The following is a 72,089-nucleotide window of genomic DNA, read 5'->3' on the forward strand; positions in this document are numbered from 1 at the left end:
AGGGTCATTTTTGGGGGTCAGATCAAGGAATGGTGCACAAGTCACTATTTACTGGGGAGTCAGTATGCGCCAGGGAGCCTGGAGTGCAGGGAGAGTGAGAGATGGGCAGGTCCATGAACTTACCCCTGACCTCATGCAGTGGCTGGATGTCAGTCTGCCCTTGTATGGAGTCTTGGTTCCCACCTGCACACCTTCCCAGACAGGGGGTGATGGCAAAAGCCCATGGCTGTGTCTCTGGCATTCCCTGTACATGGGCCGCTGTCCCATCTGAGCACTGAGGGCATCTGAGTTGGGCCCGTCCACTTGGGAATGGAGACTGCTGAGGACGAGGGAAAGAGGCAAGGTGGGGAAGACATCCTGAGTTCCAGGTGTGCTCCTGGAGATCACCCCCACCCCCAGCAGTTTCCTCAAATGCCCTCTCAAGGATGGTCCCCAGCTGCTACGCACATGGAGTCCCTCTGAAATGCTCAGGAAATCTGTGACACAGATTCTGATCCTCCCTGCCAGGGTTCTCGGTCTACAACTATCCCTCTGGAATCAGGGAGGGCAGAAGAGAGACCCCCTCTAAGCTGCCCGGGGCTGGAAGGAGCACGTCTTCTTTAAAGCCAGTTGAGGCATGCAATGTGCAAGGTGTCTGCTCTGCCTTTGCCTTCCCTCTGTTCCCTCCATCCAGGGCCTGGGATGGTCCTTTCTGGCTTCTTGGGGCTTAAATTCCCAGCAAGTGAGACCAACACAAAGGTTCAGAGATTGTCTTGCACATCTCCCTCACTTGTGGAAGTTGAGACGAGAGAAGTGGGAAGATCTGTCCAAGGTCAAGGAGGACGTCTGTGGTGCAGTCAGGACCCACACCAGTATTTTGGCATTACACCGAGGCGGAGTGAGGGCCACGGGGAGTCAGCTGTGGTGCCAAACAATCACCACTGTCCTTCCCCTCCTTCTTTGTCGTCTTATCCGTCAGCAACATTAGCATCGATAGCAGACCAGCCAGTCATTCAGTGAGAACTTACTGCGCATGAAATTCTTTTTTTTTCTTCCAAAAGATTTTATTTATTTATTTGACAGACAGAGATCACAAGTAGACAAAGAGAAAGGAGGAAGCAGGCTCCCTGCTTAGCAAAGAGCCCGACGCAGGGCTCGATGCGGGGCTCGATGCGGGGCTCGATCCCAGGACCCCGAGATCATGACCTGAGCTGAAGGCAGAGGCTTTAACCCACTGATCCACCCAGGTGCCCCAGCGCATGAAATTCTTACTATTGTTCATTTTAAGTCCCTTCATGATCCCACCAAATAGATTTCATTTTTTTCCCCATTTCAGAAATGGGTAAAATGGGACTCAGAAAGAGGAAGGGCCCTGTCCCATGATCACACACACAGCTGGCAAGCCCACATCAGTCTGGCCAGACTTAACCAGCCCATTCTGCCGTCAGGGACTCTGAGGGACAGAATCAGACATTCTGTTACCTACCCACCCCATCCATGGAGGGAAGCCCTTTAGTGATCTTGCCCCCAGCTTGCTTTTATTAACAGAAGGGTCTAGGGAGATCAAAGAGAAAAGGCTTTGTCCACTGGGAAGGACAGTGGGCTGGATGGTTTGATGAGAATGATACACGGCTGGCTTTTAGCCCAGCACCTGGTGTATATACGGAAGAGGGAATAATACAAACTTGAAGAATGAATGAATGATTATCAACGAGCACCCCCCCTTCTCTCCCCAGCAATCCTTCCCCACTGAAAACACGGGATTGTGATCGGTCGAGGTGGACGGGGCTTTGTCAAGCTGGGGGGACAGAGGACTCTCGTGTGCCTGAACCTTTGCCTGTCTCTGTCCTGCTACCTGCGGAAGGTTGAGGGTCTGGGAAGAGGTGTGGCTCTGTCCCGGCAGCCCGGGCCCCAGCATCCCCTGAAGGTTATCAGTGCTGGCTGAGAAAAAAGGCCTGAAACTGCGGGCGAGGGAGGCAGGCAGGCTGTCCCTTCAAAGCTTTTCCTTCTTCCTCTTTTATTTTTTAATTTCATTTTTTTTCTTTATCCAAAGGCTGCAGAGCTGAAATAATTTATTTTAGATTTGAATAGGATGCGATAAGCCGAAGAAGGGGCAGCCGGGGTGGACGTGGTGGAAGCATTAGGTTTTAAATTAGTCATTTGATGCTGGTTTGGGGACCAGAGGGAGGGCTCTGGCTGACAAAGAGGCGCCTGAGTCCCTTTGGCTGACTTCAGTGGTGGCTGGGCCCAAGGGGACCGGGTGGTGCCAGAGGGATCGCCACGGTGGTTTTGGGGTCAGGCATTCTGGAGCCGCCTTCCCAGTTTCACTCTGTGATTCTGCTGCAGGCCTCCTGGTCTACCCCTCTGCCTCCACTAACAGGCTGTGTGACCTTGGGCAGGTGGCCTCACCTCTCAGGGTCTTGGTTTCCTCATGGGTAAAATGGGATTGTAGCAGTTCCCTCGCACACAGGTACCAACAAGCTTTTTCTGGAAAGGATCTGAGAGCAAATATTTTAGGATTTGCAGGCAGGACAGTCTTGGTGGCAACCACTCAGCCCTGCTGGTGTAGTAGGAAAACAACCTGGATAGTACGTAAATAAGTGGAGGGTGACGCTGTTTTTTCAAATGTTATTTACAAAAAACAGGCAGTAGGGGGCAGGTGACCCCCTGGCCCGAGTTGGCAGACTCCTGTGCCAGCATGACTGGGAAAGCCCACAGGGCCTGAGCGTAGTGCCCGACTGTTACCTGACCTGTCACAGGCCCTCCAAAGTTCATTTTCTCTTAGTATCTACCTCCTCAAATCAATCTCCCTGGACGGAGCTTTCCAAATCCCAGCTATGGTCATGTGGCTTTATATGCTTAAAAACCTTCCGCTGTGCACAGGATGAAACCCAAACCGCTTTTTCGGACACTTGAGGCCCTTGGAAGCCGTTCTCCATTTCCACAGCCCTGATCATTTCATCCTCTGGATTTACCTGATCCCAGACCCACTCGGGGGATAAGGCAAAGGCTCTCTAGTTTCTGGCCTTTTGCATTTTCTGTTTCAGAGCTCCCTCTGTTCCTCTCTCCATCTGCTCTATGAACTTCCCTCATCCTTCACAACCCACTCAGACCGTCCCCTAGCCACCAAGCTTCCTCTGAGCCCCAGGCAGAATCAGTTCCCCACAACGGCCTGTGGACCTGGGTGAAGGTCATATCGTATTCGCCTCAGACTGAGGACCAGTGGGAACCACATGTCCTGGGACAGGGTACTGAGCAGCCTCCCCGGGGAGGAAGAGAAGAAAGAAAGAGAGAATAAAGACTTTAGTCATCTCTACCCTCCAGAGGCCACTGCCTGGGGTTTTTTTCTTTGCCTTTGCCTTGGGGGGGATTTGGTTTTTTGCTTTCAAGATCACTACCTTTATGTTTGCCTAGTCCACAGAGAGGGGAGTTAGGTGGGTATATGGTTGACTGGCAAGGTTTAAACTTTATTATTAGTTATTATTTATATAGTTGGGTGACCTGGTGCAAATGACCCCTACAAAGCCATTTCCTTAGCTCGAAAGAAGCCAAGATCAACAGAGGTAGAATCTATACTCTGCCAGTTTACTCAAGGAAATGCGACAGTATGGGTGCAGTGCTTAGCGCATAGTAGGTAATCAAGAACTATCTCTGGCACTTTTCAAAGATGTCTAGGGCCAGATTTGAGGGCTGGATTTGGGGCAGAGCTTGGCCTGTTGAGTTCCTCACTTCATTCCCGTCTTGTGAGGGGAGTGGGGAACATCTGAGTGTGCTGTGGTTGGAGCCAAGGTGGGGGCACGATGGGGAGGGGACGTCTTGCCTTGCTCAATCTCACCTGCACCCATTAACCAGATGGAATTTGGAAATGAGTCTCAGAGTGCAGTGGGGACAACTTGGGAAGGAAATAAACACCTGGCGAGAACGATCTCTATTTTCTCTTTAGAGCCCATTAAGTTTATGGAAACTCATGAACTTAGTGCAAACCTAATTAAGCTCAAATAGGGATTTGGGAGTGCAGGCAGTGAGTGCGGGGAGGGTCTTGGTGGTGGTGAGGAGGGCGAGCTCTGGAGCAAAGTGAGGCTTGATAGAAAGCGGGGTAGCTCTCTACCAAAGGTAGGATCAGAGGCAGACTTCTGGCTCTGGAACATCGGAGTCCAATCTTTATTTCCCTCTCTGTTCCTAATGGACACGAAAGGGAGGTGGTCAAAAATACACAGGTTTTGTGTCTGACAGACCAGAGGTAGAATCCTGGTTCTTCCACTCTGTAAGCCTTAATTTCTCATCTATAAGATGGGAATTTTTGCCTTGAAATGAGACAGTGGTGCTGAAGGTCAGGCACGTGTAGATGCCCAAGAAATGGTGGTGACTGGGGTGTGTCTGGGTCCAGATGGGAAGGGAAAGCTCCTTCTTCCCCTGTGATGAGGACTCACTGGACCTCCCCCCTTGCTCTCCTCTTTCCTCCATCTGTGCACACTGATGGCGTTAAAGGGCTCTGCTCTTCCCCTTTCCTTTTTGTGCACCATAACGTTGCAGGGTCCTCCCTTGGGGACTGGCCTCAGCCACGGGACTTGTCAGCGAATATGACACAGACAGAGTCTTGAAGATCACGTGCACACCGTGGTTTGCTCTTTCCTTGTGGTCCCTTGGAGACTGTCTGTGGACAATCCTGCTGCAGGATGAGAAGCTTGTGGAGAAAGTTACCCTGTTGTTCGAGTCCAGGCCATTCTAGACCATCTGACGTTCAGCCAATAGTGAGTTGTGTGAAAGCACCAGCCACGATCAGCGGAGCCACTTGGCCAGGCACGGACTCACGAGCAAAAGCACGTGCTTTTTGTGGCAAGCCCCAGAGTCTTGGGGTGGGTTGTTACAGAGCATGTATTGTGGCATTACTGATTGATATACTCTACCCATCAAGTTCCAGTCACCTTTCAGAGCTCACTTCAAATGCCTGTTTCTCCAGGAAGCAACCCCAAACACAACGCAAGGAAGCCATCTTCCTCCTCAGACTCTTGGGGCACGCAGTCTATAGCTATACACGGCAGCCTTAGCTAGGTGCATGGGCTCTGTGAGGACCGGGGCGGCCTCGAACTAACATCAGTGGCCTCAGGCCCTGGAGGGGGGCTTGAGCCAGGGTAGGAGTGAGAAAATGTTGGATGGATGAATAAGCATGTCCTACAGATGCGAGTGGGTGAGCACACTGATCCAAGCCGGTTTTCTTCGGCCACCTCCCCCTCAATGAGGTACCTGGAAAATGGTGTAGTCTGGGCCCTGGGTTTTCTCTTGCATTCCCTGGAGCAGCCACTTGGAGTCCTTCTGCCTGCTAGGCTCCGTGCTCTGTGCTATATTATACTATGGGATGTTTCCACTACTCCCGGAGCCAGTGACACCAGGTGAGTTCTTATGAAACTTTGACAGTACTCCAGCGCTGAGCGTTATCTCAGTGGATTGCCATAAACCCTCAAGAGGGAGGGACCATCATCACCTGCGTGTCACAGGTGAGGATCTGGAGACTCAGAGAAGCAGAGCAATTTGTCCAGGGTGAGTCAGTAGTGGGGTCTTGGTGTGAACAGAGGTTTGCCAGATGAGGGAGCCCATGGTGGTGCGTATCGTCAAGGAGTCCTTGACAGAGCAGAGAACTAGGAAGGGTGGATGGATTTGAATGGAAAACAGGCTTTGTCTCAGTAAAGAAAGCAATCAAACAGACTGACTGAAACAATCACAAGGGGCAGAACCACACTTCCCCTCATTGTGTTACCACTGGCCCATGGAACAAGAACACTTGGAAGTTTCAAAGAGAAAGCTTCCATTGGATTTTAGGCTGTTGTTGGCTCCGAGCCATGGGAGGAGGCATTTACCCCACCAGTGAGATGGTGAGAGTTTGCATTTATTGGTCCCTGAGAATATGGTGGAGCAAGGGGCCACCTGCCACTCTCTCTCTCTCAAAGCAGCACAGGACTGCCTTCCTGTGTCCTCTAAGCCCAAGTGGCATGTGAGGTAGCTAGGATCCCCTGAGGGGCTGGTTTGGGGGGAGGCTGCTCACAGATCCACTTCGCACTGTAAGCTGGCCCTGGACCAGAGGGGAGGCATAGAAAGCTCATTCTGGTCTCACGTCCAATTTTGCTGCTCTAGTCCTGCTTTATGAGCATTGAGGCTGATAGATTATCCCCAGCTGATTTACCTCGTTCACAACTGATTCAAAAGAAGAAGGGAGAGTCGTTTTTCACCTTCAAGACCCTAAAGAAAACAGCAAGAACTTTGGAGGAAATTGGTAATGAGCTTCCTGTCACCAGAGATATGCAAGTAGAGACGGAATCACTATATATTGGATTTTTGGGGAAGATGTATTAAATGGCATCGGATTCCCCTAAAATGCTAAAATTCTCAGTTTTTCTTTGAGACCACCAATAGGAAAATTTCATATTGTACACAGTATTACAACTGGCACAATTACAGTAGCAGTTTTGGATAAAGAATGATTTCCATGATTGTATATACCCTGCAGCCCACATATTATAATAAATAGCACATCCATATTTTTTTTCTTCTTCTGGTTCTGGCAGGACCATTATCAAGAGAAGAAAGGCTCTAATGACAATTCCCTGCATCTCTCTATAAAGGCCTTTCATGTCTGGCCTCAAAGAGTACCAGGAGGAGGCAGGTCTGGCTGTGGATCTTCCTGTGGCCAGCCTCCTGGGCGCTGCCTGCTGTCTCTGCTCTGTTTAGGCCAGGCTGGAAAAATGCCTTTGCTGCTGTGGGCATTGGCTGGGAGGGTGGCATGGGGGGTGGATTTCCTGGAGATAAAAGACAAACAAGAGAGAGATGCATGTGAAGTTACAATAACATGCCTCCCCTGAGGATTATTAGTGAGAGAGGAGCCCCAAGGCACGGAAGATACAGGACTACCTGCCCCCCCAAAAGCAAAGGGACGTCTGCTGAGCACCTACTGGGTGTTCTGCCCTTGGAGTACACATTTATATTTATGCTAACAGCAACCCTCCGAGGTAGGTAGATGACCCCACTTTACAAATGGACTAATTGAGACTCAGAAAGATGAAAAGGACATGCTGCAGGTCACACCGTAAAGAAATGTCTGAGCTCGAGTTTGAACACAAGCCTAGGAGGGGTTAAAACCCTTTTTTCGTGGAAATCAGGCCTGATGTGGGAAGACACCTCCCAAAAAAATATATATACACACACATATATACATATACATATAATATACATATACATACATTCATACATATACATATACATATATATATACACATATACATATACATATACATATATATATTCTTTCCCTACTGTGGGTGGCTGGATAATGGCCAGCCCAAAGATGTCCATGTCCTAATTGCCAGGACCTGGGAATCTTAACTTATACAGGGGAAGGGACTTTACAGACATAATCATGTTAAAGATTTTGAGTTGGGGACATTATCTAGGGTCCCTAGCTATGATCAAAAAGGTCCTTATAAGAGAAAGGCAAGTGGCTCAAAGGCTGGAGACAGCGATGTGATGTCGAGGCAGGTCTTAGGGTGGTGTGGCCATGGACTCTAGAAGCTGGAAGGAAGCAAAAATGAGTTCTTCCCTGGAGCTTCCAGAAGAAACCAGCTCTGTTCCGCCTTGTTTTTTGTCCCTGAGACTCATTTTGGACTTCTGATCTGTAGACCTGTAAGAAAATCAGTTAGTACTCTCTTAAGCCCCCAGGTTTGTGTTTGTCACAGCAGTTATAAGAAACTCATATACACATTATCTTTGACAGCAGACGGAACTGGACAGTCACATTCTTGCTGACTTCTCCCAGGTCCTAATTCTTGGCCTCTATGAGTCTGAGACATTCAGTCAACCCTGGCTAGGCAAAATGCCACAGTCTTGAGAAGAGGGGATATGAGACTAGGTAACTTTTAAGTGATCACATTGACTTTGATGATCAAGGACAGTGTTCGACAAACGGAGGTTCCCAGATTGGTGCTGGTCTGTGAACTGCTGGGAAGAAAACATCCACCCTGCTTTTTCCAACCCACTGGCTCCTTCTCTTGGGGGGAGGAGCAGTAAGTCCAGAGAATGGGTGGAAGTAAGTATTTAAAACCTTTTGCAACAGGGGCACCTGGGTGGCTCAGTGGGTTAAAGTCTCTGCCTTCAGCTCAGGTCATGATCCTGGGGTCCTGGGATCGAGCCCCGCATCGGGCTCTTTGCTTGGCGAGAAGCCTACTTCCTCCTCTCTCTCTCTCTGCCTGCCTCTCTGCCTACTTGCGATCTCTGTGTGTCAAATAAATAAAAAATCCTTTAACAAAACAAAAAAACCCTTTTGCAACAATTGAGCATTGCTGAGACATCCAAGCATGTGATCAAAGGGCTTTTTGAACTGTGTATAGACCAGCCTGTGTATAGTTGGAAGTAGATGGTGAGTGGCAGGGGGAGCAAATCCAGCCTTAGTCACACACAACAGTTCCCCCAACAGCCCACAATGGTTTGGGAGTCAACATCAACACCAACTGTTCCTTAGCTCCTGAAAGTTTGAGAAGCACTAGTCCAGGGCCCTGTAAATGATCTGGGCACAGACTTCATGAGCTCCAAATACCTCACCTTTTTCAAGCCTAGGTCTACCAACAGAATCATATGAATATTTGTATTCATATTTTGCTGACCTAAAACTTCCAGATTGAGTCTCTCTAACTTTTAAATGCTCATGAAAATTCTGTTCTTATTTGTCTGTTCGGGTTTCCCCCACAAAGGTCTCTGTTTCTGTTTTCCACGCTGTTTCTGTAGATTTCAGCTTCCTTGGACACACCAGCCTTTCTCTGCCAGCAACCTCACTCCAAGAGAACGGCAGACTTTGGTGGAGTTGGGGAAAGAGTTCTCTCCCTGATTCTGTAATATACAGTGATCAAGGTCCCAACACCACATGGGGACTGTGCCCTTAGCCATGTACAACCTTTCACCCGCACACCCCCTTTGGATTTTCTCCAAAGTCCAAACCAATCCTAGGCCCTAGTGGAAAAGGGGACAGTGGCCATCCATGTGGCCTCCTCCCTAGACGCCGACTTGGGCAGCCAAGATCTGACAGAAGCAAAAGTACTTCTAGGGGTTTGAGTTTAATCTTGAGGCAGAATCAATGGGATCTGTGATGGGATTAAATGCAAGGAGGCAAGGGAGTGGGAAGAGATTAGAATGATACCCAGATATCTTACCTGTGTTCCAATGTGGACAGAGGTTCCACTTACGAAAGTGGGGCGCACTGGACAAAGGTCAAATTTAAGGGGAAGACAGTGAGGTCAGCATTGAACACTCAGAGTCAGAACCAATGCGAGGTTAACTATGGAATTGATTTCCTTGTGTGGCCATGAAAGACAAGGAGCAGCCTCTGATACTCACGTCTAAGCCTCAGTGCTGTTAGGAGCTGGCCTGGTGCTCCGCCTGGGCCATGAGCTTCTCCCGCGGGACATGAGCACCCTCACAGAACCCTAGAGTCAGACAAGGTCACCTGGTGACTGCAGCAAATGGGACAAACAGCAAGACCACAGTGTGTGCCTGGACACAGACAATAAGTGCACGGTTCCAGTCACGGCGTGCCAAACAATCCTTTTTCCAGCTAATGTGAGTGATGGTTCTTTTCTTTCTATGTCACTTTCAGCCTTACCGGATTCTTCCTTCCCTTTTCAGAGGACTTACTAAGATACACAGTTACAGAATTATGCCACTTGCTGGTGGCATCCAATCGCATGAACCCACTTCCTTGAGCCCTCCTACATGGCCTAACAGAGGCTTAAATCTGATCGTGAGTCATTCCTGACACTTCCTCCCCGCACCTTCCTGGGACTCCTCGTGGTTCCCATGGGATGTGTTCTTTCCCACTGCGAAGAGCAAGGCATCAACTTTGACTGCAGGTATGTCCCTGGTGACCTTGGGGATGAGTGACGTTGACAACAGAAGCAATACAAGGGAGAGCTGGACACTGCACCTCCAGATAACCTGTATCTCTCTCCCGTTGAGCTCCTACTGGCCCGGCTTTGGGCCTTAGCAAAATGACTCTGCTCTCTAGTCCCTGACAGCACTTTGGAGATGTGAAGGCAGTGAACTTGTCTCCCATTACTCAGATCTTCCTTGCTTAAATTCTCCTGGCTCCGTCCCCATCAGTTCATTATGCAGCTTTATCCCTATCATTTCTCCCATGTCTGCTAGAATCCGAGATCACTCAGGGTAGTTTGTGTTTTCTCAAGGGCACTCAGGTGTTTCCCCTCACCCTGACTTTGTGAACAAGCTTTGCTGGACGCATCAGTGCAGTGGAATAAGAGAAGCACACTGAATTCCTGCGGAACCAGCAGGAAGAGACCTGTCTCCAAACCTTGCCTGGCAGCCCTGGCCACCGTGAGGCTGCAGCTCACATCCCCAGGACACGGATTGCCATTGATCCTGTGCTGAAGTCTGGCACTTCTGTTTGGCTGTTAAAAAAGAGCCTGCCATGTTGATGAATTATTTAAACAGAACAGAATACATTTAAGAACAGAAATTAATAAATTAGAAAAGAGAAGAGTAGTAGAATTGGTAAATCAGTTTCAGATTTAATTAGCAGAGAAGATGAATATAAAACAATCTTTGACAATCATACCAATTAAAAGGGACAAAACGTAAGCACTCAACACTGAATACAAGGAAGGGAATCAAAACTCTGATAAAGTGGAAATTGAGCTAAAATACTATGTAAAACTCTTTGAGTTAATGACTTTGAAAATCTGGATAAACTGAATGGTTTTCTAGAAAAGATACAATTCATCAAGTGAACACGATATGATATGACAACAGACATGAGAGTGCTAGAGGGGGAAAAACCTCAAAAAGAGTTTACCTCCCCAAATGGCAGAATCTTTAGTACTTAGACAAATTTTTCTAAACCTTCATAACACAAATGACTCCTGTTGTGTGTAAAGCTTTCAGAGGATAGGAAAATAGGGAATGCAAGCTAAATAGGGAAAGATGACACGGCAATTTTGATCGAGTTTTGGGAGAAAAAATTGTGATTCAAGATTTTATGCCAAGTCAGATGGAGTCAATGTGAAGACCTCAGCTGCATCAGGTGTGTGGAATACCACTCACAACAGAGGTGACGTGTCACATTAGTGGAACATGATGGGTCAGTCAATAAAGTCAAGATGATTGACTATTCATTAAACACATGGATTTAGATCACTGCCTTATACAGATCACTCAACTCCAAGTAGACTGAAGACAAGAAAATTAAAAAAAAAAAGAAAGAAAGTAAGTGTATTTGGGTTAGAAAATATTAAAAAAATATTTACCTGGTTGCAGAATGGGGAAAACATCTCTAAGTATTAAAAATATATTTAAAAAAACTCATACTAAAAAAAAATTTGTAGATGAAACTAAAAAAAAAAACCACAAAACTACTATGCTTTGAAAATTCATAAATAAGTCAAAAAGCTAAATATAAACCAAAGAAACAGTTATAATATACATGGCAGACAAATGGTTGAAGCTTAAGAATACAAGAAAAAAAACAAAGAAACTCTAATAAAATGGGCAAAGGACATGGGCACATAATTCAATAAAAAGTGGACTAGAAAGGTTGAGTGCTTGGTAAACAAGACACAATCATCTCCCTGGTGATCAAAGAAACAGAAATTAAAGCAACGCTGATATGCCATATTCACTCCTTGAATTGGCAGAGATGAAGGAGAATTACGGCGCCCAATGCTAAGTGAGCACGTGGAGGAAACGGTCGTTTTGGTGCATGACTGGTGGTGTCTAAAATATGTACAATATCCATGGAAGGCAATTTCGCCACATGTCACCAAAGCTTTAAATATATACTCTTGTTAGATCCCGCAGTTTTTGTTCTAGAAATGGATCCTGAAGTAATGACCATGTCTGTTTATGCACAGATTTATGGGTGGAAACATGCATTGGAAGAGTATTTAGAATAGTGGATTCCAAAAATCAGGGAATTGGTTAAATCCTATGCTACCATAGTATGGAACACTATGCAGCCATTAAAAACGAAATAGAAGAAGAAGTTTAGTGCCACCTGAAATGCTCATGGTACGTGGCTGAGTAGCAGTGGTGGAGAGTTAGTGGAGGGCAGAAGATCGGGTGTATGTGATTGTACACGCGAGTGTGTGTGCACCGGCGTGGAAGGAACGCTCCAGTGACATACACCATTATATCAACCACGGTTTTTCCTCCGTGTGCATTATTTCTCTGTATCTCTCTTCGTGTATAAAAAATGTAACGCTGACGTCAGCGCATCCCCTGATTCTCTGACTCCTTGCCACCACGGTGTTTGAAGTCTTCTCGCAATTTCTGCAAGTTTCTGTGCCCCCTGCTTCCTGGCTTGGCTCCACTTCATGATCCTGTCTGTACACAGTATTTTTATTTTTCTTCACATCTGTTTGAGCACAAAGTCCAGGCACTTCCCACAAAGCTGGCAAGCCCCCCTATCACTTGGGCATGAACTGGACTAATGTGGGGGCTCTTGGGAAGGTCCCAGGTAGTCTGCAACAGGTGGTCTCCTGCCTTTTTTCTCCCCTGCTCTGTCCTCTTTTCCTTTCCTGCCTAATTTCTCATCCATGACTGCTCTTCTCTGGAGTCACGGGGAAGGTCTCTCCTTTGTCTCACTCAGGTTCCTTTCTGCATTTAGCCTCCCCCTTCCCAAATAATTTTCCCAAGCACATGCCATTTCCTTATAAAAGAAAGTCTGCAGGGCAGGGCAGGGGAGGTAAAATTTCTCTGTCTTATTAAATTGGCACAGCATATAAAGCCTTATGCAAATGCAGTGTTAGTTACTGCCTTTCCCCCCCTTTACAAATTTATTTTATTTTATTTCACTGCCTTTTAACTTACATCATAACATTTTTTCACATTGTTATCCAGTTTCCCAAGTTATTATTTTTTTATTGGAAGAATAGGTGATCTACTTACTTAGACTACTTTTCTCTAAAAATACTTACATTTCCCTAATTCAGTTTGGTTGCTGTATTCTCCCCACATTGAATTAGACTGAATTGCTGCTGGTTTCTTTCGGAAGGAAGGTTAACGTTGATTGAGGACCTATTACATGCTAAGCAATGTGCTAAGTGCTGCGTCTGTATTATCTCATAGGTGCCACAAATCCTTTTCGGAACAAGGTGGGTGTGTAAATATATTCTGAGAGTACACGAGCTCATTCAACCCTCACAGCCACCAGGGAACCATCCCGGTCACAGGTAAGGAAGTGGTGGCCAACAGCAGAGGCAATCCTGGAGGTCCTGCAGCAGGGAATTTGCAGGTTTGGGATTCGTTCTCAGGCCAGCCAGCTAGCCCTTCCTGGGCGACACATTCCAGACACTAGGCATCCGTCCATGCCCCTCCTAACCCACGCTCTGTGCGTGCTCATAGCTCCAGCCTATCCATGTACACCTGCCTTGGGGCTATGTAGATGGAAGTAAACTTGGCACATTTACCTTCGAGTTTATCTTTTTCTATCTGCTGCCTTCCCCCAACTTTGCTTCTCTCTCTCCCATCTTTCTGGGACTAAATGGGCTCTCACCTGATAGGAGCTGAGTTGAGTCCCGGGGTTGCCATTCACCGAATTGACCTGGATACAATCGAGGTTCATATGAGTTGGTTAAAAAAAAAAGAAAGAAAGAAAAAAAAAAGAGAAAAAGAAAGAAAGAAAGAGAGAAAGAAAGAAAGAAAGGAAGGACGAAAGGACGAAAGAAAGAAAGAAAGAAAGAGAAAGAAAGAAAGAAACATCTGCCATTCTTAGGTCCTGGAAACCACTCAATTCCCTTTTCCTGCCAGTGAACAGAGGCAAGGATCAAAATCCATCTGCGTCTTACTAGAAAAGGTTTTATAAATGCCATAGGAGACTACTTCCCCTTTCCAACTTAAGAGCATGGTGTGAGTGACTCACCACTAGGCTACTTGCTAGGGGGTAGAACAGCTTAGATGCTGAGCTAAACTCATCTGGTGTCTCCCGGTCAGAGCCAAGGCCTCCCCTTGGAACACCAGCCCCAGGCTTTGGGCACCACAGTGCTGAGAAAGCAAGTCCTATCTTCCTCATTCTCTGTGGGTCATTGGCTCCATCTCCCTAGGGAACAAAATGTGTAGCCACATGGAGAAACATACACCTGTTTTCCTGAGGCAGTGTGGTGATATGGAAAGAACCCAATTTGGAATCAGGAGGTCCAGATTCTAGGGTCCTGGGATAAGCCCCACTCACTTGGCTGTTTAAAAACAATCTGCTGTGAGATGGTTCCACGTCGTGCAGGAGAAAGAGTCTATTTTAGCATTATTAAGTCCCGGAGAGATTCGAGGAAGGACTCAATTTTCATAGTGCAAATGGTCTGATTTCTTTTTAATGCACTCCTCCAAAGGATCTTGCCCCTTTTACTGGGAGGAAGAATGTTCCCTCAGCTTCATACATAACCTGGAACCTCTGAAGATGACCTTATTTATTTATTTATTTAAAGATTTTATTTATTTATTTGACAGACAGAGATCACAAGTAGGCAGAGAGGCAGGCAGAGAGAGAGGAGGAAGCAGGCTCCGGGCTGAGCAGAGAGCCCAATGCGGGGCTCGATCCCAGGACCCTGAGATCATGACCTGAGCCAAGGCAGAGGCTTAACCCACTGAGCCACCCAGGTGGCCTGAAGATGACCTTATTTAGAAATAAGGTCTTTGCAGACGTAATTGGTGAATTTCAGATGAGGTTCTACTGGATTAGGGTGGGCCCCAAATCTGGTGACTAGTGTTCTTATGAGAGAGGAGGCCACACATACACAAGAACTCAGAGGACAGAAGCCATGTAAGGACAGAGACAGAGACTGGAATAACACAGCTGTAGGCCAAGGAATGCATAGGAATGGCGGGAGTCACCAGAAATTAAGGGAGAGGAAGGAAGGATGCTTCCCTCGTAACTTCAGAGAGAGCGTGGCCCTCTGACACCTTGAGCTGAGACGTTTAGCCTTTGGGGCTATGAGAATACATTTCTGTGCCGGTAGCTCTGGGAAACCAACACAGACCTTCTCTTCTGCCTTTGTGATCTAAATACCACTTCCTGCAATGGAACCAGATGTGGTGAAGGTTACTGACAATTAATTCATGGACACAGGGTAAGTAGGAATTATTTGGCAGCGTGGCGGAGGTGTGGAGGAAGACAGTAAGGAAAGGATTTTAAAAGGTCTAAGGAAAAAGAGATGGTGCAAATGTCACATCTCAGCTGAGAGAGGAAGGTGACCGCGTGGGGCTCTCGGGGCATGGAGGACTGTGGCTGTGTGCCCCAGGACAGGGCTGGGGGCTCAGGATGAAGATGCCACAGAAGTATGTCCATTCCTACTGTCCTGCGGGCTCTTCATGAGCTGCTTAAACCTGAAGGACAGGACCCAATTCAGTAGTCCTCTGATGTCTCTTTCTCAGTGTCCAAGAAGCAACAAACCAGCAAGCCTGAGGACAGCACCATTCTCCTTCCACTACGAGGATGCGGTGCTATGATCTGTGAGACTGGTTTGTGACAAGAGGGTGTTCACACAAGGGTGATGCTTTCCCACTTCTTTGATAAGCTTTGCCATGAGCATAGGGTTGGCATGCACTGTTTTGGTGCCCTGCTCGTGGAACATTCTAGCGCTGTTGCTTGGTGACTCTAGGCCTGTATTTGTTGTAGGGGGTCCCCATCAACGTTGCTGTGGGTTATGTTTGGGGAGAAATTCACTGGGGCAGATTTTAAAGCTATGAAAGCCAAGGGCCTCTCTCCCTATTTCATTCCATCCTCTCTCCTAATTCAGGCTTTCTGTCTTGAGAGGTCCCCACTCTGCTGGGAGAGTATCTCTGTGAAGGTGAGGAGATTGTTCTTGCTTAGGCTGTGGGGACAGAAAGAAAGGAGGACAAGGTGCTTTCCTGGCCTTGCCTCCTCTGGTTGCTCAGATGCACAGGGGATAATAGATGCAGGGACTGATCCTGCCTCCACTCTCCTCTCTACCCAGCTCCTGCAATCTACTTTCTAGACTGGATCCAGATCATCCTTGGAAAACACACACTGACCATGACACCTGTCCCCCAGTTTCCCATGACGTCCCATTTCTCGAGGGGCTGAGTTCAGGCTCCTTGACTTGCCTCCCATCTCCTCTCTGTGCAATCACCCCCCTCACCACCTCCTTCTCATCATTTGAGAATCAGTTCCTTTTCAGCTTCCCTGCCCCTCTGTCCCACCAGCTCTCGCGTACACCTGCCTTACCAGGTCCTTGCTTTGTGGAGCCTGTCTTCCTCGTGGGCGCAAAGCCCCTGCAGGATGGGGAGAATGCTCTTGCCTTTCTTCAGCCTTACAGGCTGGCACGGCTCCTGATGCGTAAATACTTCTCAAATGCGTGCTGAATGAATGAATAAATCATGTAATCTCAGAATTAGAGAAGTAGAAAAGACCGGCTGAGTCAATCCTCTCATTATTTGCTAATAATGAAGAGTCTTAACTGGTTGGGATATAAACATGAAATGCTTAAATTCTTCCCCCTCACAACTGCCACCTGCTGTGCCTGCCGTACCCCGCTCTCACGCCCGGTGGAGGGCTCTCATCATGACAACTTGGGCTGATTCCAGGACTGTCGGTTACTTTTGGTATTAAAACAGTCTTATTTTGATGATTAGGATTCAAGTCTGTCTGGTTTTTTTTTTAAGATTTTATTTATTTACTTGACAGAGAGAGAGAGAGAGATCACAAGCAGCAGGCAGAGAGAGAGAGAGAGAAGCAGGCTCCCTGCTGAGCAGAGAACCCGATGCGGGGCTCGAGCCCAGGACCCTGAGATCATGACCTGAGCTGAAGGCACAGGCTTAACCCAGTGAGCCACTGAGGCGCCCCCATTTATGTCTGTTTTTGAAGCTCCCACCTCATAGGAGCATACAAGGTCCTCATGTGTTACATAAGGGAATCAAGTGAAAGTGTGAAGGAGGTGTGAAGTTCCCTTTGCTACCCATGAAGTCTTGAGTGGAGAGACCTCAGTGGCTGGAGTGGGGCTTGGGAGGAGAGGTCCACTGTCCCCTCTGTTTCCCCTGCATGGTCCCCTCAGACACTGAGCTGGGAGGAGAGGATGAAGCTTGTTTCCTCATGTGACTGTCCACGGACAGCGAGTTTCCCTCACTTTAACTGGCTATTAGTGATCCAATTTGTGGGTTGTGAGCTCAGCAAGGACATGGGGGACCCTGACAGTCCCCCTGTTGAGGTACTCTATCCCAAAGCTTTGGAAGTGACTTGCATGGGGTGGCTGAATCCCCCAGCAGAACCCCTCTGGGCAGCCTTGTGCCAGAACCTTCTGAGGGTTCTCAGAACATTTCTGAGTTCTAGGGCCCCAATGCTAACCTCCTGGCTAGCAAATTTTGGATGGGGTGACCCCATCTCAGATCTCTTGTATCCTGATCTTAAGTTCTTTTCTTTAAATCACAAGCTCTCTCAAGATAACGAGTCAAATTGAGAAGTGACCGCAATTAACAAACACATGGGAGATGCTCAAAGGAACGAGATGAAAATAACATAAATGAAATTCTATTTTTCACTGAAGACTAAAGTGGTTTCTAACAGCTAGTCCTGGAGAGAAAATGGAAACAGGCTCTCACAGATGCCACACGTGGGAGCTCAAACTGACATCACTTTTTGCAGGGCAATTTGGGAATATCTATCAAAATAAACAAGACAAATGTCATTTGCCTCTCTAATTCAATTTTGAGTAGTTTATCTTCCCAACACAGTTGCCCGGTGCTGGGTCGATCAGAATGCTCAGTCTATGTTGTTTGTAATCATGAAATACTGGAAATGATGCATGTGTCCATCAATGGGGAAATGGTTAATTAAATGATGGTATAAGATACTAAATAATATGGACCCTGTTAATTTTCTTTAAATAGCCCTTACCATATGTGCCTGTTATAGGTTCCCCCTTCCACCCTATTTCCCAGATTGTGAACTCACTGAAGACAGGATCCATAGGACATTACATGTTTGCTTAAGAATCTGAGATCTGGGAGCACCTGGGTGGGTCAGTGGGTTAAACCTCTGCCTTCGGCTCCGGTCATGATCCCAGCATCCTGGGATCAAGCCCCACATCTGATTCTGCTCAGCAGGGAGCCTGCTTCCTCCTCCTCTCTCTCTCTCTGCCTGCCTCTCTGCCCACTTGTGATCTCTATTTGTCAAATAAATAAATAAAATCTTTAAAAAAAAAAGAATCTCAGATCTGGGTTCATATCCCAAGCCCACCAGGAACTAACATGGTGACTTCGTGTGGATTTCTTAACTTCTTATACCTTATTTTCTATTAGGAAAGTGGAGATGTTAACATTACCATGTCATAGGTTGTCCTAAATAATAAGAGAAGGTCAACGTGAGGGCTTGGCATTGGTCAGCTGCTCGGATGTATGATGGAGGTGATGGTGATAGTGAAGACCGGTCCATCCGTTCACCAGCATACACTTGGGACTTCACATAGGGCTTGGCACAGCAGAGTTTCATGAATATTTGATGAATTAATGAATGAAGTATATGTACTGCTATGGAAGGATGTCTAAGATTTATTGTTAGAGGAAATAAATGAAGCTGTGGAACCGTTTGTCTAACCTAATCTCATTTGTACAAAATATATTAAAATTTCTGCTGGGGGTCAAGACATAAATTATATATAGTGGTTACCTCTGAGAAATGGGTTTGGAGCCAGATGAGAAACAGGTTGTATTCATTTTTTACTTGATTCCCTTCTGTAACACATGATATTATAAGAGTACATGACTTTTAAAATTAAAGTAAAAAAAAAATCTATTAGGCTCGAAGAGCCACAGGGTTAGTTCTTTTCCAGGGATAATTATTTTGATCATCCTAGGATTTTATCTTTGACTCCAGTCCTCAATGAGATAAAAGTATCTATGAGTATCAGAGAAGAGATGTGGCAAGTGGTTGGGGCAGGTGGTTAGGAGGACCTGGTCTTCTACATGATTACGAGGAAAGGTTAGCCCCAGTGTGTGATAGCTTTGGATGGTCGCTGAGAATGAATTAGTGCTTATTATTTCATGGCACAGGACATGTGTGAGGGACAATACAGTGGCCTTGTGTTGTAGGATTACTGTGCCATCACAGTAAGGGAGAGGTGTTTTGGAGTCAGAAAACTTGAACTCAAATGGATGCATTCTCCCATGACCTTAGCCCAGATCTCCTCATCTGGGAAATGGGAACATGTCACTATTCCATAAGGTTGTTGAGGGGATTCAATGTGATGATTCATAGTATTCACCATGTTGCTCCAGAGTCAGCACTCTGTAAAAGACACACTTTGCTAACAACAACAACAACAACAACAACAACAATAAAATGACTGCATAATCTTAGGAAAGCAAGTTAGTCAGGGCCCCTGAGCTTAATTTCCTCATCTACAAATAAAGATATTAATACTTATTTCACAGGTAGATATGTAAACATAAATGTTACATATGAAGGCACATATATACATTTAAAAATATTTAAACAATTTATATACAATGTCAAATATACATCGACACACTGTCATTCTCTTTGTCTGGAAGGAACTGAATGTTCTTGTTGTTATCACCTTCTCAGGAAGGGCAGCACCTGTCTCCAGCTGTTCCAGTTAACCACAAGAATGTGACAGGACCTGACTGCAGAGGCTGGAAGTTCAAGTCTTAGTTTAGAAATAACTGGCTGAGATGTCCTTCAGTGAGGTGAGAAGCTCCAAGGGAGTGAGAGCCGATGTGTTTCTGATCAGCTTCTTTATTGGCAATGCAATTTCATCTATTGGTGAAAGGAGTCATGGTGTAGGTCAGATCCAGGCAGGACAGAGAAATCATCCTCAGTGAAGTCCAGATGGTTCAGTTGAAAAGGGTTTCCTGGAGAGACCAATTACAAACGTATGAGCAGAGATAAGGGGGCAAACACGGGAGATTCAGGCACCTGGAGGTCAGGATCAGTGGGGAGCTGTTGGCATCTCTAGGGATGAAGGAGTAGGGGGAGGGCAGAGGGTTCTTGAAGGACCCTGGTGGGAGCTGGAAATGTAGAGGGGTGTCGCCATTGCTAGGAGGGTGGTGCTGAAGCAGGGAGGGCAGGGTACATGGGAAAAATGCACCTGCCACTCTCCTGGAAACTTCCTATTGGCTGATGGCAGGGAGGACAAAGGCTGGTGAGGAAGTCCTGAGGTATGAGCTTCCTAGGCCTCTGAGGAGGGCTGATGAGGATGGAAAATGGGCCTGGAGAAGGGCAGATGTGTGGCACCTGGAAAGTCTTCTGAAAATTCGACTTCCTGCCTCCATCTTCCTTCCTTTCCCTCCCCTTCCTTCACATTCTCCCGTTGGCCGCCTGTCTAGTCTTCTTTTCTCCCCTTCCTCTTCCTTGCCTTTTCTTGCCCCTGAGATCTCATGATCACTGGGATGCTGGCCTTATCAAAACTTTTTGTGCCTCAGTGAGCTCATCTGTAAAGTGGGCATATATTCTCCTCCCTTTCAGAGTTGAAGGACTCAGGGGGAGGTAATGAAAGAAAGTGTTTGTCAATCTATGATGCTGTACAAATTAACACATCATTAGTATTATTTTATCCTAGGAATGCTAATGTGACCAGGGCAGATAATTAGGACAATTTTGTATAAACTTCTTGCTTTGAAATTGTCACCTGAGATCCAGCAGGACAAAAGGGACAGCTCTCTGCTCCAATTAAAGTTCGTTCTTCAGCTGTTTCTTTTTATTTATTTATTTACTTGCTGTGGATGGGTGAAGAGAGATTTTTTTCTTCTTCTTGCTTGGAAGCTACAATAATATTTCACTGCTACTGCTTACCCTAAAAAAATAGATTTCCTTTTCATCCTCAGCTGGTGATTTGGTTTGCATTAATGCCTTTCATAACTCATACATTTGGCTATTAAAAATTAATGCTTGGCACTGACATAAACAAATGAAATTTGTATTATTAATGTTTTACATAGGTAAGGCTCTGTAATAACAGATTCATCACAGAAGACTGTTTTAATTAAAAGATTCACTGGTTCCTTGAACACATCTGAGAGACTGGTCTGGGGAGAACCAGGGATGCGAAGAATGACAAGGAGAGAAAGTGCATCTCAGATTCTTGGGAGAGCAAATCATTTGAAGTTCCAGGTACTGGCAATGATCTCACATTTGGATATTGTTAGTAGAGTGCTTAGCACGGGGCTTGGTTTATAGTAAGTGTTCAATTAATAGCAAGACTTATGAAGAAAAGGGAAAAGAAAGAATATTTATTCCTTGAGTAACACTGTCCATTCATTTGTTTAGTCTTTAGTCTTTAGTGAGCACCTAATATGTGTCAGACACTGTTCCAGGTATTGGTGATACCACAGTGAAACAGAGTGTTGATCTCATGAAACCACAATATTTTAGAGACAGACAATATATAGTATGTCAGGTGGTGAGAAGGGGTTACAGAGAAAAATGCAGCAGGGTCAAGAGTTAGGGAGAGCTTGGCAGGCTTTGGGCGGGTGGAAAGAGAGGTTTGCAAATTTTAAATAGAAAGATCTTGTAAAGCTCTAAGGGAAAGTGATATTTGAGCAAAGGTTTGGGGGGGAATGAGGGGGTGATCAAATTTTTACTTGGAGGAAGGATGCCTATGAAGAAAAAGAGCAAATGCAAAAGTCCTGAGGCAGGAGCATGTGGACAGAGCTGAGCGTGAGCGAGCAAGCTTGGGAGCAGATGAGGTCTGAGAGGTGGGTGTGGCTGGGTCATAGGACTTCCTTGGCTGGGGCGGGTTGTCTTTGACAGTTACAAGTGTTCTGTGAGGTTGGAGGTATTATCTCTATCTCACAGGTGGAAAAATTGAGGCAAAAGGGGTTTTTACCCAGCAGGAAGGAACCAACTCTGACATTCTAACCTTGGCTTATCTGATTCTCATATCAGATGTGCTGAATTGTACCACCTTCAACTGGGGCTTAAGGGGGTCAGTTCAGTGCAATGATGGTTGGATCATCTTTCTGTATAACACTGGACCCACACCTGAGACATCTTTGTCTAGGATGTTCACATGCAAAATAGCTTTGGATAACATTAGTTCAACTCCTTAATTTCACAGATGGAGAACCTGAGGCCCCAAATGTGATTTGTCACATTGATCCCAAAGCTAGTGACAGAGTTGGAGTTAACATCACAGAGCATTGGGGATACCTGTCCCCTTGGGGCTAAGCTTATCTCACTCCATGTTCATCAGGGCAGGATAGCCTGGTGGTCAAGATCTTGGGTCTGAATCTTTGATCTGCCACCTACATGCTTGGGCATGTTTCTTCACCTCTGTGAATCTCCATTTCTCATAGGAATAAAGGAATGATAATAATCTAATTTGAAAAGAACTGTTGAGAACATGTAGGGATGAGGTCAAGCTTTCAGCTCAGTTTGTGACACATAATGAACGCTAATTACTGGTCACTGTGATTAACATTACTCATACTAATCATATGAGATGGGTACCACCTGTAGTTCACAGACGGGCAAATTGAGACCCACCATGGGAGTACTTTACATAAGAGCACTCAGCAAACTGGGAGCTATTGCATGGGTTCCCAGACTCCCAGAGCCGTGCTCCTATCTGGTCACTTGAGGTTTTTTTTTTTTTTTTAAGATTTATTTATTTATATGAGAGAGAGCATGAGTGGGGAGAGGGGCCGAGAGAGACAGAGAATCCTCAAGCAGACTCCCTGAACACAGAGCCCTCAAGAGGCTTGATCTCATGACCCTGAGATCATGACCCAAGCCAAAACCAAGAGTTGGGTGCTCAATTGACTGAGCCACCCAGGCACCCCTGGTCACTCAAGCTTTAAAGAACACTATGGCTTTCTTCTTTTTTGACAATCAAAGACCCGCGGTGGAAGTGAATTCTTGTCATGCTGCCTGCTGCAGGTGCTGGGGACCAAGGACAGGATTTGAGCACCAGTGATGATCACATTGGTATCTGAATGTAGCGTGCTGAGAAAGCAATTTACCAGTTCAGCTCCCAATATGCAGGGGATGGCTCTAATGGACTTTTCTCATCTGTATGAAAATATCAGTGACAAAGCACATGTCCCATTGATACCTTCTGAAGGCCTCATTTTCCTGAAGACAGAGGTGGCATGGTGTGCATGTGGGGAGAGACTTGGCTTTGAAATGTTGATTAAGTAATAATAATAGAAGCCCCCATTTATTAAGTACCCACTATGTGTCAGGCACTGAGCTACATACTTTGTGTACTTTATTTCTAATTTTCTCAATAGCCCAGCAGAGTAGATGTAAATGGAATATCAGAAAACATGTCCCTTGATATCACACAGATAATGAGAGATCTTTATTTCACTATTTATTCATCTGTTCATTCAGTTGTTGGATAAATTCTCATTAAACACCTCTATGAGTCCAGCACTCTGTTAGGTACTGAGAATATATTGATAAATAAAATCAGAAGCTTATAGTTTAATGTGGGAGCCAGAAAATAAATAATCAGTAAACCTATACTTATGATTCAGGGGCTATGAAGGATTCTTTGAGTGGGAACTAGAGGGGCACCAGTTAAGTGACTCACAGGAGGGCCTCCAGTTAAGAAGCGTCAGAGCTGGAAAATTTAGGGCTGGTGAAGCCTTGGTTCTTCCCGTTTTGCACCACAGAGAGGGCAGAGGAGAGGTTTTCCAGGAGACTTGGTTTGAATTCTAACCCTATAACTGTCTAGTTTAGTATTCTTGGTTCAACCACTTTACCTCTCCAAGTCTCGGTTCACCCCTTGAGAAAAAGGAAGAATATCTACCTCATGGAGCCTATAGGAGAGCCAGAAGAGATAAGGTGTGAGAGAGCTGAAGAAGTCGAAGCGGTTTGCACATCACAGCCATGATGACATGAACAAGAGTCCTGCACTGTGCGAACCCAATGACAGTGTTGTGCTGGGATGTCAGGACTGCATGAGGTTATCAACTCTGGGCAGGGCCAGTTTCTTGCTTTGCTTTGGGTTCCCTAAAATGGGCCCAACCCTGACGTCTTACCTCTTCAAGGCCAGCAGTCCTGCATAAGGAATTTGAAGAAGGCACTTGTCCAGTTGAGGAGTGTGTGTGGGGGGAGAGCATCAGAAATTCACGTGCAGGGGCGCCTGGGTGGCTCAGTGGATTAAGCCGCTGCCTTCGGCTCAGGTCATGATCTCAGGGTCCTGGGATCGAGCCCCGCATCAGGCTCTCTGCTCCGCGGGGAGCCTGCTTCCTCCTCTCTCTCTGCCTGCCTCTCTGCCTACTTGTGATCTCTCTCTCTGTCAAATAAATAAATAAAATCTTAAAAAAAAAAAAGAAATTCATGTGCATGCATCTTCAGCTCTTGTCTCAAGAAGACAAGGTGAGTGTCATGGTAGTGGAGCATAGGCAAGAAGCAAGGGGTGTTTTGATCTTCTTTCCTCCCTTCTCCTCTGTCTGCCATCAGGATGTCTGGAAGAGTCAAAGAGGAGAAATAAAAGCAGCCCTTGAATCCCCACCTCCATATTTCTTGCAAGAAAGTTAGGCTCTTCCTCTGAGCAGTAGAAAGTGATGAGGAAGATGGGTAAGACTATGGATTAGGAAGAGAGAAGGGACTGTAATTAATGAGGACACCACCTCATAAATGCACATTGTTCACTGACTTCGAGAATTGCAGTGTAATTATATTAGTAAATGTACTGTACTCTACTTGGTAAAGGTAATGAAATTTTAATTGCATATGAATTCTCTGGCCCTGTCTGGGGTCCAGTCTCTGCAGGGAAGTGTGACCAGTCAGTGGCTTTCTAGAGAGAAGGGCCAGGAGAAAATGGAAATGACTTGTTGCAAGTCCCATTGCACACCAGCCCCACTGTGATTCATGTTGTGTTGGTCATCATGGCAGTCCCAGGAGGCAGCCTCATTTTGTAGATGGAGACTCTTGGGGCCAGAAAGGGAAGTGTCTCATCTGAGTCCTCAAAAGTGAGATTAAACCAAGCAGGTGAACTCCAGGTCAAGAGTTCTTCTCCTTCTCCTTCTTCCCTCCTTCTCCTCCTCTTTCTTTTTTGCATTAAGAGACCAGGGGAGTAAGGAACCAGGCAGATCTGGCTTCCTTCAGATGTTCCATTTGCATAAAGGAAAAGGAAATGGATCCTCAGAATATCACCCACTTGAGGTCAGCAGAACTGAGTCCATGGAAGGGTGTAAGGGATAGCAAATTCTTCTCATCAAGGAACTGCTGAATCAGGTGACAGTGGGGACTTCACCAGAGAGAACTCAGGATTCTGGGTTAAGCTGGAAGGCTTTCTGAAGGAGGTGTTGTTAGGGTGATGCCATCATGAAGGAATGAGTGACTATCCCCAAGGAAAGCTACCACTCTGAGCTGTGTGCTTGTCTGTTTTTCAGTAGGCTGTGAGCAGAAGTTCTCTTGTGTATTTTTGTAGGTGCCTATCACAGAGCCTGTCACACAGTAGGTGCTTAATAAATGCTGTTAAATTAAAAATCTCACATGAGCTCTAGTAGAGGCTCCAAATTGTGGAAACCTGGACAGGTGAGGGTTGTATTAAAAGAACACCCAGACTTTGGTGGGGATTTCTGCCAGAAGCATTCTCTTTGACAGGAACAGGATGAATGCTAAATTAAGAAGAATTATTAATACCATTATTATTACTACTAATGATTAGGATAATGATGACAATGCAGCCAGTGATCCCAGCTAATATTTATTGAATATGTACTATATGCCAAACACTATGTAAGTATTTTCCATAGTTTTTTTCTCATATCATCTTCACAAAACTTGTGAAGCAGGCATTATTATTATCTCCAATTTACTGAAACTGAGGCCCAGAGATGTTAGGATATTTGTCCTGCAACCCACACCTAGGAAGGACAGAATAAGGGCTTGAATCCAGGTCTGCTTGCTGCTAAACCTCATCCCATTTCTCTGCTCTGTGATATCTGCTCAGCTAGGAGGGCACCAGAAATGGTCAGACTAATTTATGTTGAATTTCATGTCATTGAGGGTAAAGGCAGGGTGATGCAAAGGAAAAGTAAACAGAGGTTTTCACCAGGGAACATTGCTGAATGGGTGGGAATGTACTGTTTGACCCAGTGCTGTGATTTTGCCCGATTCAGAAGAATCAAAGAGTGCAACATTCACCAGGGGGATGTGATTTCAGAATCACATTACTCAGAGTAACTCCAAGAGTAGCTCCCTATGTTTATTTGAGGTCAAGATATGAAAAGAAGCCTGGCTCCAAATGGACCTCTGTCCAGTATTCACAAGTAGAAGTGACGCAGAAGATAGAAAGGCACTTCTGGGACTGAAGACTGGGCCACATCTGTGACATTTCTCCTTCCTTCTCTTCCAAAAGTGCCCTAACCACTGGCCATCAAAGGGGTAGGAAGAGAAGAAAGTGAAAGAGGGAGAGGATTCTGTAGAGTTGGAAGAGGTTCAGCAAGGTATACTGAGATGAGACTCAAACCCAGGCTCCCAGTTGACTGTTGTCTTTTATAGCTTTTCAGCTCAGACAACTGATGTGTTTGACATCAGTGTTTGCTGATGTGACACCCAGTGTTTGTGACACCCAGTGTTTGCTCCAAGTCCTTTTTATCACAAATGCAGAGGAAACTGATTCTCTTGGGAACAGCATAGTTGATGAGACCAGGAATGTAAGGATTTATCAGCCCCTTCTTCAGGAGCCGACGAATCACAGGGCAGACCTCACAGAGGGGAGCTGGGGATGGCCTGGGTAATCAGGAATTCTTCTTGTAGGAGGTGGTTCACCATACATGTTCCACTGAGATGTGCCAGGGACAGACACTGCCTGTGGCTACAGTGAGATTGACCACCCACATCTTTAGATCCTACAGCCAGACCAGCCTCTCTTTTTGTTACCCAGAAAGCTGAAGGAACAGGATAACAAGTAAGGGGGTGGAAGCATTTTGGAAGTAGGGACAGAAAGAGCATAGCCTGGGAGTCAAGAGGCCTGGGATGGAAGATTGCCTCTACTCCATCTCATGTAACACTGTGGCCTTCGTTTTCCCCCAGGGTTCTCAGGCCCTATGTTTGTGAAATAAAAGGAGTGGACCAGATCCTCTCTCAGGCCCCTTTTGGTTCTGGAAGGTCCCTATTCTGTGGTGTGCCCCCACAAAAATACACCTATCAGTGCTAAACAGTCCACATTGTGTCCAGGAGATGGTGCAATCAGTTGGGAAGGAAGATACTCATTGAAGGGAGCAGTAGGCTGGGATGAGTTGGTCAGGGCAGGCTCATGACCTTCTCAGGACAGGTGATGGTGTTGGGCAGGGCTCTGAACCATGAGACAGGCTTTGTTTGATGAGGGGGGCTCATAACAGAGGAGGTAGCTCAAGCAAAGGCTCTGAGGAAGAGAGTGGAATCTGTTTTCTGGAAGCAGTGAAGAATCTGCAGAATGGGACCCAAGCCGCTGGGTGCTCTTGGCTTCTGCTTCCTAGTGACCACTGGACTGTAAGCTCTGCCTGGGGCCAGAAACCACACTGCCACTGCTGCATCCCATGGTCTGGCATAGGGACCAACATGGAACAGCATGTCAAAAACATGGTTTAATGAAGGAAGGAATTTCTTTGCATCTCAACACCTAACTGCACTTAACCCGATGCCTTTGTTTGAATTAGCAAATGAGTGAAAGCTAAATTCTGCTAACGTTTTAAAACATCTACCCTGTGAGATGCAAAGGGCCTATCCTTTGGAAGTCTGTGGCTCCCTGTATATCCCACACGATTTGGGAACTGGTCCCTGGATGTTAGCTCTCAAGCCATTCTCAGGTCCTCAGGGCTTTGGGACCGAGGTTGGGGTGTGCTATATATGTATGTATGAATTATTTTATTATATATTTTTCCACCTGCTTTAATTGTGGCTGAGCTCATGTTTTATTTTAATTAATGTTTTAATTTAGTACATGCACCATGAGGCACTTTCTCCGAGGATATAATTAAGCTAGAAAAAATTGGCTACTCTAGCACTCAAGGCTGGGAAGTCATGGCTCAAAAAGGGTGGGTTTGTGGCCTGAAGTCATTTGGGAAGTTAGGGATTGGGTTCAGGAGGAGAAAGGTCTTTAGGGCATCCCCTAGGACTTCATCAATCCCTGTCCATTTGAACAAAGTGAGAAGGGAGGGAGTGATATTTTTGGAGAAGCTATTACATGCCCAATGCTGTGTTGCATGTTATATGCAATGTTATATAGTATCATTTTATCCTTCTAACAACCCCACACAGCAGTTTTTCTTGTTCTCATTTCACAGATGAAGAAAGTGAGGCTTAGGGAATTATCAGTCTCCTCAGATTCGAGCAAACTGAAAAGAGTAAAGTCGGAATTTGAACCTATGTCAGTCTGTTCTCTAACCCTGAGTTCATGCTATCAGAGCAGTTATTTTATTTGTGAGTACAAAGAAAATATTGGCAGTCACCCTGGAGCGATTCATGGGGGTCCTCTCACTAATCTAATCAAGAAGGAAGAGGCTCTCTGAAGCCTTCAATAGAACTAATTCCTCTGGTGATGTTTGAAGTGAACTTCAGTTACCCACTTTGTTGAGAGTAGCTTTTAATGTTTAAAATACTTCCATGACAACCACCACCATGATCAGCACCATGGCCAGCGCCACCTCTCGTAGTACTACCACTAACAACAGGGATATATAATATTCTCAGCACATTACACGGTAACTCTAGGAGGAGGTTCTATTCTTACCCCCCATTAGGGATGAGATTCATGACAGCTCACATGTTTTCAGAGATCACCAAACTTTCAATGCTAGTTCCCATTTTCTTATATCGTTGTCTCTGAGGACATCTGGATGGAAGAGCTCTGGGCTCAGATGTGGTTGGAATCTCAGCTCCATGTCTTCCTGGATGTGTGTCCTTCACTGATTGACTTTGCATTTCTTGGCTCCCATTATGGCTGTTCCAGAGCCTGAGAACATGGAGATGGCGCTAGCTTTCATCCTGCCAGGCAGCTTACATCCTATCAGGCAGAAACAGGCAATGGACAAAGGAAGGAACACATAGAAAATGGAAATAGCAGATAATGATGAGTGTTCTCTGGAAAATTCAAAAGGGGTGATACTAGAGATTGCCTAAGGATATTCAGGGAAGGCTGTTTTGATAAGATGATGTCTAAGCTGAGCTTGAGGAGACAAGGAGGAACCAGCCTGACCAGAGCTGGGGAAGGCTTCCGGGGCATGGGAAACCACTGGCATAGTCCCCACGGTAGGAAGCCTTCTTTCTCCACCATTTTCTACATTTCCAACATTTTCTTGCATTTCCCTCTCAGGGCACACTCACCACCAGGGGTGATTTTATTCACTTGTGGGCCCATTTCATTTGTATTCACCTCTCCACTTACTATGAAGATCAAGGGGGCAGGGGGCGAGGTCTGTTTTCTTCATTATCATAATCACAGGATCCAAAAACAATATCTGGCTCAGAAATATTTGTTGAATGAATGAATGAGTCACTGTTCAGTAAATGCTATCCTCAAACTACACTCCCTTGCACTTGACACTCGACAGGGAGGAGACTGAGAACCAGAACACAGTGCTCACCTCCTGTGTGGTGAACTCTTATCACTTGACCAAAAACTTCGGCCATGTTTCATTCATTTGAGACCTGTGTTGAGTGCCTCCCATGTCCCCGAACTTTCACACGCAAATCCTAATGGGTAGAGAGCCCATGTCACATTATGTCCATTTCTCGGAGGTGGGGGGGATGCCTCAGTCAATTATGTGGCCAAGTTCATTGATCATCTTACACTGCAGTGATACTTTTCCCTCTCACTTGACCTACTCCAGTTTTGTCCCCTCCCAGGGGTCTGGGTCTATCTGGGGATGCACTTCCTCAAGCTTACAGGGGGTCAGGGCTTAAGGGAAGCTTGACAGGGAGCTTGCAGGTTTGTTTCCTCCAAATGCCCAGCACTTTCATGGTGCCTGTGACGCGGAGTGTGCTTGATAAATACACTTCCTGCTCCAACCTCCTTCTCTCCTCCAGGGACTCACAACTGCAGGGAGACTGTGCAGACACTCCTGAGCCCCCTTTGCCCTGCAGGCTTGCCCTGTACTCTTCATTGGGCTGTCCTATGAAAAGAGTGAGGGCACCAGCATGTCATGGTCTCTTTGCTCCCCAGGATACTCGGATCCTTATATGACAAGGCCATCTCTTTTGCACACAGGACTTGGCACACAGTAGGTTCTCAGTCAGTGTCTGTGGAAGGCGTGACTGAAGGAGGCTCATGCGCTTTGGGAGGCTGTACAGGCTGGAGAGTGTTCCTTTTCTCTCCTTGTCTTTCCGGGTGCTAGGCTCCCTCGGGGTGGTAACCGGTCTTGGCTGCACCTTCCAGGGTGCGTTGTGTCACAGGTCTGCAGCTGTGTGTCTGGCATGAGCCCGCATCCATTGCTGCAATTTGTGTGCGCTGAAGCCATTTAATTAAATGGGATGGAATTGAATCTGCGAGGCTGTTATCTCTGATACTGTGTTCTGCACACGCCCGGCTGCGAGGGAATCCACGGGAGGCCTGGGAGCGGCTCCCCGCTCATTTCAGGCTTGCTCTCCCACCCCTAGCACAGATGGTGCTGGGAAGTGTCTAAGATTCTGGGCACAGATCTGAAGTCAGGGGTTCAAAGCCCCTCCATGCATGTGTCCCTGTCCCACCGCCCCCACCTCCCACCATTGGTGGGTCTGAGCTACCAATAGGTCTGTGCCTCTCCCCAGGAGGCAGTCAGAGCTGTGGAAGCTAATTTTGCTGAGGGGAACCTTGCCAAGACAGAGCAAGCTTTCGTTTGCCCAAGTTTGCATCAATAATTAATCCAACCTGGTTTTACACAAGGCTTGACATAAAATTATTAGCTGTGAGAGCTTTTCTTGAGCTAGTCCCAGAAGAGGGCTATCATGAGCCCAAGAATTGACAACCCGTGAGAGATGGGATGGGCGGCTCAGAAAGTCATTTTCTCTTTCCTATTTCAAGCTCCCTCCATGGCTCCACTGGGACCTCTGCTATTGCCAGCCAGGACTTTCAGAAGTCCAGAGTCTTTCCCCTGCTCAAAAACATTCAGTGACTTCCCACTGTGCTCCTAATTCATCGGTAATTCCCACTGGCATTTCCTGTTTCCAGGCTTGCTCTCCATTCCCTCTCTCTAACAGCCAAACTACCTTAACTCACTGCCCCTTGTTTCCTTGGCTTGTGCTCCTTACTAACATTTCTGTGGGTCTCACTCTTATGCATCCTGCAAGGCTGAAATCTAATGCACTTCCTCCAGGCAGCCTTTTCTGATTTCTCCACGGATCGTCTTTCTTCTGCCTTCCAGAGGTGTTTATTTTGAAAGGTACCCCGTCTGTCTTGTACTGTTATATCTGTGTACATGTCTTCATTTCTAAGAAAGGATGTGTTTCTCATGGGAAGATAACAATAATTCATAATGGAATACCATTCAATGTTGGGCACTGGTAGCTCTAACCAAGGGAAGCGGGCAGAGCTGTGTTCAATGTTTCTTCCCCCGAACTGGATTCTTTGTCTTTTTCCCCAAAGTGGCTAACAGCATCAAAGAGCTGCTTAGTTATGTGTGTTTGAAACCTTGTCTTTTTGATTGTTTTTTGTTTCTTCTTTTCCATCCAAATTGTTTCCCACCAGAGGCCTGTTCTCCTGCTCACAACCACCCAGTCTCCTGACCAGGCACTCAGGGGCTCATTTCTCACTCCTGCCCAACCTGCTCCAAACCCCATGGAACTTCCTGTTGCAGTTTAAATATCCCCTGCTCTTCAAGACCTCTGGCAGTTTCCCCTGTCTAGAAGACCCTTCCAGCTCCCTTACCCACCCCTCAACCCTCTACCCCATCCTTCAAGAGTTACCTAGTCTGTGAAGTTGACACCATTTCTCCCTTTGCAGAATTAAGGGACCTCCTCTTTGCTCCAATGGCACATTGCTCCTACGTTGATGATATCAATGTCTATCCTCCCTTGCACTCTCCCTCTGCACCTGATCCCTCTGAGGGGGGCCAGCGACCTTATCTTCTTTGTTTTCCCATCCCCTCCCCCAAAGGTCTAGCCCAATATTTTCTATAACAAGTGCTCAATAAATATTTGTTGAATTATTAAATAAATATTCAAGGAGTTGGCAATTACAGAAGGCAGCCCTTCCATCCATTGGTCAAGGAAGCGTTTGGTACTGCTACTGTTGCTGTCTTTGTTGTTATTGTTTTCTGTCATCTGATAACACACACACTTCCCTCACCTGTCTCAGGTTCTCAGGCAAGTTCATACTTCAAACAATCCATCTCATTGTCCCCCCAAAGCATGTTCAGGTTTCTCAGATCAGCTGTCCTACTCTTCTATTTTTAAATAAAGTCCCTTCCAAATGATCTTAAATGCCTGCTGGATTCTCAGCCCTGGGCTGGACACTGGGAGGGGTACTCAGAACAATGTAGTCCCTGCACAGGGAGAAGCTCACCATCTGCTTTGGGGACAGAGCAAACACAGACTAGCCTGAAGCAGAGTGTGTCTAATAATGACGTTTCTGACCATAAAGCCAGTCACCGAAAGGTAGCCTCTATAGTCATAGAGCTATAACTGCACGCTTCTTTTTAGCAGTCAGCAGCAGCAAGGACCCCATATAGAGGGAGAATTAAATCATTCTGTTTAGAAAGGCATCATGGAGATGTAGTTTGTTGAGCAAGACGGATCGAAAGTGTCTGCATTTTCTCTGCCGGGTGGCCAGCCCTCCTTTTCACCAACAACATTTCCACTTCCACTCCTCATACAATCCCAAATGCCTTCTCTTTTCTTTCCAATAAATCTCCTTTTGTTTCTCCAGAGAGTCTCCTGCCAGCCTGTCAGGAAGTCTGCACAAAATAGTGTACTTCTGTCAAGAGTTCCATGTGAAGTGTTAACCGTCTTTTGAACACCAGAGGCAGTCGAGGCAATGTGTGGGGACACCCTTGTCCCGACACCTGTTTACTTCCTTTTTTTGGCAAGCTCTGAGCCAGCTCCAGCCTGCTGACTCAGGTGCAGACAGGAAGAGGGGGCCACTGTCCCGTTCAGCTTCCAAAAGTTCCCTGCAGAGAGAGCTTTAGAGATGAGAGGATGTCCAAGGTCCTGCCCTTCTGTGACACACCTGCAACCCATCCCACCAGAGCAATATTTCCACCTCATGGCACCATGCAAATGGGTCAAGGTGAAGGGCTTAAGCTAACCTGCTGTGTGTCCTTAGGCCAGGGACTGCACCTCTGTCTTTAGTTTTCCCATCTGAATGAGATGGGAGTAGATAATCCCTAGGGTGCCTTTTAGGTCTGTCATTCCATCATTTCACAAATCTATCACAGCTAAAACTTGCCAAATATGTGATTCTTTCTTGGGGATCCAAAGTCAACGGAAAAAGAAACGGTCTAGGTAATTCAAAGACCCAGGAGGGGCATTCTTTTAGGGCAGTAAAATAACAATAATAATAAAACCTAGGATCAAAGTGCTTTTCCATCTCTTAGTCGATTCTCTAAACAGTCCTATGGGGAGAGAGCCAGATACACAGAACTTTTCACTGGACTGTCAGAGCCACTGTGTACAGATGTTCAGGTTGTACACTGCCCAAGGGCAGTACATCAGAGGAAACATCATTCATATAAGAAATATAGACTAACTTATATGAGAGGGTTTGCATGGTCATGAAGAATCAGGCCCCCAGCTGGCACACTGGATTGTGCACACAGTCTGGGGAGACCACACACAACACATATGGTGGGGAATACACAGGTTAACAGCTGCCCCTGTCTTGATCACACTGTGGATGACTCCCGAGAGCACCTACTTATTCTTTTGGAGACTTGATGACACTTTCCTTCTCTCTGAATCTAGTACCACCTGAGGGATGAGATTGGGGGTTTGGTGTATTCTGTAAATGGTATGCATGCCTATGTCAGGTAGGGTGGGAGTGGATGAAGTGTGTGTTTGCCCACTGACCTCTGAAATCTCCCCCAGGACAGAGCCAGGCCAAGTCAAAGGTCACACCCACACCACAGCAACAGCATCGATGCTTCATGGGACACACACACACTCTGACCTTCAACTTGAAAAGAAGTTGGGACTCTGACTCTGTGCATTTTAGCCCATGGGACAGATTAAATTCAGGGCCAGAGCTTTTCTCACCTTGGCCCTGACCCCTCACTTCCCTTCTTCCACCTCCACCCCTCCCTAAAAAAAATTTTTTTTTCAAATTTTAAATTTTTTATTTTTAAAGATCTTATTTATTGATTTGACAGAGAGAAAGAGATCACAAGTAGGCAGAGAGGCAGGCAGAGAGAGAGGAAGGGAAGCAGACTCCCTGCTGAGCAGAGAACCCGATGCAGGACTTGATCCCAGGACCCTGGGATCATAACCTGAGCTGAAGGCAGAGGCTTTAACCTACTGAGCCACCAAGGTGCCCCACTTCCCCCTTCTTTACATGGTGGGGGTACCAAGCATGGCTGGAGGGGCCATCTGCTCATGGCTCTGCTGTGCCAGAGCCAGACTACTTAAGGTTGTTCAGGTTAATATGCCAACATTTTAAAATGTTGCTGAAATTAGGGTGCCTTTCTCTAATTTATACAAAAGCACCGCAAAGACCTGTGGTGGGCACACAGACTGAGGTATATGCACAGGGCTCTCCTCGGCCATATTTTGCTCTAGATGCCAAAAGCACCTTCCCAAGATTCAAGTTGGATCATGTCACTCAAACAACTTCTATGGCTCCCTATTGTCTTTGAGAGAACTTTGCAATGTGGAGGAAGAAAGACGGATTTCAGAATTGCAGGATGGACCTTACTAAAATACACATTTCCAGGTTCCATTGCAGATGTTAAATGCTGAAAGGGATGTGGAGGGGAAGAGAGGTAGAGAGGAAGGGCATGTGTACTTTAAAGTTTCTCCCCAGGGATCTCAGACACCACCCTGACTGAGAAGCACCATCCTTAAGGATGCTATTTAGACCTCGCCATGCCATTCAAGGCCTTTCTTTTACGCCCTTCCTTCCTTCCTTCCTTCATCCATCCCTCCCTCCCTCCCTCCCTCCCTCCCTCCCTCCCTCCCTCCCTTCCTTCTTTTCTTTCTTTTCCCCTCTCTCTCTTTCTAAGATTTATTTATTTGAGAGAAAGAGGTGGGCAGAGGGAAAGGAAGAGAGAGAACCTCAAGCAGATTCCCCATTGAGCCTGGAGCCCGACATGAGGCTCAATCCCATGACCCGGAGACAGGCCTGAGCTGAAACCAAGAACTGGATGCTTAACTAACTGAGCCACCCAGGCACCCCAATTTAAGGCTTCCTAAGACTAGTCTGAGCCTAATTTTACAGCTTTTCCTGCCATTTTCCTTCAACCAACCCAAGCTCCAGATCATACTGGCTTTCCCCCATTATCTGGACACCATAGTCCAAATGCCACCACCTCTGTGAAGCCTTCCTTGATTCTCCAGTGCAAATGGCTTCCTTCTTCCTTTGTGCCTCCACAATCCAGCTAGACCAGAGTTGAGATAGGAGTACTTCTTGGGTAGATGTAATACTACCATATTGCCCCACCAGGTAGCTCCTTGGTTTCTGCTTTTCAGAGGAAAGAAGAGGGGTGTGTGTGTGTGTGTGTGTGTGTGTGTGTGTGAGAGAGAGAGAGAGAGAGAGAGAGAGAGTTTGCATGCGAGTATGTATGTGAGCCTGTGTGTTTGTGTGTGTGCATGTGAGTGCTCGTGTGTAGGCATCTGCATGGGAGGGAAAAACAAGAAGAAGAATGGCGGGTTCTGTAGCCTCTGCCCCTGCTCTCAGCAGAGGTGACTGGTTTTGAATGTTGATGGAGGGATGCCAGCTGGAGCTGGAGGAGCTGGAGCATGCCTTATGGGACCCCTGGGGCAGTAAGACTCCAGGGCAAGAGCAGCCCAGCTCTGGGTCCAGGGCACAGCAGCAACTAGAGGTGGGGGAAATGATTTCTCCTGCTCCTGTCACTCAGTCCTAGACCCAGAGGTGCCCCTTGGCCTCCTAAGCAGAGCTGGGAACTGCCAGCCACTTCGAGGGTGGGTGGCTTGGCTTCTCCCAGTATAAAGGGAAGAACTAAGCAACATATTGAGTCTGTACACTGGGTTGGGATCCCAAAGGTGCTCTGTGAAGGTGTTTCCCTTCCGCAGATGTCACACTGCCTATGGCAACAACTTGAGACAATTCTTGGTCCTGGAAACCCGGCTGTCATCTGAGTTTCTCCAGGCACGATTTACCTCATACATGTGCTTGCAAACAGGATAATAACTGCTAACATTTACTAAACACCTACTGGGTACCCACCCTTCATATATATCCCTATCTGAGGCTTATGATAACCCTGTGATATGTTATTCTCCAGCCCTTTTTCACGGAGGAGAAACATGAAGATCAGAAACACATGATTGTGGTGATCAGACAGTTAGAAAGCGGAGGGAATGACATCAAAACCCATCCGTGGGGCTGTAAGGCAGGTAATGCTCTCTCCACGCTATGCAGGCAGTTGGTCTCCTCCCTCTGCAGGTTATTACTGGTTCCTACCCTGTACCTACTTGGCTCAAGGCAATGCTCAGATCCAGACCCAGAGTTATGAGGCTCCGTGCACTTGTACCATGGTGGGTAAGGACTTAGACCCTGCAGCCAGATGCGCCTGACATGCATACATATTAGCTGAGAGTGACCTTGGATGAGCAGTTCAACTTTCCAGAATTGTTTCCCCATGGCATTGTGTTGGGGATTAAATAAGGAGATGTATTTAAGAATTTAGCAGACTGCTGGGCTTAGAGCAAGTAAGTGTTCAGTAAATGAGAGCTCTTCAAGTTAGTACCTGAGCGCATCTAAGCGTTCGTGGGGGATACACCGTGTGCTAGCTACTAGTACTCATTCCGTGGATGGAGACTGGGCCGTAATGCATGTATGTATTAATGACTTAAATGCTGCCTTTCCTCCCTTCCCCGTCTTTGTGGGAGCCTGTGAGGCATACGGAGCGGAGAACTTTCCGTCTCCCGAGACCTGTGGGGGAACTGCTGCTCATTTATCATGTAGGAAGCATCAGCTCTTTGGTGAAATATCACCCTCGTGAACAAACACAGCGCGGGCATTTGACCTTTCTCGATGAGCGTTGGCTTCTTTGCTCACCGCCAGAAACGAAGCAGATTCAAGGAGGAGACGTGTGTCAAAGGACCTTTCAAAGGGGTCATCAGATGGGTGCCGGGGTGACGACCCTGAGGCTGAGAACAACAGTCGAGGTGGATTGGAGGCCGCAGATGAATCAACCCGATCCTGCTATTCCGGCGGGCCAAGAAATTTCAACATCTGCAGGTGCAAACTCTGGAAACGAAGTCTGCCAGGCAGGTGCCGAGAACTCACGGGCTGCGTGGCCCCTGCACCTCTCTTTGGTCTCTCTCTTGTGCCCTCTGCAGTAGCTGTTGGTATCTGTCAGGCAGAGCCCAGAAGGCACAGCTGACCCGACCCTGACAGGTGAGTCTGCAGGTGGCATCAATGAGCCCTCCGGGGTTTACAGCGGCATCTCTGAGGTCCTCCCCAGGGCTGGTGAGCAGGAGTGGTCTTGGACGGAGGCTGAAATCCCCACAAGGGACACAAGCAATCATATAACATGAAAATTTCCAGACACCACACTTGGTTATGACAGCGAAGTTGGAGACTCTAGTGACCACTGAGGGGTCATCTCTGCTGCCAGGGTCTCTATAGGGCTCTATGGGGAATGGAGCATTCGTGTGAACTGTTGTTCTGACCTCAGGAACTATGACTATGAGCTGGCTTCCTTCATTCACCAGCATTTACTGAGACCTACTGTGTTCTAGGCGCTTTGTTATGGGCAGGGACACCAAAATGAAGGAAACAAAGTCATTGCCTTTGCAGAGCTCAGCAAAGAGCTGAGGGGAGAGGAGAGGAGACGGTGGGGAGAGGAGAGATCCAGCATGGCTGAGACAAGGACAGTGTCACTGGTACAGATAAGAGGTGTGGTTCTTAGCACTGCCCACAGGAGATGGCTCTATGGTAGGTTTAGGTCCTGCAGGAGAGTCTCAGCTGGGAATTAGGAACAAGGGACATGGGGGAGGAAAGCGCTGCACACTTCTGGCACACAGGATGGGCTCATATTCCTGAGGAGCAGGGCAGAGGAAACAGTGGCAGCTCAGATTTGAAATGTGGCCTGTGGCTGAACCACAGACACCCTGGGGAATTTCTCCTGATGGCAGTAAGGGGCCACTGAAGATTTTTGGGTTGTGCTCGAGGGCATTTCATATTGTAGCCTTTTATAGGCTGCATGGGGAGAGGCTTCAAGACCAGAGGCAGGAAGATTAGCAAAGTAGCTACCATGCTCAGAAGGAGGGCTGGAAATTAATCTCTCTGAATACCAATTTCCATGGTCACCTTCAAGACCCATCTCCAACCAGGGCTCTAGAAATGGATGAGCTAGAGATGTGACTGGACCATTACCACGGAGGATGTAAGAAGGCACTGAACAAGATGTTGCAGACGGCAGGAAATATTTTCAATATCGGAACTGTTGAAAAGAGTCTGCCTTCTCATTTCTGACCTCTCTTTGCAGCCGGGATCTCAGATTCTGCAAATGCATTAAGAACAAACACACGAAAATCAATGCAAACTAGACAGGAGACCTTTCTAGGCTGGAGAGTGGAGATGGCAGGTGTCCATTAAGCCCCTTCCATAAGATGGAATACAGAACATGGTGAACTACCAACCAACTGGAATCAATTCAGGTCTGGGTAACCCTGCCTCAGTTCCTTACTACCTCTGAGCTTCAGTATGTGATGCAGTATGAGTGATTCAGGTGATGCTACCTTCTGTTGTTGCGAGGGTCATGATGTTCTTAGGGAAACAGACATAAATTGTCCAATCAATATTAGCTTTTTTTCTTTGTCACCTAAACAAGCCTGATGACCAGCTCTTATTGGTGCTAAAATACTGCCATCGGAGTGTCCTTTCTCTTGTCCAAAGAGAACCGTAAATACTGGTCTCTGTTAGGTTACAGTTCTCATGACAGAGGTTGAGTTTTTCAGTGGTAAGTAGTCATTTACGCTTCAGTATGAAAGAATCTTAATTTACAAGGTGTTCCTGCTGGAAACGTCTTTACAGATCGTCCAGGATGACCCACTTATTTTAGTCCAGAGGACCCTGTAGTCTAGAGAAGGGAGGGAGGTTCTCAGAGTCTTAGAAGGAGATACAGAAAGAACCAGGTTTAGAACTCAGGTCTCCTGTGGCATAACTGCTAAACTTCCAATTATTCATAACGAAATTTATTTATCTGTTATTTTGATAACATGCAGATACTGAGCCTGAAATAGAAGGAAGGAGATGACTGAGGAGGCAAATATTTAATTTGAAGAGGTGAGGCATGCTATCACAATTTTTGAGGGTGTCCTCTGGGGTTTTGGGAACCATGGAGACAGGCCTGCCCCATGTGATTGCAGGATTGCAGCTCAGGCTCCTCACTGGCAGGAGAAACAAGGTCATCCTGAGCCCTGCAGGTGGCCACCTGAGATGCAGAGTGGGGCAGAGATATGACCCTGGGCAAACTGCCTCAGCACAGGGAGTGTCTGCGTCTTCACCTGTGCAGTAGGTGGGGCTCTTCCTGTGACCTGTATTTCTAGGTCTTTGCAGGCTGTGGGTTCACACGTTGCCATATTAAGTCTACGTCCTGGTAGCACTGAGCCTTCGCCAACAGGGCAATGGGACCTCAGCCCAATGCAGGGTCTCCCCCAGTTTGGGAGGGTCTTCAGATCAGGGATGTCCCACATCCTCATGAAGAAGCCTGTGCATGTGTTTGCTTTTGGTCTTTGTGTTCTTCCTGTGGGGAAAACTCCAGATTCCTATCATAGATGCTGCCTCCCAGTGTCCCAAGGTACCTACCACGTCTGCAGGGCAAGGTTGCTCTCCTCTCAGTCCTGTCACCTGACCCCCAAAATAATACTCCTGTGCCCTACGTGTCATTAGTTCCTTAGGAGAGCAGCTCATGAGTGGTTGCTTCTCCCCATGGCCCTCCCCAAGGGTGAGATGAGGGTTGGCATCCCTCCACTGTCCTTATCTTTTCCCACCCCCGTGGACTCTTCCTCCAACCCAAACAATGAAGTCTCCAGAAGCAGCATAGTGCTTGAGTGTGGGCTGTGGAGCCAGACTCCTTGGACTGTACCACCTGCGCTAGCTGTGTGACTTTGAGTAGGTCGTGTAACCTCTCTGTGCCCCTGTGTCCTCATCTATAGGAAGAGATGATGTAATATCTACCTCTTGGAGGTAGAGTTCAGATTCAATGAGGGCACTGAGCTTGGCACTTGGTGACAGGTCAGTACATGTAACTCATTCACACGCAGACCAACTCACACAAATAGATGAATTCTGGAAAGAAGCAAGATTTCGCTCTACCCGCCATGAGCCCCCGAATCCAGCCATGATCATTTGTATAGTCAAGTGTCCCACACTCTATAGGTGTCTGGACAGGAATTGTCAGTGGCGCATAACCAGCAGGCTGCGGGTTTCTTTCTGGGCTTGACCAGCAAGAGGAAAGTCCCAGGAGCACCTCACAGGCTGGACTTCCCAGAAAGGGAAGGGCGCATGACCTAAGGCATGGAAGGTCCTCTTTGGCAGAGAGAAATTTCCAGAAAGAACTGTCAGTTGAGTGCTGTCTCCCTCCAACACTGTCAGCAGTCGAGGGGACAAGTCCTTCATTCCTGGAGGAATGGACCTGAGTGGCTCTGCACAGTCTCTGTGACAGACCAGGAAGGGGGGGGGGATAGTGGTCATGCCTCTGGGGGCCTCTCACTAAATACCCTTGCAGGCATGCAAGCAAACTAGACTAAAATTTCTCAGCAGAGCATGTGCTTCTCTTTACAACTGATTCTGGCCTATCTACATCCTGCCATGTGTTTTCTTCCTCCCCCCACTCCCAGCTCTTCACCTGCAGAGAGTTTCCCACAGATTGCCCTTCTTCTCCATGACCCCTGTGCCACTGCAGATGCCCTCCCGAAGTGCTCTTCTATCCCCTCTCCTCATTCCTCTCGAAATATTCCCAACTTTCCAGGCCCAGAGCAAACATTGCTTCTTCTTGGGTTCCATCACATTTTCTACATACCCTTTACATTCATCCGTTCTGTCACTCCCTTGATCTGGGTCATGAATCTAGAATGTTCTGGGCTGGGAGCTGCCAGTCTCCATCCCATCCCAACACACATACCAGACTCCCTTGCTAGGCAAGACAAGGGCCATGCTTGTCACATTTTAATGTCTGAACCTCTGGTCTAATGCCTTGCACATAGTAGGTGCTCATTAAACATTTGCTAATACATGAATGAAGGCAGTGAATTGCAGGTTGGGTCGGTTGAACTCCCAGACTCATTTTATTTTGAGCCTAGCATTCTGTGAGCAAGTTCCAGGGAGTGATCTGGCCTCCTTCTTGCTCCCTGTCAGTCAGAATGGTGCCTGGGGGCAGGAAGATATTCATGAAGGTCATTTTCGGGAACAAATAAGCTGCTTCAGGTCTTAGTGTCTCAGCCTAATGCTGTCAGGAGAAGAAGGGACCCGACATTTGTTGAGTTCCTACTTTGCGCCCGACACTGTGCCTCTGGCCAATGGCATGACACTTCACTCCCCATCACCCCACAAAGCAGATCTTCTCAGCTCTGTTTCATAGGAGACCCAGAGAAGCCAAAGAACTTGTCTAAGATCACACAGCTAGGAAGCTGTGGCCTTGGGGTTTGAACCCGGGCTGGTCCACCTCCAGCATCCATGCTTTCCTTGTAGACTGTTGTGACTCAAAATTTCCTTGGACAAAAGCTTCCAAGATCTACAGAGCAACTCCATGCCGAGTTCCATGTGGCCTCAGACTCCAGGTCCCCCTGTTCTCCACTGGTGGGGACCCAGCTTCCAAGAGTCTCCTTCACTTTAGCCCTCAGAGAATGTCCCTCCTTCCACCACAGGCTGGGAATGAGTCTGCAGGACAAAGGGCTTTGTGCCTGAGGGACACTTCTCCTCCAGCTGCCCTTGACTTCCTTCTGCTGCCCCTCTGTCACCCCTCACCCACACCACGGGCGGGGAGAGAAACGCTTTTATAATCGAGGGCCCGGTTCCAGCTTCACCTTTTATATGCCCGGGGAAGGAGAGCAGACGGACTAAATCACCAGTCGGATTAAAGCTCCGTTTGGCTGGAAACGGAGTTGTTTTTGCAAAAGTCCTTCCTTGATTTTTGCACTGTCAGAGGCTGTTTTTAAATTTTATGTTTTCCGGTCTTTTAGCATTCTGCCTGGTTTGCTCTCACACTTTACTGAGCAATTTTCAAACATTACACCTCAGTCCTGCCAGACACCCCAGGGGGTGGGGTGGGATGGGGAGGAAGGTCAACCATTCCGGGCTCTGATGGAGGTAAAGTTGAGGAGGCAGGAGATAGGAGGACCCAGGAGCCCCACACCCTGTCCCAGAGCCCCCTGCCAGCACCACACATTTGGAGCTGGGCTGTCTCTGCTCTGTTTGCTGTCTTCAAGTGGCCGTCTGGGGGAGGCAGTCTGTCTGGGGCTCAGCTGCATGACAACTTGGCCTCAGTCACTGCAGACCACCAACGGAGAGCCCTTGGACAAGGCATTCTCCTTCTCTGTGCTTTCATCCCCTCCTCTTATAATGAGGGGAATAAGTGTACTTGCTTCGTCGGGTCACTGTGAGGAGTGTTTTTACATGGAAACACCTGGAGCCAGCATGGCCCATACTAAGTGCTCAGGAAAGGTCAGCGAGCAGAATCCCAACAGCATTTATTTACCAAACATTCGCCTTGTATTTTATGCATATATCAACTTGTTTGATTCTTATTCACAGTGCTGAGTCTAGGTGTTGGCTCCATTTGGCAAACTAAGTAAATGATCCTTACAGAGGTTGAGTAAGTCCCCTGGCATCACACAGGTAGTCAGAGGGGACCAAAATTTGAACCTGGGCCTGTTGGATTCCAATGCCTTGCCCGAAATACCCTGTGTTAAAGATACTGGGGCACGTGCTTTCTGTCCCCTATGAGAATTTGTGTCTCCAGATTTCAGCTCAGCGTTGTAATGCCTGTATCACCAAGCATGGGACATTGCTCTGTGGATATTTGTGGAATAAATGAATGGTCTCAGGGAGAAGAGGAACCAACACTCATAAAGTTTCCACTGTGTGTCGGGCACTCTGCCGGGCATGTCTTTAAAGTCTCATGGGTGGGTATTATCTTTGTTTTACAGCTGAGAAAGCACCAGAGGACTCTCTTAGCTCCAAAGTTAAGAAAGAAGATTAGATGCTAGATGACCTTTTAATGGCCTTTGCAAAGATACACTTAGAAGAAAATGGAATTTTAATACTGAAAGGAATTGCAGAAAGGCAAAGAGAATGCATTTAGACACCACGCTGTAGGAGAAGACTGTGCGGTGTTTAGAAGAGTAGCTTGAGAATCAGACACAACTTCTTCCAAATTTGGCTCTCCCACGTTCTAGCTGTGTGATGTTAAACTGGCTACTTGACATCTCTGAGCCTCACGTTTCTGTAAAACGAAGGCAGCAAAGCCCTAACTCTAACTGGTCAGCCTACAAATCTAGATGGAATGTCTGTTATAAGCCAAGGCCAGTTCTAGGCACTGCAAACAGAGGAATGAGTTAGCTGGTGCCATCCGACTGTCACCAGGAGAGGGACACTATTGCGGGAAAGGGACATCAAACACTGCAAACAATACTTACATTGGTAAAGTAGTGTCAAGTATTGATTAGTGCTTGAATCAGTTGATTAGACTGGGTGTCTAAGGTGTATGGGGTGGTTACCTTAGAGCAATGATACTTGACTTAGTCCCCAGATGTGGGAAGGAGCCAGCCATGCACCATGTGGGGACAGGTGTGCCCCAACAGAAGGACAGCAAGTGAAAATCCTGGGCTGGAATGTCCCAGGGTTGAAGGACAGGCAGGTTGGGGTAGCTGTCATTGGGTGATCAAGCAGGGAGAGGGAAGTGCAGAGGAGGAGCTAGCCAGGTGGTCTTGTGCCTAGAGACTTCAGTGGGTCATGTGGATTCCACATGGGGTGTTCTGGGAAGGCCATGCAAGAGTCCCAAGACCATCAGGAAGCTGGGGTAATTTTCTAGATGAGAGCTGACTGTGGCTTAGAGATGAGTTAGAAATGATGGCACGTGCTCCGATTGATCCCCCATCACAACAGTGGCTGTGGAGCCCAGACACTTACTGACGGACTGAACGTAGAGTGCAAGGAAGGGAGAACAATTGAAGATGTCCCTAGGTTTTGAGTGTGGACTACCTGGGGTGCTGCTGTTTATGAAGATGGGGAAGACAGGGTGGAGGGAAGGTATAGGTATCAGTAGTTCTGATTTGAGGAGTTAAATTTTAGGTACCTATTAGACATTCCAATGGAGATGCTGGAAGAGCGGCAAATCTGGAAAATGTACTGGGGATATGTACTTGATGTATACTTCAAGTATACATCAGATATGACACAGATGTTTGTTTGAGATAGATATATATGGCAGATTAAGAGATGGGAGAGTCTGAGATCCTCTAGAGAGTGAGGTGAAGGAGAGGCTGGGCAGGATCTCAGACCATGGCTGTATTGGGGTTTCTGGAGAACAGAGGAACTCAAGGTCAAAAGACAAATGAAAAGTCACATTGGACTTTTTACAAAGTGAAGTGACCCAGGGCAAAGTGCTTTTTGGATGAAGTGAAGAGGTGGAAAGAGACCTCATATGGGAAGTTTGAGTGAGGTGCCTCCAAAACTCCCTCCCACCCCACAAATTACCTGTACTCTTTATCTAGATCATCCCAACTGTCTGCCTCCAGAAAATGGATGGCTGGATATCACCTCCATCATGGCAAGAAAGGTCAGGAAGATGTGTAAAGAGAACAGGCATGTTCACAAGACCCCAGTGAGGAGATGAATGGGGATGGAGTGCCCTCCTGAGCTTTGGCACTGTCCTCATGTCATGACACAGGAAGGAAGAGGAAATGAACACATTCTCTGCATGTGAACATAAGTGGAATATTGGAGAAAAGATCAAGCCTTTAACATGCCAGGACCCACCCTGCCCACTAGTGAAACATGGCCTAGACCTTCTGGTTCCTGCCGGTCAGATGAGCACCTCCCTCTCCCCTGGGGGGAACGAGCAAAGAGGGGCAAAGGGTCCCTTCTGCACGGCCCCTGAAAGCCCAGGCTGATGTTCTGTCCTCGACATAATTGGCCTTCTGAGCTGGCACAATCTCAAGACCTTGCCCTTCTTTGCTGCTGCTCTTTTCTCTCTCTCTCTATTGCCAGTAACATTCATGCCCAAGTCCAAAAAAAAAAAAACAAAACAAAACAAAACAAAAAACTTGTGGGGAGATGGGGCCTGGAGAGCTCTGCTTAAATAACCGATCCACTTACATGTTTTGCTCCCACCTCAAGGCCTGGATGAGAGAGGTGTGGAATCAGAGCAGCGCATTTCAAGCCACATGATCCAAAATGTGTTTCTTATTTTTAAATTGGGCTTATTTATATATTCAACAGTTACTTTTTATAAATCCAAATGGAATAGCAATGAAAATCTTCTCTTTTTTTTTTTGATGCCTTGTGCAGACTCCTCAAAGTTTTGGAACCCCTGGGTTCTCCCATCCCAGCTGGATCACACTGACCAAATTGGCCTGGAATCTGTAGGAGGGGCAATGGGTCTCTCTTTACCTAGACCTGTGACATGGTTATCTGTGAACATTTTTTTTTGGATTTGGAGATCACGCTGACTCTGAGAACTTTCTTCTGTGAAATATCTGACCAGATGCATGCTCTTTGACCTTGAAAAGGTCAAAGGGAGGGAGGCATGAGGACTTGGATCAGACTAGGAGTCTACTTGCTCAAGGTTAAGGTAATGTCCCACTCAAAGTCAATGGCAGTTTCATTGTCAGAGTCTCTCAGAGAACTTCAAGAACTCACTCATTTAACCCATATGGACTTGGCACCCACAGGTGGTACTCAGATGGCAGGAATCTAATGTTATCCAAGACAAGCTGGGTCCTGGAGTCCATGGAACTGAGGGTCTCATGGGTCATGGACCCGTCCAGTAGTGAAGACTCAGCTGCTCCATGTCATTAAAGTCAAAATCATTCTACCCTGATGGTGTGGAAGGTACTTGAAGAAACACAAAGGGAGTGTTTAACGCATGTCATGGAGTTATCAACAGACCTGAGCTCTGTGCAGAAGAGAGCAGGAGATGGAGGAGAAGGTCTGAAATCAGACCTGAGTGTGGATGTTGGACTCACCATAGATAAGCTGGGTGAACGTTGGTGAGCTGTTGCCCTTCCTTGGATGCCAGGTTGCTCATCTCTAATGGCGGGTATGAAAATTATAGCTGCGTAGGGTTGTGGTCAAGATAACAGGGGAGAGCCCAAGTATGGTGGCTGCTTTCAATAGCTCCACATGTCTTCCCAGGGCTTCCTGCAACCCCATGCTGGGAGATTGCTTAGAAATAACGACCTCCAAGGAGCTCCCAGCCTGTACCAGAGCTTCAAGAGGATAGGTACAAGGCCTCCCTCATTCTCTGCTGTCCCCTCAGTGCTCAGTACCATACCCAGCCTACACTCTATACTTGATATGTATTTGTTACTCACTGACTCAATGGTCATGGATTAAAGAGCATAAATTCAAGGCAGAAAGTGATCAGTACTTTGGGAGAGGTACTCAGGGCAGCAAGGGGCAGCTACTGGGTTAATGCTGGAGTTTCCATGATAGAATGGGCTATAGGAAGAGGGAAGAGCCCTATAGGGAACAACATGCTGCCTAGTATTGATAGAGTATGAAGTGCAATGTGGCAGAAGAGGGGTGGCAGGAGGTGAGGCTGGGGTGGTAGGCAGGGTTGGTAGGGCATGGAGGACTTTGAACTTGACTCTGTGGGAACCACTGAAGGGATTGATTCAGACATGGTCAGACTTGAATTTGGGGAAAGAGGGATATAAAAGTAGAGGCAAGGAGACTGGTTAGGGAACTGTTGCAGTTGCCTGGGGAGAAGATGACCACGGCTTAAGGTCTTGGCAGGGGGAATGGAGAAAACAGGAAGGTCCAGGAGAAGTCAAGGCTTCACAATCTATAGGACTCAGTGGTTACACAGTGTCCAGGGTAAGTCTTGGGGTCTAGGATGTGGTTGAGGATGGAGGATAACACCCTGGATTTCTGTCCCCACCAAGTGGGAAGGGAGGACTCTTGTATTTCCCAGCAAGACCTGGGCAGCCCTACTGGAAATTCCTCCTCAGAGCACTCTGGTGAGGGGAGAAGAACCACTCTGCCATCTCTTTACTCATGGGGGCTGTCAATCTGGTAAACAAAGGTGTTGTCAGCCCGCCTTATTGAGAAGTAGTTTAAATTAACCTTGACAGGTGGATTAATAAATAATAAGGCCTGAATGGCTTATAAAGAAATCAATTACACTATAAATTTTAAAAAAAGCACGTGCTTGGCTCCAACTCAGTGAAGCTGCAGCATTCTTGAGAAATTCTAAATGTGCCCAAACTTGATTCTAGACAATTTCATCATTGGGGGGGGCGTGTTGGACAGGATGCATTTAGGGGCATAGATTATCATATGTTCTGCGGATGGCTAAGCGACATCCAGCTGGTGAGGACAAATTGTGGAAAACAAGATAATTTACCATCATTCTCTACCTGTAATGTGCAGCAGGTGATCAGGCCTGCTTCTCTTTCTGTAATACCCCTACTTTGCCATGGCTGGAAGCGACCTGGGGGTCATGTGACCCAGTGGTTCTCAGCCCTTTCAGACTAATATTTTGTGATGCTCCCTTTATTATCCTGAAATAGAATTCATAAATTATATAACTCACCTAGACATCTCATTTTAAAAATCTATATAATGCCCGTACGGCAAAGTAAATGAAAAATAAAAAGCAAAGTAATTTATAATAAAATAATATGTATGTTGATATGTGAATAAGAGGCTACGGCTAGACCAGAAGACATAATAGCCATCGGATGATTGCTTGATGGAAGCCCAAGTGACTGTGAGGAATTGGCCCCTCGAATGCATGAGGAGCAGCATGGCCTTCAGAGCTGTGATTTTCTGAAACAGTGGAGATCTGAACAAAACAGGAACAATCCCCCCTTTATTTGCATAGTAGCTGCATTCCTGGAAAATTCATGTATATTAAAACCATACAAAAATTCCTTGTATCTCTATGTAGAAGTGAAACTAGGAGCGAGGCTCAGGTCATGAGAGCAGGCATTTTTCCACTTAGGTCAGGTGGGACATTCCAAAATCAAGCCAGGTGTGGCCCAGTTCTTTATCTGGCTGTGCCTTCCCATGTGTTGCAGACTGTCCCCATCCAAACACCAGCTGTGCCCTCCCATCTGTTGGGATCACCAAAATGCCCCTGGAAATGTCCAGCCAATAGAGGTAGAACTGTCCACAGGGAGACCCACAGTTCTAATCCAATCTCCTCATGGTCTGGGTGGAGGTAGAGAGGGCTGGAGAAGGGAGAGGATTTGCCAAAGGACTTTTTCCTGGTGGAAAAGGCCTAGGATCTGGTCTTCCTGTCTGGTATCCCAGTCCCTTCCCATTCGCTTCATTCTTGCCTGCAAAGGGGTGTAGAGTGGGCCTTCCTCGGGTGCCTTTGCACCCCGGACTTCCTTTGGCCCAGCAGATGTCTCATCTCTCAAGGTGAATTCTAGGCTTCTGTACTCTGTACCTATTCTTAAAGCGAGTCTCATCTGCATTGTAAGGTATGACTATTTTTCTGCCTCCTATTGTCTTAGTCTAAGCAATGGTAGGCAAAATACTATGGATAACAATGTGTGTCTTGTGATCTAAGTGGCAAAACCTTGTTTATCTTCCCACTGCTTCATAAGGAATTATGGTAGACACAAAGAACACATATGGATACCCTCAAAAGCGGGTCTCAGGGCAGACATGATTAATATATCTCAGCACTTGTACCCATGATGCAGACATGACTAATCTATCCCAGTATTCACATGCATGGAGACCATGATGGTCTCAGCTCCCTTCCTGATTTAGAACTTCAGACATCTAAGACCAACCTGAACCAGTAGAGATATTAATAGCTTTGTTCATCTTTGCCTTAGCTAGCTGCTGGATGGTTTACTATTAGTTTGGAGGGTTTATTATTTTACAATTCCATAATTTCTAGGTTCTAGAATTCAAGATTCTAGGATCTATAACTTGGAGTGTCTAAAATTCTGGGATCTCACACATCATTTTATTGTGCCCCCGCAGAAATGGGCTTTCTTGAGAGCATCCTCCTTGGTCATTTTTGGAAACTACTGTGGCTTTCCTCATCTTCTTGGTGTTGTCTCTAGTGCCCTCTAGATGGCACCCAGCCCTCTGACCAACACTCAGCATGACATTGGCCCCTTGAGGCTGCACAAGGGATCCTCTGACAATACTTGAAAGGATTGTCATCACCACTTTGCAAATAAGTTAACCGAGGCACAGAGAAGGGAAGTGACTTGGCCCAGACCCTAGAGCTAGTAAATGGTAGAGCAGGTCTCAAGCTCAGCTCTGTTCTAGTCCAGAGATTTCCACTGGACAGGCTGACATAAGAAAGGGAGTGGAGAATGCAAGAAGCCCCCCCACCCCCAGCTGCCATTGCTCGATGTGGAGGCTTCAGGGGTCCTGAGGGTTCAGAGGGAGTGGCTCCCCCTCTGTCTCCCTCCCAGTTCATCATCTCTCACCAAGACCATTGTGATCTCTTCCCTGCTTCAAGGCTCACCCCTCCAGTTCATCTGTCCAGGTAGGGGAACTTTGTAATGGAAATCTGACCACATCCCTTGTCCTACAGTCCATCAGTGGCTTCCCATTGTCTACACATTTCAAAATCCTTACCTTGTAACTTAAGACTCTGTGTCCATGAACCAGGAACCACTGCAGCCACTTTTCTAATGACACAATCTGCACTTCAACCGATACAAGTTCTCATCTCTGTATTAGTTTCCTATTGGTGCTGTAAAAAGTTCCTACAGACTTATTGGCTGAAGACACACATTTGCTTCTTTATAATACAAATTATTACCTTACAGTTTTGGGGGGGTCCAAAGTCTCAAATGCGTCTCAATGGATTGAAATCAATGTATCAGCAGGGCTGCATTCCTTTCTGGATGGTCGAGGGGAGAATCTGTTTCCTTGCCTTTTTTAACTGTTAGAGACAACTCAAATTCCTTGATTCATGGTCCGATCCCCTTTTTTCATCTCCAAAGCCAGCAGTGACTAATGAAGTCTTTCCAATTTTCCTTCACTCTGACTTTCCTGCCTCCATTTTTCTACTTTTAAAGGCCTTTGTGACTAAATTGAGCCCACCCAGATAAGTACAGACAGCTGATTAACAATCTTGATTCCAGCTTGCCTTGTAACATAACATATTCATGGGTTCTGGGGGTTGGGACAGGGACATATATGGGGGACCATTGTTGTGTCTATCACATGTTCCATGTCCTCTCTTGCCTCCCTACTTTCTCATGAGCTGTTGCGTCTTCCTGAAATGCCATTTCCCCCTTTTACAGCAACTAACACTTTTCTATGCTTTCTTAGGACCCAGATTCAATGGTGTCTCCCTAATAAAGTCTTTCCTGAGCCCAGAGAATGTTATGCCTTCCTGTTTTGTGCTCCTACACACACACACACACACACCATGTATGTATAAATATATTTATTTAAATAAGTCTAACATAATTTAAATAAATATATTTAAATAAATCTCTCTATATTTATATATAGACTGTAACTTTATTATTTGTTCTCTGGATCATGAGCTCCTGCTGAGAGCAACCATGATTTACTCTGTTTACGCAGCACCTGTTTACTCCCTGACACATTGTGTTCAGAAAGGTTTATTGAATAGGAGAATGAATATAGTGGAAGCTGGAACTTGGGAAGCCTGCTATTTTGTGATTATCTAATTGGCCAGTTTGATTTTGGACATTCTCTCCTTCCCTCTCCGGGAGTCAGTTCTCTAAGCCTGTGGAATTAACACCAGGAACTAGAGGAACTAGGTTTTACTACAATCAGGTGCAGACTTCAATGCATTGGAAGATTATTTCTCTCGTGTTCAAGTCCAGGGCTGCTAGGGGGCGCTATCCCATGGAGTTCCCAGGGACCTCTCCCACCATCTCTACAGTGTGCCCTTCGACCTCAAGGTCCAAGGACAAATTCTAGCGATCATATTAATGTCACAGAAAGGTTGTATGAAAAAGAGACTTACTAGAGGGCAAAGGACACCCAACAGTGGTACCTTTAGAGAGGTTTCTGGATGTTTCCATTCAACACCTGTTCTTATATTACTTAGCTCTAGAGATGTCACATGACATTCCTAGCTGCAAGGGAAGCTGGGGGAAAACAGATCATATTCTGGGCAGATAAATTCTATTGTTGTGAAAGAAGAGGGGTTTAAGTGTTAGAGGGACTCTAGAAGCTTCTGCCATAAGGTCAAATTTCCCTCTACACTTTCTGAGATTTCAAGTCAGATACCATAGCTCAAGGATTAAGAAGGTCAAGATGGGCAGGCTGGTATCTGTTGTGGATGGATTAAGTTACATCATAAAGATGTCTAGTGTTAACATAGAACCATAGTGAATCTGGAGGAAGGCAGAAGGCTTTCATTAAATCTCGCTGAATTTGATTGGCCACCATTTACATAGTGACCTTTTTTCCTCTCCATCCTGGCTAATTGATCTGGGTTGGTTATGTTAAATTACTGGGCTTACAGAGCTTGGAGTCAGTTACAGCCCCCTATAAATAGGGTGACCATGCACAGGCTCACTTGGGACAGTGCTGGTTTATGCCTGTGTCCTGGTAAAGTAGCAAGAATGCCCCCTTCCTCCCTCAAAAGCATTCCAGTTTGGATGATAAATTATATAATCACCCTACCTATAAACAGTGCAGAATACAGGAAAGAAAGAGGAATAGTGGCTCATATTTGAATATCAAATATCAAATCTAGAATTCATTTTGTTTGTTTGTTTTTTATATGTTTGTTTGTTTTTATGGTTTGGTCCAGTGGGGAGGCAGAGAGTGTGGAGTCAGGAAATAAGCTATTTGGGATATCAGTATTCTCAAGACAAAAACCTTATGGGTTATAACACCCATTTATCTTTTTTTCCCCCTTTCTAAAAAAACACAAGGTTCTATCCACTTGCCTCAAAGATCACTTTCTCAGTGTCCTTCTGTGATGATTAGATCTAAATTTGCCTCCCTACCTGCCGTCTCTCCTTACTTGGATTTTATGTTCTACCTAGAAATTATCTTGTTGATTCATTAGCTTGACTGTTTAGTTGATGTTTTTCTCCAACCCTTCTGCTGTTATGAATCCAAGCCACACATGATCACAGGACTTATTTTGTTCACTTTTGTGTCCCAACTATCTAGGACACATTATCTATGGATAATAGATAATTAATGGATGGGTGGATGGTTGGGTGAATGTAGATAGTTAAAATAGTTTGTTGAAAGGTGGAAGAATTGGGAAGAGATCTGGAAGCCACTGAGATTTGAAACCTGTGCAATGTTTCTGAAAAGCTCCTCTGTGAGGGACTGAGATGTGACTTTGCTTGAGTTCCATGGCATGAGACAGATCACATGGACAGTGAAATCCACAAAGACATTATCAGTCAGAAGAGGCCAGAGCTTCAGGGCAAGATGGCTGCTGGTGGATGGGACATCTGCCAATCATTTTGTGTTCCGCCAGTGCTACCGTATTAGTTTCCTAGAGCTGCTGTAACACAGTACCCAAACTGAAATTGATTCTCTCTTCGTTCTGGAGGCTAGCATTCAGTCTCCCTTTGAAGGCTCTAGGGGAGAATTTCTCCTTGCCTCTTTCTAGCTTCTGATGGTTGCTGGCAACCCCTGGTGTTCCTCAGATTGTACACCCATCACTCTGTCATCATATGCATTCTTCGTGTGTGTGCCTCTGTTTCCAAATTGTCTTCTTTGTGTAAGGACACAAGTCAGTGGGGATTAGTGTCCACCCCAATCCCAGAGGACCTCATCTAGGGCTTGGGTTTTCTCATCTCTGAAATGTGAAAATAAGCATCTACCATTTTCTCATTGATTATGAGAATAGATAAAGATGAACTTTAAAAAACCCCAAAATCTCCTCCACATGTAAATTGTGAATATTAAGAGGAGGAAAGGGGGCTTGTGGTTGCTGGTTAAAACAGTAGTATATACATGAAAAATTTGGTTTGGACAATTTGAGGCTCAGAGAGATTAAGTTATAATATTTAAGGTAGCATAGCACTTAGCACAGGAGAATAATTGTGCTGACTTCCCTTTTTTTTCCCCCCTTGAGATTTTGGTCCTCGCTGTTCATCCCTCAAAGTGAGATAACTGAGCCCTTCTGTCTCCTCCAGCTGCTTCCTCCCACCCTTCTTTGGGTAGCGCTGAGGACAAGCAGGAGGCTTTGCCTTCCAGGCAGCAAGGCTGTCATGAGTTCATGGGAAATATGTTTGTGGTTTACTTTATCACAGAGCTATGGGAGAACTGGCTTGCCTGGAATACAAAGGAGCCTGAGGCTGAGAGCAGGCAGACCGAATCCTGCCCAACCCTGGGATAGAAGGCAGCCAGGACCAGGGACTGCCACCAGTGGTGAGAACCAAGGTGATCCCTTGGGGTCACACAGCCCAAAGCAAAAGAAGATTTAGAGTCACTCCTGTGTGCATGGGTGTGTGTGTGTGTGTGTGTGTCTGTTCACTGCTTTGTCTCATTTCTCCCTGACGAGTGGGATGTGTCTCCTCCCATCTGCAGGTTTTAGTTTTCAAAGGCTTTCACATGCTGCATTCTGTATGCTCCTCACGACAAACCCAGGAAGAGGTTGGTTTTATTCTCCCCATTTTGTAGGGGGGGGGAAACTGAGCCTCGATATGAGAAGGGACAAGAGAGCTGGGATAGCCCACAGTTTTCTTTATCATGTACTTTATGGTACGATCCCCCTGGCTCTTGTGGGGGTGCCCTGCAAGCCAGTTAAGACAATGATTCCCTGTTCTATCATGGTCTCCAACCTTGATGACTGTAGCCCTCTTCCTGTTTCATGCTTTGCCTTTCCTTCCAACTAGTCTCTGAATTCCACAGTCTGCTTTAGTCTCCCCCTTCTGTGAACTAGGCACTACACAATCTTCATGAGATACAGAATCATTCTTATCTCATGTTAGTCCTGTTTCTAAAACTAGAGGTTAATGTGCTTGAGAGTAGATGTTTAATCATGCAATGATGCACTTTTCCCAAGTGCCTGGTATGGGGATAAGAACATGGTAGATGGTCAATAAAGGTCTGGGTGGGTAAAACTTTAATGATAAGGGCCTTTTACTGAGTGATCATGATAGCAGGGGAGGAGACATTAAGATGCAAGGAATTCTAAGGATGGGTGATGGTTGAGGGAGAGCAACCAGCTGTGCAGCCCCTACAAGGTCAGGGGAGCAGCATTCAGGAATAGGTAAGGGCATCACCCAGGCTATCATATGTAATACATAGAATTTTGTGATGAATTTGCTGCTATTCCCATGTTAGAGGGGAAGGAAAAGAGTCTCAGAGATGATGTAACTTACTCAAGATCCCATGGTTTGAGCTGGGCAGAGCCAGGATCTAGACTTAATTCTCTTGGCTTTCAAAGCATTTTTCTAAAGGACTTTCTCCAGCATGCATTTAAGAATGTCATTTTGCACACAGTAGGTGCTCAATCAATGCTTATTAAGTGACTTTGACTCTCACAACAGTTCTCAGAAAGACAGGGCAGTGGGTGAGAGAATGTTCATTTTCATTCGTACTGGAGCCCCTGACACATTCTGAGCTCTCCTTGAACCCAAGCAATAGGAGAGGAAGCCCAGACTCCAGAGAGGGGGTTCAGATGGTGCAGCGGGGTTTGGACAGAATGCCCCCATCCTCTTTGCCCTGTGCTGTGCTGCTGCTGATTCAGACCGAGATGGTACCGGGAGAATGGTACCTGGGGAAGCCAGGAGTTGGAGAGGGGGGATTGCATTTCATCTCAGCATTTACATTTCCCCAGAGTGGATCTCACTGCATTTCAGGACCAGCGTAAAGCACTTAATTGAAATCCGTAATTCCAGCCCTCATTAATAACCGATCGTGGGGAGCAGAGAGCCTCATGACCATTAGTGATGAGCGTGATGCAGGCACAGGTCTTTAGAGGGGTACAGCAAGTCTCTGGTTCATTTTACAGTTGATTAGAGTGAGTTAAACTTTGCCCTGCTTGTAAGTTGTATATTTAATATGAGAAGTTGGCAATATGTGAAGTTATCAAAATACCACAGGTGCATTGGCAGGCCTCCAGCCGGCATCGCTCATCCTAAACAGCACGGTGACCCCGCGGAAACGGGTCTGGGACGCCATGGCACAAGATGGATAATGCGATTGAACCTAATAGGTCCGAAGGAAACTAGAGTCCTCCTTTCATCCACGGACCGCAGCTTCTCAAGGATGCCGTACCACAGGTGAGCTGGCTGCAGCGCCCCCTGCTGGCAGAATCTACATTGGTCCATGGTTGTGACCTGATTTGGGATCCTGGCTTTTCTACTACAGATGAGCAGTGTGGCCTCTGGCAAATCTCCTCCTTCTGGGGCCTCAGTTTTGCCATTTGTACAATGAGATAGCGAGGCCTGATTGCTCTGATTGTGCCTACTGCTCCTGGAATCCACTTTGTGGGAGTGTTATTCCTCAGATCTGGTGGGTGATGATTTACAAGGGGACAGCTGTTAGCATTCTCTCCATCATTGCCCACCTTCTGGACTCCTTTCTTCTTTAACAACTCCCTCTCTAGCTTCCATAGTCTCCAAACTTCTTCGTACTTCGTACTTCAACTGTTTGCATTTTCCGAATATGTTTACATCCTGGACACTTTGTTCTTCCTTTTTCATCTGTATCTTTGGATAGCTTTTTCACCCTTTGGACATTATCTCCACCTGGAAGACTCCTATTCATTCTTCAATACCCACCTTGATTATGCTGATTGTACTAGTTTGCCTGGGACAGTGAAGAGAGCCTGACGTGCAAAAATTATTAGATTCAGGTTTGAATCCTGCTTCTAACATTTATGACCTTGGTCCTGCTGTTAAACTTTAACACTTCAAATCCATTCATTGGAAAAGAGATGTATTAGCAGACTCAACCCATCTTGGGGCTAAAAACTCTCTCCTTTCTTGGCATCTAAGACAGAGGTAACTTCTTCCTCTATAATGGGTTGGCACAATGTTTCTATAAAGGGCTACATAACACATATTTTAGGTATTGCAAGCCATACGGTCTCTGTTGCAAGGACACAACCCTACAGCTGCAGTGGGGAAGCAACCATAAACAATGCATAAGGGAATGGGTGTGGCTGTGTTTCAATAAGACTTTATTTATAAAAACAGGTAGAGGGCAGGACTTGTCCCGTAGGCTGCAGTTTGTCAACCCCTGCTCTGTAGTATCTCAGGGACAGAGTCACGCACAGACTAGCCCTGGTAGGTTGTACATCAATCTCTCTTGCTAGGCTGTGACTTCTTTGACAGTGAGAGTTGTTTTATTTTTCTCTGCATCTCTAGGACAGGCTGAGACACTGTCTCATTTAATTCTCTCAGCAACTCAGAAGGTAGACACTCTTTTATCTCTATTTTCTAGATGGGAACACAGAAGCCCAGAGAGGTAAATAATTTAGCTGGTAAATGGTGGAAGCAAGCTGGCTCCAGAGCTCCTCTTTCCACCATGACCCCACAGTGACTGGGACATGAAGGCCCAGCAGCCATTAGCTGACTGAGCATTGAAGCTGGTAATGCCATAATTTCCCTATCCTGCATTTATATGTCTGGTTTTCAGAACCCAGAAACGGGATTTAACATTCTCTCAAATCAGCACTTATTGAGCATCTGTCCCTGTTAAATTCCACCCTGGTAGATTTGGCTCATGTCTCAGACCTGTTCAGATCTTTTTGGATCTGGACTGCCTTTGTCTGATGTACTCACTCCCTCTATCTCCTGCTTTGGAACTAACCATCCTTTTTTTTCCCCCCTGGAGTTGCTTTAGCTGGAGATGACTGTTAAATTAATTTTACATCTGTGATAAAGGCCTGGACATCGTTTGAGTTAGAAGTTGTGCTGGTTCTTATGGGGCTTCGCCAAGTCTGTTTCCTGTGGATTAAGTCCCCAATCCTTATAGTTTAAAAACAAAAATCTGTTAAGTTGGCACCTGGAAGACTGAAGATTCTTGAAATTCTGGTCCAGTCCCTGAATACTCATGGTTTGAGTCAACAGGAGCATGTTGGTTTGGTGTTACAGAGGTCTAAAATACGGGTAACAGAAATAGATGGGAATGTTGTACATTTCAGCTTTCAGGTACTTAGCACTTGCTGTGCACCAAGGTCGGTGCTGAATGCCTGGTGCATGCATTCTCTTTTCATGTTTATCAGGGTAAATGGCATTGGCCCCACTTTCCAGGTGGGGAAACGGAGGCTCAGAATCTTCCCCAAGGTAACAAAGGTATTAAAAGATGAAACCAGAAGTCCCGTGTAAACCTCTCATTTTTTTAAAAAAGATTTTATTTATTTATTTAACAGACAGAGATCACAAATAGGCAGAGAGGCAGGCAGAGAGAGAGAGGGAAGCAGGCTCCCTGCTGAGCAGAGAGCCCGATGTCGGGCTTGATCCAGGACCCTGAGATCATGACCTGAGCTGCAGGCAGAGGCTTTAGCCCCCTGAGCCACCCAGGCACCCCTAAACCTCTTGTTTTAACTGCAGTCTACTAGCATTTGACATGCTTAGTTTGGCTGATCAGAGTAAGAGGGCAGTCAGGGTATACAGTTACCATGAGAGTTGGGGGTGGGTGTCTTAGCTTTAGGACTAAGACAGTCTACTATGTGTTCCATGCTCTGCCAGCCTTAACGCATTTAGGTTACCTAACACCCCTACAAGCCAAGAATTTCCTTCCCATTTCATAGATTGAGAAATGGACATTCAGAGAAGTCACACATTTCCCTCAAGGTCACAGGACTAATGCTGAAGGAGTAACACTGAATCCAGGGATAATGACTTTTATCACTGATTCCGCTTCTTGGACCAGGATTTTTACTGCCCTCTAGGAGCACAGGGGATATTTTCTTTTTAAATAGAGATGTCTGAGCCCGAGCCCGTGAATTTCTAACTTGGGGTGGGGGCAGAGGTGGGGCCCATGCCTCTGAATTTTTAAAAAAGCTCCCCTAGGAGACTCCGACGTGCAAGCAGTCTGAGTCATGCTCACTTAACATTGGGATGGAGTTGCCAAAGGAAGCTCTCAGGCCTTTCCACTTCCCAGGAGGCTCCTATTGTGGGGAACTGAAGCAGTAACGATCATGTTTAAGGTCAAGGGTAAGGTTGAAAGAACATAAATACTTAGATTAGAGATTTATAAAGTCTGAAATTAAGGAGGTGTGAAGGCTTGGAATTCTGAAGGCCTGGAGAGAGAGAGGGGACAGACAGGAATATCTGAGAGATGTGGCTGAGTGTGGGACCTTGGGGAGCTCAGACCTAGACCCCCTTTTGGGGTTCAAGTGCTTCCAAGTCATGCAGCCACCGTCCCAGCCTCCAGCACCTCACTCAGTTTGCAGAGTGAGGATGGAGATGGTGTCCATCCCACAGGGCTGACAGGAGGCTGGAGAGAGTGCAGGACACTTAGAGTCATGTCCTGTGGGGTATGCTTGTGGCTCATGATAATGGTTGTTGTACCTGGGTTTTTCTCTAATTTGACTCTAACACATGACAACCCAGGGGCCAGGCTTTCTCCTGTGTTAACAACACAGGCCCCATTGGCTCACACACCCAAGGAGGGACAGAGCACCACAAAATCAGCTCCCATTACTGCGCTCCTGCAATGAGCCTCATGCTGGTTGCTGAGGGACAGAGATGAGGCAACTGCTGTGCCCACCCTGGACCTGAGCCCAGGTCCTGTTTGGATCAGAGAAGAGGAATGCAAAGGGCCAGGGGTCCCAAGGACGGTGGCTAAAGCTGCCTGGGTGTCACCCAACTGAGGGTACAAAGGGGTGGCAGTCCTCTGAGGAGGATGGTAGGTAGCAAGGGTCCAGCCTCACCGCAGGAAACACAGACACTGCACTAAGAGCATTGTGTGCCTCATTTTACCCAGTTGTCTGCACACACTGCCCATCTATGTTGAGGCAGTCACCTCCCTCAGAGCTCTGGCCCTTTCCCCCATACACATAGGTCATGAGACTGACCATCTCATTTAGGGGAGTGGGGGGGCGGCTGTCTCATTTTAATCACCTCTTGTACTTTGCTGAACAAGAAGAAATACAAAAGGAAACTTAATTTGTATATGTAACAGCTGATCCCTGAGGTCCCGTCTGGTCTAAGGTAGATGGCGAAAACTGTAGAGCACAATGTTAATATATTCATTCTCGTAAAACCGTGACTGAGCAAGAACTTTGTAAGAAGCATTGTGGTGAGTGTTGGTAAAATAGTGGTGAATAATGACAGCAGCTAACATTTACTGTGTACGTGCTGTGTGCCAGGCTCCGTCTGATGTCTTTTGTAGGTATTAATATACAATCCACCTAAATAGTCCCCTGACATTACCCCAAGTTTCCAGAAAAGGAAACAGACACGGAGAAGTCACATGACTTCCTCATGGTCACACGGCTGGGAGGTGGCAGAATGTGGGTGATGAGGCAGCCATGGCCCCTACCTCAGGGGACGACAGTCTCATGAGGGAGAGGGATGGGCCGGTGCTGAGGACCACAGGTGGATTGGGACTATAGAGTGGGAGGGACCCCCAAGAAAGCACATCACCCAGATGTAGAGCCTCCAGGAAGACTTTCTAGAGGCAGCAGTGAGTAGTAGAAAATAATTATGAATTATAAGTAGAATTTGGAGGGTCAAGGATGGGGGAAGTGGATTAGATATATCTTCTAGCCAGAGAGCATAGGATGTGAAACACTGGCCAGGAGAAGGATCATGGAGCATTAAGGGAGTGACAACAAAAAAATCTCAGGGTGGCTTGAGGTGTTGAGGGTTGGGGCTGGTGATGTTACAGGGACACAGTGAAGTTCTCCTTCAAATTTTCCCAGACTCAGAGTTCAAAAGGCAGGCTGCATGTCTCCCCCCACTTGTGCCCCCTTCAGGGCAGGGGTCGGATGTTGGGGGCCCCTGATTGTCGAAGGGCCATGGCTTCTTGTCTTGTTTCTGGAGCTCGCCCCTTACATCAATTTGCTTCTGCATCTGTCCTGGGCTGTTTCTAAAACTTCAGACAAAAAGGGAGGAAGAGACAAACCCAACCCCAATAGAGAATCAAATTAGATGTGATTCAGAAGAGAGGATCAAGACAACTGGGTTTTATTTCACACAGATAAAATAAATTGGCTTCTATAATGGAACAAGCCAGCACCATTACTGAGTACAAGCCCCCGCCCTCCCCCACCCTTGTAGAAACACTGAGCTATTGGGCTATAAACCTTGATACCTGGACAGACCAGGGAGGAGGCTGGCGGTGGGGGGGATGAATTGTCCACAGAACTGAGGTATTAAGTACCACACACTTAACACGACAGTCTCCCCAATGGTCTTGTCTATCCTGAACCATCGATCTGAAAGCAACAGTTATCATTCAGCATTAAAAAAAAAAAAAAATAAGACGCACACAATTTCTGCAATGGAGGCTGCCCTATAATGTGTCCTGGTTTGGAACGAATCCTTGCGTTTGTGGCTCCCATGGAAACACTCCACCTCCTCCTCCATCAGACGCTGACTCTTGTCGTTCTTGTCTTAAAGTTCTATATTTCATCTCTCTCCTTTAGGAGACGGGAGGTTGCTCAAAAGCAAGGACTGTGCCTTATTTTATTTTTCTTTGGATCCTCTGTAGCCCAGAGCATCCCCAGAGGCCACTTGGGCAAACTTTTGGACTCACTGCAGAGAACCCAAGTGCGGTGAGCCAGGTGTCGGACTGGAACGAAAACCCACATCTCCTTATTGGCTGTCCTGTGATTCCCGAGGACCTCTCTGGCCCTTGTAGGCCCCTGCGGCCTCCTCCTGGCCTTCTGAGTGGCTGGGTCTACAAGGCAGCCCAGGTGAGACTTCTGGATGAAGCGGGACATAGCTAAACTCTAAGCAAGAGCAGGTGATTCTGGCCTTGGGGTACACCCCTCTACCCTGGCCCAGAGCATCTAACCTGGTGATTGAGAAATGCACCCAGGGCACACAGACCAGCTCTTCCACTTACTGGCGGTGTGACATTAAGCAAGTGACTCAGGCTCTCTGAGCTTCTGTTTCCTTCTCGTCCGAAAGGGCTGCTCGTGAGGATGAAATAAGATGAAGCGTGGAAGAGTGCTTGGCTGGATCCATGTCTTTAGAGGTCATGGCCCCACTTTGCCCGATGAGGTCCTACAAAGGTGAGGCTGTCAGTGTATCTCCTGCCTAAGTAGGTGAGGAGTGATGACATCAAAAGATATGTTGATAGTCTTGGGATATTACTTAATAATTACTACGGTGCCGGCGCCAAGCTCCCTGTTCTGCCTTTTCTCCCACAGGACATGGGGCTGAGCTGCAGCAGGAATTTCACACAAGCAGGACTCGGGATGACAGCTTTTATTGTCTAAACATATAACCTGGGGCTTTGGTAGTGGGCCAGAGCCAGGGAATTCAAAAGTAAGAAAAGATTTTAGAAAGTAAAAGTGATCGTTGCTTATGGCTTTTTACATCGATTCCAAGGCTTTAAGCATCTCAACTCCCTCTGCAACCAGAGAATAAAGCTGCCCCATTGCGCAGAAGCCCCCCACTTCACTGCGCTCGGCCTTCCCCTGGTCCTACACACTAGCCATTTAGAGGCTGTACTCCTTGCTGGTTAAAGACATAGAACTGAGCCCCAACTCTGCCATCTACTTGCTGTGTGACCTTGGGGATGTTACCTAACATCCCTGAGACTTGATTTCTCTATCTATAAATATGATGCATACTGTGTGTGGAAGAATCAGGTTAAAGCTTCTTTTTTTCCCCTTATCTTTTCTGATAGAATATATTTCAGTGTACATTAGCTAAAAAAAAAAAAAAAAAAAAAAGAGAGAGGCACCTGGGTGGCTCAGTGGGTTAAAGCCTCTGCCTTACGCTCAGGTCATGATCTCAGCATCCTAGGATCGAGCCTGCACCGGGCTCTCTGCTTGGTGGGGGGCCTGCTTCCCCCTCTCTCTCTGCCTGTCTCTCTGCCTACTTGTGATCTCTGTCTGTCAAATACATACATAAAAAATCTTAAAAAAAAAGAGATAAAAATGCCCTCATGAAGGAAAACAAAATTCCCAGTTTCCAGGAAATTATAGATCATTAAAAGGTAAGTGGGCAGAGCTCATCAGCATTATCCAAGCGACCGTAAGGTAGCAAAGCTATTTACAGAGAAATTTTGCACTTTTATATCTAAAAGTAAGAACCAACTAGGACAAAATGTTTGTTTATGTATTTTGGCCCCCTTTCCAAGAAACCTGAAAAATTACAGACACATTGAAATACTCCATCATAATATGTAGGCAGGACTGGACATCACTGTCATCATTTCTGAACCATTAAGGTCCAGAGAGGTTAAATGACTTGTACAAGGTCACACAGCGAGTCCGGCTTCAATCCCAGGTCTGCTGACTTAGTGATGACCCATTAAAGCACTGTACCCTGTTCACCCAATAAAGAACCCCAAGCGAAACACGGATTGTTATGGAAGGAAAACAGCTATCGAGCTAAGGAAGTTGGCATTTAGCCTGCCAGAAATCATTAATGTGGCCAGGTTTAAGGAGAGCTCTATTAAACTGTCCATCAAATGCTTCACTCTTAAATGGATTTATTGAGAAAGGGGAAACGACTAGGGTAGAGAGAACATAGCAGAGGTGGCTTTTTCCTCTGCTGCTGAAAGTTCAGTGACTGGCAGGGAGAGAGGATCCCTCTGGAGGACCAGATTGGTGTGAACAGAGGGAGGAATTTCTTCAGGCTCTGGGCCCCAGAAAACCAGTTGGAATGCTGGCAGTGAAACCTGTTACCTGTGTGTCATCGGACACATTTCTTTCCTTCTCTGAGCAACAGAAAAATGGATCCACTGTGAAAATTCACTTAAAATATGGAGCCTGGCTCACCGTAAGCACTCCCTGACATGTAGTTATTTGATAGTGTTGTTGTTGTAGTTAGTAGAGACTAGCAGAACGGAAGAGGGTGGACCCAGCCCAGCCAATGAAGTCAAGCAGGACAATAGGAAAGGGAAGAGAGAGGGGGAGGGGTGCAGCCCAGGTCCAGTGTCATCCTCAGAGAGGTCTAGAGATGGAGAGAAAGTGTGTGTCTCGTCAGGTAGGAGCAGTCCAGAGATTCGGGGGGGGAGGGGGGCATCCATAGGTACAGAGAAACATTGAAAGTTTTCTTTCTTTTTTTTTTTTATTATTTATTTATTTGACAGATAGAGATCACAAGTAGGGAGAGAGGCAGGCAGAGAGAGAGAGAGAGGAGGAAGCAGGCTCCCTGCCAAGCAGAGAGCCCGATGCGGGGCTCGATCCCAGGACACTGGGATCATGACCTGAGCTGAAGGCAGAGGCTTTAACCCACTGAGCCACCCAGGCGCCCCTGAAAGTTTTCTTTTCAAGTGGGATTGCAACTTCTAACCTCAGAGTGGTCAGAGGATCAAGTGTGTCTCCTCTTATGCATGTGAGCCCCTTACAATGGGTGCTGGCAACCCATAAAGATAAAGCTCCAGCCCAAATTGCCATCCCCGTCTTTGCTCTGAGTCACTGGCCCTAAGCCACTCGTCATTCTGTATCTGAGCCCTTGGTCATCAAACGTGGCCCGTGCACTGCCATCCAACCACTGTGCTGGGCACTAGCTGCACAGGTGAATAGGCAAGGCGAGTGTTGTGGCTGAGGAAGGGGAGCCAGAAAAGGTGACGACTGAGTCATGGAGAATAAGTAGGAGCTATCTGGGACAGCAGGAAGGAGGTGGTCATTCCAGGGAGAGAGATGACCAGGATCAAAGGCCCACACACCAGGAATCACCTGGCTGAAATTCAAGGCACTTGCGGTTCCTGAGATGTCAGGGGTGGATTGGAGAGAGGCAGAAGAAGGCTTTGGATCAGATATTTGGGCTCACATTGTGGAGGGCTTATGTGCCATGCTAAAACGTTTGGGCCTTTCACTTGAGGGCAATGAGGAGTGATGGGAGGGTTTATTTTCAGGGCAGAGGGATGCTTGTCTGAGAAAGCTAACCTGAGGGCAGTCTGGGGGAGGGTTGGAGGGGCGGGGCAGACAGAGGTGAGGACCAGTGAGAAGGCTGCTGTATCTACCCATTGATCCTCTGATATAGTCTTTTGGATCTGACCCTTGGCACTGCGTTTCTTATCTAAGACCTTCACTCTGCTGGTCAAAGGTTCTGGGTCCCCACTCTGAGTGTGTTCCCTTGGGTGGCCTTTGCTAATTATGTCTTCACATTTGAGTGGGTCCTTGGGTCCTCCTGCCCACTTGGATGGCTCCCTAAACAAAGAACTCTGTACCCTGGCCAAGAAGCAATGGGAACGCATGGGAGGGGTCAGCTGAGCTCCTGGGGGAACTGAAAACTCAACAACAGATATTTGAGGGCCTCAGATCTGCTCCTTCCTTCCTTCCTTCCTTCCTTCCTTCCTTGGTATAGAAGAATCAGTAGTGCTGAGACTCTACTTTTCAAGGACAATTTTAAAGGTAAGAATCTTCTCTTGGTGAGGGGGGTAGGGGAGCAAAAAGAAGGATGGGACAAGTTCTAGCTGGGTCAGTAAGGGTTTTCTGGAAGATGTGATGCCTGCGGTGCTGGTTCTCAGGAGATTAGAGGGTTTCCACCAGCTGGGAAGGGTGAAGGGCATTCTGGGAAAAGGGGCTGTGTAAGAAAAGGGCTCAAAGCATGAAATAACATTACATGTTAGGACAACCCAGCTGTGGGGCATGGTGGATTGTTGGAGAAGTAGAGACCCCAGGGCCCTCAAAGTATCTTAGAACTAGACTCTTCCTCCATTTCCACCATTTCCCAGCTGTCTGGCCTTGTGCAAATTACTTGACTTCTTTGAGTCCCAGTTTTCTTATTCACAAAACGGAGGAAGGTAACGCTTACTTTGTAATGTTGTGAAAAGGAATAAATGGGATGATCTTTGAAAGGTATCTAGCACAGTCAATAAACGATAGCTATTATTATGCTTATTTTTATTTTCAGTGCCGAGGGGTTCAAAATAGAATCTAAATCTGGTACTACAGAGCTGCTTCACCCTAAGTGCCAAGTCCCATTGATCGGTACCAGCTGCCTGGAGCACAGAAGTGTGAGGTTGTATATGAGATCAGCAGGAGGAAGTGCTGTGATCAATTAGTAATGTCTGTACAGGGCAGGGAATGGGAGTGATGACATCTGTGCCAGGTGTTGTAAACCTTGAAGTAAGAGCTGCTTAAGAGCTAGATGCTGTGAGTATATGCCCTGTTTTAGGAAGATACACAGGACAAAGGGAGACTTTAATCAGCCCCTTAAGGATAGGAAGGTATGGGGCAGGTAGAGAGGAGGGGGAACAATCTAACCCAGCTAAATTTGCATTTCATCTTATTGGCAATGCAACATTCTATTTTGGGGCTCCAGCATCACAAACCAAAGTGTTAGAAACCCATCCCTTATCAACTAGCTACAAAACAAACATCCGTCCCCTTCTCTGCCAATGCTGGGGCCACTTGAGCAGAATCTAAGTGAGGAGGGCAAGAGGTTCGTGCTTCATTTACCAAACCCCCAGGTCTCTGGTAACTTTCCGGAATGCTAAGCTGTTTATTTTGGGAGTCTTTAAGCTTAGTCAGTTGGTATTTAGAGACAGCTAGGAATTTTGGATTTCACTCCTATTCCAATAGAAAAGAGAAAAACTTAAGTGCCTTCCAAATACTGGTAAGTCAAATGAGGACAGCTTGGCTCCAATCTGCTCTCATCCCCCACTCCTTGCCCCCTCCCAGAAACACAGAATGAAAAGGAAAAGCAACATAATCAATGCACTAAGCCACAAGTTAAAACTTCCCCTGGAGAATGCCAGACAACGAGACTCCCTCCACATTAGATGATGCAGAAGACCATCCGTCAGTGTTTGTGAGACTCAAGGAAGAGGAAAGGCAAACTCGAATATCATAAGGGGGGGGGGGGCTCCTGTGCCCTCTGTGTAGGGCTCTGACACAAGCCTTTAAAAGACTTCCATTAGCGGTGTAATTGATCTTCTGATGAAAAGCGATAAGAAGTCCAGCACAAAGAAAATGTGATTACAGTGTACTGAAGTGGACACATACAAGTCGCAGGTTACAAGTTCATAGTCACCACCATCTATAAACCAGGCTTAGATGTAACTTTCATTATTTCTCTGTCACGGTCCTTACCTGGTAAGTCCTGGTTTCTGGCAGGGGCAGAAAACTTAATCCTGTGCATTCATAGAGCTCTGTGACTTTCAGATTTAAATGTGATCAATTTGGGATCCAACGTAGGTGTGTCAAGATTCTCTTCATCTCCCTCCTTCTCCTTGTCTCCCTGAGGTAGGAGGGCTGAGCTAATTTTCAGTGGCCTTACTTTTATCCATCAGTTATTGGCAGGAGGGCATTTGGTCCTTGTGGGCCTCCTTGGAGTATGACTTGTCCTATGATGGGTCCTTGACCTCCATCTATTGTCAGTGGTCTTGTTCTGGCCCATAGTTATCAGTCCTTCAGACTTGTTCTGGCCCATAGTTATCAGTCCTTCAGACTTCCCCCGGTACCCCAGCTGTCAGATGTTTTTCAGGCCTACCAATGAGTACTTCCATGCCTTGTTTGATGCTTTCTCAGCATCTTCTGCTGGTGGCTGGGGCTTATGAGTCCATCCCTGGCTCATGTGCCTGGAAATCTTAGCCATGGTGGCTGCCTGTCCCACACATGTCTTGGTTGCAGGCAACTGTACCCCTGATCTATAATCTTCCAAGCTCACTTGGGTTCCTATCATTTCACCCAGAGTAGATTGCATTATTGGCCCCAAGATTTTTCTGCCCAACGTTGATATTCATATTCTGCATATGACTTTGGAATTTTTTACATGAAGGCAGGTTACCCCCTCCCCCATTTTCCTGCCCCGTTTGATTTGGAGCTTATCCATGTGACTTGGTTTGGCCAACAGAATAAGGTCAAAGTAATGGTGGGTCATCTCCAAGTTTAGGCCTTCATAGGCTCTTCTCTGTTTCTACTTGCCCTCTTATGCCTCCGCTGCTACCAAGAGAATATTCCTTAGTTTCCTATTTGATCCAAGGAGGATGAGAGATACATAGAACAGAACCTCTTCAGATAAGCCCAGCTTAAATAAATCGACCCCTATTGACCTATAGATCTAAGAACATAAAGGTTTTTTGTAACATGTCATTAATATTTTGCATTTGTTATACAGTATTGGTGTGTAAGTTCCCACACTGAGAACTTAGCTTGGGAGACTGGGAAACTGGGCGATCTAAGAGCTAGTATTTCTCTTCTTCTTGTCACCCCGTTACACTTTATTCTCCTTTCTCCAAGGAGATGAAAACTTCTTTTGAAGCGCTATCCCTTTTTCTTCCCCTTTCTGGGATTTTATGTTTTCCACTTGTTGTTCTGGTCTTCTCAAGGTGTAGGTCTTAATGGACAAAGTCATATTTATGGACTCCAAAGAGTCATTTCCTCTCACTTGAAAATCTTATCCTTCTCAATCTGCAGTATTAGTGATGTGGTACAACCCAAGTCTATTCAGAAAGGCAAAGGTGAATGGTCTCAACCGTCTTTCTTCTGAGGCTGTACATATAGAGAAGAAGCTGCTTTTCTAAATAGTCTAAAACATGGGAGAGGCATGTGATGAGTATCCCCTGGTTCCAAAGGAGGAAGAGAGACATGTGGAGCAGAGCCAAACTCTTCCAGCCAAATCCAAATTAGATCAGTGGAGCCCATCCCATCCCTGCCCCCCTCCCCCACCCTGACCCTGTGATGAGTGTGCATGGACTAGATCGAAACTGCACAGTCTAGGTTGACTAGTCTAGGTTGACTGAGCCATGCCGATGAGTGAGAGATGAAAGTTCCTTGTTGAAGTCACTGAGGTTTTGTGGTATTTTACAGCGGCAATATCACTAACTGATAGAAACCTCCATCTCCAAACCAATAGAAGTGGAGATTCTCCTGTTGGAGCAGGGTGAGGAGAGCCTGGACCCTCAGCTGTGTGACCGCCTCCATCCTCTGTGTCTAAACCTGAGGTTCCATACCAGGATCAGTGTTCCTTGAACACAGTTTTACAACCATTCCTCTGATCCATACCATCTGCCCATTCCCTACCCTTCCATTCCCTACCCTTCTCTTCTGATTCGCTATTTGAATTCTCTCTCTAGCAGGTCTATCATGAGTTTTCAGCTTGAACACCTTCTTGACAGGGAGCTCTTTCCTTCAAAGACAGCCAGTTCCACCTTTGGACAGCTCTGGTTGTCAGACGATGATTCCTCATGTCCTGGGGATCTCAGGGCTATCATAGAAGAAATGGGGCAGGAGAATGGTAGAGAGGAGATGGTTTCTGATCTAACTCCTACCCAAGAAATAGCAGCCATGTGAGTCCTCCAATTCCTCTCTACTGGGATTAGCAGGTTGTGGCCCCTTCACCTGCCCATAAGTAGGCCCATATTTTCTTAATAATTGTAACTTCTCTTTATTGAGCAGGGAGTAGTGGTCTGGATACAAAATCTTTTATCCTTGGAGGTCAACACTATTACTTGTCACATTTTGCTATGGTGAAACAGAAGCTTGGAGCTGGCGAGTGATCTGCCCATGGGTCTTGCGCTTGTAGGTAGTGGTGGTGAGGCTGGAGCCCAGGTTTGTTGACCCTGAAACTGGCGTTTTTAGGGACTGCATAACAACAGCAATAGCAATAATCATAAGAGCACTGAAAATAGTATTAACTAAACTCATCAATTGTTAACTTGCTGTGGGTTTAACACTGTAGTTAAGAGCATTTGTGGACAAGATAAACCATCACAGAAACTGCTGGGAAGGTGATCCTCCCCCATTTTTAGGGATCAATAACTTTAGCCCCTCCCTCGCTTCAGCATTTTTATCTCTTAGAATGTATTCATTTCTTATTTGAGGTAGTGAGTTCTCTATCATAGAAGGCATTTAAGCAAGCACTGGAAGAATGCTTTTTAGGGACTTTTGTGCTAGAAAGTGGATTCTACCAAGTGACCACTATGGTGTCCTCTTCACCCTAATACCCATTTTCCTCTCCTCATGCCCAACCCTGTATTCCTTCCACATTCATAGACCAGGAAAAAAGGAAGGGCTCCCACTTACTGGATTTCTACTATAAGCCAGACACTAACTAGATCTTGTATCATCATTCTGACTTAAAGCTCACCACAACCTCCAGGGAACCCTCTTTTCATCCTTCTCATCCTAGACTGGCTCTGTTTATTTTATTTCTCTCTTTCTCTAGCACATGTCGGAACCCCACATGAGGCCAGTGGCCAGTGACTGGGAGCCAGGTTCACAAAGACATGACCATCTTCAAAGGTAGCCACATATGTACGGATAAGATAAGCCAGACCACCTGGGTCCACATCCCAGCTCTGCCATTTCCTAGCTGTGTGAAAGCTGGCAAGTGATTTGTCCCCTGCCCCTCAAGTTTCCTCATATTTGAAAGGGGAATCCCACTTTTACTGCACTGAGAAAATTAAGCCTGGTGGTAAAAGTAGGGATTCTGGAGACAGATTGGCCAGGTTCATGTCCTATCTCTGCCCTTGACTCGTAGGGAATCTGGGGCAAAGTATGTGCAGCTCCATTTCTCTCATGGAATGTAAATGGGGCGGCTACCACCTTCTATCCCATAGCTATTGTAGGGGTTGAATGAGCGAATCCTTGTAAAGCACTCAGAAGGAGCTGTGGCACTGAGTAGAATGGCCAACTCAAGGTCACCCAGTTAGTGTGAGAGTCAAGGTCACCTCCAAGTTCACGGCTGCTTAGGTTACACCCAAGTTTTGCGCAGCGTTCTTTGTTCACGTTGCTGGTTTCTAGCACCTCGAAGAGAGCAGAATTCCCTCACCCTGTTTCTCCAGCCGCATCCTGACATACTTGAAACATTTTCTACATCGGTAGAGACAAGTGTATTTTCCACTGAGGGAGGGACTGGGGCCTGCATGAAAAGAGTCATCAAAAAACAGAGACCAGCCAAGGAAGATGCAAAAATAATTAAAATAGGAAACGTGCTGCTGTCTTCACAAGATTTCAATTTTGCAGTTGCTGGAGGGGAGGGGTGGCAGACGTTCACTTTCTCACACTGATACACATTTTGATAAAGTGTGATAAAGACTTAAAAAATTGACAGATCAAATGGGAATACAGGTTGAGGACGTTTGTATCCTGTAAGTGAGGAAAATCAGCCAGTGGTGCCGGGGCATCCATGAGACAATGTGCTGCTCCTTCCTGCTCTTGTGAATGTGGTCCTGGCATGCCCCACCCAGCTCTTCTCCTGCTCATTCCCACACATCACTTAGTCTCCGTTCAGACCCTGCTTCTTCAGGGAGGTCTGCTCTAGTCCCCCAGACTAGAAGGGACACCTGGTTACATGCCCTCAGCGCTCACTGTGCCTCCTTCCTGGCGCTTGGCATTGTTGTAACTACCGTGTGTGCTCACGGAGGTTATCTGAATTCCCTCTGTACCCTCTGCGAGATTATTGGTATCCCGATGACAGAGGATGGATTTCTTTACTTTGCTGTGTGTTGCCAGTGGCCAGCGTAGCACCTGTGCACAGTCGGTACACAGTACATACTTCAGGAAGGAAAGAACAGAGGAAGGAAGGACATAGATGTGGGATTCGAACCAGCAGGGCAAACGGAGTTTCATGTCGGGAAGGCAAGTCCTCCATCATGTTCTCTTCTGCACGTCGATTGAACCTGAACCCCCAAGTCCCACTGAAAAACACTCAACCAGTGGAATTTGGTGAAAAAGGACTCCCTCTGCATTGCCCATGAGAACCAGTGTAGGCGTCCTCGTGTCATGGTGGGTGGGGATGCAGTGTGATCTTGTCATGGGATTGGTGTGGGTGCTGTTGGCAGGCCTGACAGTGCTATCTTAATCCCATTGCAATGTCTTGGAAAGGGGGTTGCAGCCTCCCCCCAACCCCCAACACAGCAAAGCAGTTGGGGTGCTTAGGCGGATTGGGTGAGGTGTCTAAGGTCTGGGTTTAGGAATGGAGACACGGAGTCTGGAGGGAATAAGTGCTGCCCTGGGGTCAGGAGATAAGACTCTGGTTTGGCAGAGCTAGAATTTGAACCCTGGTCTCCTGGTCCCTGGTCCATTGTTCCTCTCAGCCACCATTCATTTATCCATCTAAACACACACCTGTCCATTTTTCTGATCACTACATCTGGATGGTCCATTGTTCCTCTCAGCCACCATTCATTTATCCATCCAAACACACACCTGTCCATTTTTCTGATCACTACATCTGGATGGTCCATTGTTCCTCTCAGCCACCATTCATTTATCCATCTAAACACACACCTGTCCATTTTTCTGATCACTACATCTGGATGGTCCATTGTTCGTCTCAGCCACCATTCATTTATCCATCCAAACACACACCTGTCCATTTTTCTGATCCCTACATCTGGATGGTCCTCCACTGGGTACTAGGCACTTGCTGCAAAAGATCAGGATCAAGACAAACACACTCCTATGGCAGCTGATCTTTACTTTTATTTCTTTATGCTTCACTGAGGACTCTTAGCTTATCCAGGCCTTTCCAATGACCTATGTCATGTGCTTAGCAAGACAAGTTGGCCGAGATTGGCCGAGATGTTCGCCCCACTTCCTCACCTATCAGGTCCTTAATAAAGTCCTTTGTCCACTCTGTGGATCCTCTGTACTCTCTGGGTTCTGGGAGGAGGCACTTGCCGGGCCCCAGGCCACTTGTCTCAGATAGAGGGAGCATAGAATCTCTTGGCAGTAATTAGCTCCCTGACGTAAATTGGGCATTTTCTCAAAGGTGTAGAGGGCTGAAGACGGAGGAGAAATTGGGTGGTGACATCTTTGGCTGCCATCTTTGGCTTTGGATCATGTGTCCAACCCACACATTTATTGGGTCTGGGCTATGTGGTCCTTAGCAGCTCCCGGACTATGGGAAGAAGCTTGAG

This window comes from Meles meles, chromosome 11 (genome assembly GCF_922984935.1).
Source record: "Meles meles chromosome 11, mMelMel3.1 paternal haplotype, whole genome shotgun sequence".
NCBI lineage: Eukaryota > Metazoa > Chordata > Mammalia > Carnivora > Mustelidae > Meles > Meles meles.